This window comes from Sinohyriopsis cumingii, chromosome 3 (genome assembly GCF_028554795.1).
Source record: "Sinohyriopsis cumingii isolate HCF-2022 chromosome 3, ASM2855479v2, whole genome shotgun sequence".
NCBI lineage: Eukaryota > Metazoa > Mollusca > Bivalvia > Unionida > Unionidae > Sinohyriopsis > Sinohyriopsis cumingii.
Window position 1 is genome coordinate 76,856,183 of NC_142963.1, and position 60,573 is coordinate 76,916,755.

Here is a 60,573-nt window from a genome sequence, read left to right on the forward strand (position 1 = left end):
CATCCAGGTTTCATCTATACTGATAAATATAGGTTTGGTCATGAGCTCTCATTAAGTTATTGAATTTTTAATATCATTGTGGAGGGAACTATCCGTAGCTACCATTAAAACAGGGAAAATGAATTTTGCCAGACTAGACAATATCAGCTATTGTAAATGCAATGAATGAATTTCCAACTACATAAAATGTATATAAAAAAGTTATCGGTTCTTTTTTATACAATTTACCTGAAAGTGAAAATGACCAAGTGGAGCTAGCATCTTTTTGAAAGATGCACATCTGGAGTAAGGCCAAGCTGTATACTCTATAACCCATAGTACCCACATTTATCATACACCAAAATAAAGGGAATTAAAGGTTCTTTGAACTATACATAGGATGTACATGGTCCTTTAAAAAAATAATAGCCAGTATAACCAATGAGGAAAAACGGGGAAATTCTTTTTCTTTAAAATTCTAACCCTCCTATGCAAAATACGAAACTACAGAGCTCCACCTTATGGGGCAGAGTGTGACCTTCAATCTCGCGGAAACGAGATTCCGTGTTCAGCGTGATTTTAGAACGATGCTATCCAAGTCGAACTTTGGAAAAGGTGTATTAATCGTTGTTGCGACTGCAGTCGCGTCTGAAATTGTATACTGGGCGTATTTATTATTCAGGGCAAAGGCCTGGAAGAAATGTGGAGCTAAAAAAGAAACACAGTGTGATAATGTTGTAACTGAAGTGATCTTCTTCCCAGACGATAAGATTGCATGCAAGGCTCATTTTACAAGCGAAGATGGCTGTGAAAATGGCATGTGTAGGTTTACACATGAAGCCAATTCCCTCAGCAGACTTTATGGTTACCTAAAGTCTGCCAAGCTAAGCCTGGATGTATCTGTATTTGTGATCACCTGTGCAGACCTTGCAGACCTTCTGATTGAGGCTCATAAGCGAGGGGTGGTAGTTAGAGTTATCACGGATGATGAGCAAGTAGATATCACTGGTTCACAGATATGGAAATTACGAAGTGCAGGTGATACTATTTAAATAGAAATAAAAAATCAGTTGGAATGATCACCCCCTCCCCCACAGGACGTTCAATTACATGTGAACAACACCCATGTGCAAATAATGTCGCCCCCCCCCCCCCCAGTGCATACAAATCGGAAACACCAAAATACATTCAGAAACTGAAATGCACTAGTATTTACATGTTTTCAGACATGCTTACCGACATTATGATTCATAATTATTTTAATAATGGTAAATTTTGATTGAAGCAGTTTTGATATTTTAAAATATACACAAGCAGCATGAATGGATCAGTATGCAGGTGTTACTTGTTAGGTGAATGTAAAACATATTTTGCGATTTCCCCTCATTTGCGCTTCAGAGACCCACTCATTTTTAATTTGACACCCAGTTTTGATACCAAAGTTTTTTACTCAGTCTGTACCCCAAGTTTTGATGCGAAGGAGATTTTTGGCTCTCAGTCTTGAACCCCTAGGGGTTCCCATGATTGGAAAAGACTTGAGATCATGGTCTTGCAACCATATTTTACTGATCTTTAATGGTACATGTATTTGATTAATCATTTAATTAATTTAAATGTGCTATAAAGAAGTTAGATGTTGTACAGACTTTTTGAAGATCAAACAAATCTGTACGAATTTTGTGACAGCTACTGCTAAACAAATCGAAACCTGAACCTTGAAATATACAACACTGAAGATATATAATATCATGTTGGAAACACTTTTGGGACTTTCACTTACATTAATTTCTGTGTTTATCTTACAAGTTGCTGTTTATCATGCCTGCCAATCAAGTATGACTGAGTTACGTCGTCATTACATGAATTTGCTATAAATACCAGTAGTCAGTAGTAAATAATTCTTGTCAATATCACTTAAAGTTTATTTTTTGATGAGCATAAATCAGGGCTTCAATGTGTACTCTGATATATACACAGAAAATTTGTAAATATTTGAGTTGAAATATCTGCAACTATTACATCACGCCCCACTCCTAAAATGATGCCTTAACCTAATTAATAGTATGAAATGAACCCAGTCTAACAGCCTAGGAGAAATTAGTTCAGCTTCAGATTATGTCAGGTGATAAATATATTTTGATGTACTGGCTGGTTACTTCTTGTTACTGAAGCAGAGGAATATTCTAGAATAACAACAATACTGAGGTATGTCATGTTTGTGTATTGTCACATATGGAGTAGAATCAGTGCCATAATTATATGAATATGTTTTCTATATAGGATAAATATTCTAGGAGTGAAATGATACACCTGTGCTCTGTGTCTATACAATTCATGATACATGGCCTATGACATGATACCTTACAAATATGATCTTGATTGTCTTTCCATCTTTGGGAGGTAGGTGGTGCCCTTTTATGTATGTTGACATACTGGTTGTACTTACAGTATACAGGTTACAGATAGACATATATATATCATATATTTATATGCAATTCTTGTCGAGGTGGCCGAGTGGTCTAAAGCACTGTCCATTACAGATCACTGCCATCTCACCTCTGTCTGCGTGGGTTCAAGTCTTGGATTCAGTCAATGTGGGTATGTGAGAAAGCTTGCCAGTAGCTTCTCGTGGGTCGGTGGTTCTTTCAGGTGTTTTCCCAGGTTCTTGCTCCACCATTAATACTGGCCGCAATGTATAGCCTATCGTGTGCTGAAAAATGGTGTTAAACCATACAAAGAAAAAAAAAAAGGCAATTCTTATCAATGGCAGGACAACAAAAATACTTTCAAACAGACTTCATGTTGGTTGTAGTGAGTTTTATGTAGTGTTTAAGGCCATTTAATGGTGGCTCCATTTAACTCACTTTAGCCACCAGGCCCTTTGTTTTGCATGGCATGAATGGTTTGAAAACATTATTTACCAATTTCATGTCTCACTTTAACTTGGAAGACATCACGATGTTATCTTCAAAACAGAAGAAATAATGCAATTTCCTTGTGCAAAGAAAATCTCATCTAGAACAAATGAGGTTAAATATCAACAAAATCTATCACATTGTAGATGCAAAAGACTGCAGCTGCCACAGGTAGTTGTATTTGTGAAGAAGGAAAACTACTGACAACACCCAGTCCTATTCTGTAATTGTTAAAAATATTTTTTACACAAGATGCCTCCCCCTGAATGAGAGAAGTCAAAGATCCTTCACATTCACAGTAAAGTAAAGCTTCCTTCCGTGAAGAAGGAAATACACTACTTATTGCAAGGTAGCATGTCATGCCCTTGGAAGAAATAGCACTGCACCTTCATGAGTGATGAAAACAAACTAGGCTGTAACATATTTATGTTTCCTGACCGGTCTGATGACCAGACAGCAGTCACTTGGCACAGGTCACTTCATCAAAGTAACTGGTCTGTGTATAGTGACCAGCCACTTTATAATTTTTGAGGACTTTAAACTGGTTATAACTTGGAGGCTTCATAATACAGGGATAGGGATCCAACTGAGATACCCTCTCTTCTCACTCAGCCATCATACACTATACAGGATTGGGAGTCAGTCCAGTAGGGTCCAGACTAGGGAAGGGATCAGATAGGTATCAACCTCCACCATCTTCCTATCATCCCAATGAATAATATGGGATTTGTGGTCCTCCACCTCAGGGTAATTGGTCCTTTGGGCTACTGGACCTGAACTCAGAGTTGATGCAGCAACACATGTCCTATCAAGTGGCATCCACCAGGAAGACTGGAGACAAAGTGTCATCCAGGAAAGGCAAGCAGTTGTGTCTTTATCCTGAAACTTCTAGAACACATAGAACCCATACTCACCATGATGTACATGAAATGGTATAGAGTGCTTCTACATATGTAATTTTTTCCAAAGGAAATAGTGATGCCCAAACACTCTACAGCTCTACATAGTGATGCACTCAACTGCTCTACATAGTGATGCTCAGACACTCAACTGCTCAACATTTTGATGCCTAGACACTCAACTGCTCTACATAGTTATGGACTGAGCTGCTCTATATGGTGATGCTCAGACAATCTACTGCTCTACATAGTGATGCACTCAAGTCATAGCTGCCAACCCTCACGAATTTGGTGTGAATTTCACGACTTTTTCAGCGATTCACGGATTCACGCTGCAAGCCAAAAATTCACGAATTCTCCAATCCTCAATTATTTAAAATCTTTAATAAAATAACCGATTTCCCTTTAAGCGCTAGTCGTGATATTCGCAGTTGCCGAAACGGTCTGGTACTGCTGGTCGCGATATTAGTAGACCTACAGCCGATTAGTACAGTTGGCCCAGTAGCAAGCGTTTTAGCCTATTTTAATCTATATGTATAAGAGTAGTTTTACAAATGCTTTTGAGAGAAACTGGGGCCTAACCGGAATTTTGCTCCGCGCATGCGTCACCAACAATGATTTGAGTTACGGTTCAGCATCACATGTACAATTTTGAAAATGTCTTCACCACTAAGAAAAAATAAGTGTATTACTCAAAAAGTGAAGTTTAATTTGGAATATATAAAAAAATTGGCCGTGCATTCTGCCATTAAACATTGATATTCATCATGCTTTTTGCACTCAGTGTGACATCGCAGAGACAATGTGAGGAAGCATGTTGGTTGCAAAAAACACGTAGAAGTTGGGAAAATTAAGAATTCGCAGATTTCAGCTCCGGAATATTTTAAACAATTGGCAGAAGAAATGCAGGCTACCAACACAAGCATTATTTGTGAGTTTTCTTGTTGAACACAATCTACCTTTATCAGCTGAAGACCATGCTGAACATTTGTTCTGACAAATGTTGCCGGACTTGAAAATCAATTCCAAATTTTCATGTGGAAGGACCAGAAGTGCTGCAGCTCCTGTGCATTCCTCACAGCAACAATGCAAGCGAAAGTGTATTTTCTCTAGTGAGGAAAAGAAGACTTTATGGCCTCCTTAGCTGCAGAAAATTTGTCAGTAATTTTAGTCACCAAGATCAACCAGCCGGCAAAAAGTCTTAACTGTTTAGAAAACAAATTTACGATCAAGCAGTTGAGGAAGTTCAAGTTTGCCACAGTATCATGTCTTGAGAAATAAATATTTCAGCACATATGTAGTGTTTTAGTTTTATATTGCGAACTTGATATAGTGTAGTATTGACAGTCAGAGTGGATGGAGTTATTGTCATGGTATTTTTCATGAATTCTTGTCCAAATTCACGATTTTTTATCCCTAGCTTCACTAATTGTGAGCTTGGAAGGTTGGCAGCTATGACTCAACTGCTCGATATAGTTATGCTCAGACACTCTACTACTCTACTCAGCGATGGACTGAACTCCTTTATATAGTGATGCTCAGACACTCAACTGCTCTATTTAGTGATGTACTCAACTGCTCTATATAGTGATGCCCAAACACTCTACAGCTCTACATAGTGATGGACTGAACCACTCTATATAACGATGCTCAGACACTCAACTGCTCTACTTAGTGATGCACTCAACTGCTCTACATAGTGATGCTCAGACACTCAACTGCTCTATATTTTGATGCCTAGACACTCAACTGCTCTACATAGTGATGCACTCAACTGCTCTATATAGTGATGCTCAGACACTCTACTGCTCTACACATTGATGGACTGAACTGCTCTATATAATGATGCTCAGACACTCTACTGCTCTGCACTGATACCCAGACGCTCTACTGCTCAAAGTGTTTTAGATGATAATGCGTTATCTATCCTTGTTGACTCCAGTAAGTTCAATGTAGAAACATATGACACTTCTGATTAGCCCCACACTTGCAACAGTTGGATTAAGACCAGGAGATCTGGTTTTTTGATAAGGTGGTAAATACAGTTTATTGCCTTCTTCCTGTGGATTTGTGCCTGAAATCATCTGTTGCACAGCTCAAGAAGATCCACTCACAGTCCGATCTCTTTTTCCATCCTTATTCCTCTTCACATCATAGGTTCTCCATCTGCATAGAAACCTATGGTCACTGCCTCTAGCTGCTGGGTATACTCCCAGTAGTGGCCATAAACCTCCCCAATTGCACATAGGTTTGTCCCAAGTGGATATTACAACTGCAGCCTGGGCATGTCTTCCCATTAAAACAACTGAAGCCATTGAGCAGAAAGTCCAGATTCTGGTTACAATAGCTTCCCATGCTGACCTCTTCTCTGCTACTTCATTTAGTATGCTGAAGGAGGCTTCTGTCAAACCAATCACATTACAGCACATGCTGGAAGCTGTGGCCAAGACATCCCAGCATTTGCTCTCTGTTGTGATGGCTTTATTGGTGAAACTTTTACATATCTGCCATGATGTTGCACTTGACTCCTAAAATCTTACTTAACCACAGTAAAGACTTTCTAAGGGCTGTTCCATTGGAAGCTAAGACCCCCTTCAGAAGACCCATCCACACCATGTCTTCATAATATTTGAAGGATCATCAATGTAGATCTTCACAAATGCTCCTGGCCCATCACAACTAGGAAACATTATTGTGAACTGCCCTCAGGGGTCACCTGCTAAATTCTTCAAACAGATGCCATCCAAGTCCAGTGCACAATCTCCAATGAGACCTTGTCAGTCAGTCCTTGGAAGTTGCCAAAGAGTCTCTTGGAGGAAGAAGTTCTCCAATCCACCTTGTTTTCCCAAGGAAGAAGGTGGGAGTTCATCCCTTGAGACCTGCACCTACTTCTGCCTTGCATCCCTCTCCAAAATGTCCTTGTAGATGCTTGTCCAGGCTTCTTTTTGGAGCCTTGATCAAGCATCATGGATGATGGTGGGTCCTTTCTGTTGTCTACCAACTTCAGTTTCAGAAACAAGTTCCTCTATAGAGGACCCCAAATCCGTTCAACTTGGTAAAATTAAGGGAAGAGGTGCACACCTGTTTGCAGCAAGGGTCAGCCTGGAGGGTCCTGACAGATTAGTCTCCTGCATTCTACTCCCAAATTTTCCTGGTCACCAAGAAAAGAGGGAAATTTTGTATTGTAATTGAGCTGACCCTGTTAAACCAGTTTGATCTGCGAAACATTTCAAGCTGGAGACTACTTTCGCAATCTGAAATGCAATGTGACTCAGATTAGGTGGTCTTCATCAACCTTCAGGATGCTTATTTGCACATCCAGATTTTTCCTCCATTGAAAATGCCTCAAGTTTTGCTTGGATCAGGAAGTATTTAAATTCTGGGTTCTGTTGTTCAGAATAATTTTCATATCCAGTCTTCACCTGCATTATGGGACTAATAGCATCCTACCCTCAATTATTTGCAATCCCAATTCTCCAGTATTTTGTAGATTGTCTGATCCACAATGTTCAGGTTCAATCCCTCCAACAAGATCTATTCCATTATTGATCCACAGTGACCCAAACTCGAGGGACGCATGCCCCTTCTCATTGCTTGGAGGTGTGGTACCTCCTCTGCATTTTAGTCACCCACTTTGCCTGTTAGTATGACCTGTGGTGTCATTCTATATGTGAACCAAATGTAATTATTACACTTTGCTCAGTGTAGTTAGATGGCTATAGCAACCTTTGATGTGTAGTGTGCCTGAGAGATCGGTCCTTCTATTTAGTCTCTTTGAGAATTATATACATGATACAGTGTACGTTTATGTGTACTCTGAGACTTGATTATTATAACAGACGTTTATGTGTATTCTGAGACTTGATTATTATGATGTATATATAGTTTTTCTTCTCCAAAATATCAGTGAAGTATAAGCTTTATTACTGTGCTGTAATTAGAATATATGCATGTACTTCATTTACTCGCTTAAAAGTCAAGTCCAGGTACAAAATTTACAGAATATGCTGGCAGATGATGGTCACTTGTTGGGAGTATTTGGTACAAACAGCATAGACCCTGATATGCTGGCACATTATGGGATGGCTGATCAAGGTCAGTATTGTTTGTAGTTTGACTTGACTTGAAAGTGAGTGTAAGTGGTACATGTACAGAGTGTTGAGTTAGCATATGTGATTCAAGGAATATATTTAGATATTGTTTTGTTCTTCTGATTTAAAATTGCATAGATAAAATAAGACGTGCTTTCAGGATAATTTCAGCTTCAAAAGTATAAATGTTTGCATTTATCTGTGCTTTATATATAGATTATTCATTATACCGGTAGTTAAATATTAAATCATAGAGAATTGCACAAACTAAAGTACATGCAATGTTTGCTGTAGTTTTGATAGCAGTTTAACCTGAATAAGTGTAAATGAGTGTCAAATTACTTCATACATGTTTCATTATTCTCCCTTTCCTTGTTGATTGTAATTGTTCTCCCTGATCTCACAACATGTATCAATTTGAGGCAGTGAGTGGTAAAAACGGCTACCTGATACTACTATGTACAAACATGTGCATTGAGCAGTATAAACTGTTTTATAATTCTTGGTTTTCCCCTCTCAGAATGGGTTAAAAGACCAAACAATTGTACAGGGTACTGTTCAATTACAGTATTGGAGCTGAGTTATGAAATAGATGAGCTCATTATTAATTACTCAGAATGCATCTGGAAACTTAAAAGGGGATGGGATGGAGTGGCTTTTGGGATCACATGTTCCATTCTTCAATGGGTCTATAAATTCATCATTTGGAATAGACACGAAGTCCTTGAAAGTTATAATGAAACCATGGTAGATTAGTAGAAAATACGAAGTTCTAATTCTAATGTAAGTGCAGGATAGTAATTCAGAAATTTTTTAAATATGATGGTGTCATTTTTGCTAGAAGCTGGTATGCATCTTCATTCAAAATTTTGAAAAGTGTGTTGTTTTAGGTGAAACTATAAATCTGCAGAGTAGGACAGAAAATGGGGATTTTTTATATACCACAAATGGTTTGAAATATTTTGCACAATTTTTCCTGTCAACAAGATCAAAAGAGTCTCAATCTGGGATCCCTTTTCTAAAACAGTGCAAGTTTTGTCACAGTATTTGTTGTTACATTCTTTTAGTTTATTTGGCATTTTGGGGGAAACTGCCTGTTAGTTGCAGCATACTATATTTTTGAAATCACAGAAGGCAGATTTTGTTTTGGAGCAGGGAAAATATTTTTAAATGCCAAGAAAGTGATGGTGTTGTTTGTATTGACAGAAAATTAAAAAAGTTTTTATATTTTAATTTTATTTAAAAGTACAAAAGATTGAGCTAGAGTATCACTTTTATCAAGAGTGTTAAAATTAGTAACTGAAAGAACTCTTATAAAAATTATGGAATGACAGTGAGATGACTTGTTTCATTTTCAGGTATCGATGTGCGGACTGACCAATCTTCTTATAACATGCATCACAAGTTCGTGGTTGTTGACAAGATGTTGCTTCTTAATGGATCTTTCAACTGGACAAGGCATGCAATCACTGGCAACCAAGAAAATCTTATGATAATCAACAGTTCTAGAATTGTCTCCCTTTACTTGGGAGAATTTGAGAAACTATGGCAAAATTTTGATCCAAGGAATAGAAATGGTGACAGCTTTCAGAAAAGAAACATTTGATTACAAAACTATAAATGTAATTTTGCTTGAAAAATGTATTTTAAATGTTAGAATAAGGAATCCATTAATGTGAGATTTTATGGATTCTGAAGACCCCTGCATTTGAATTCTTTAGGATCCTTAAAAGATGTTAAAGAAATCTGCTTCACAATTCCTACACGTGTGTACATGTGTGTGATAGAGACTTGGCTGGAGAATCAAGACTTGTTGTGATATTCTGTATAATCATGTACTTTGCTTCATCAATTTGTCATTATCATGAATAATAAATGTTCTTGTATTTGTGTTGGTGTGTGTTTGCATTTGTGTGTATTTATGTATGATCAAAGGGGGCCGCAAGGGAGAAGAGTCCTTGACTAATGAGTGACCCTCTATAAATAAATCATTATTATTATTATTATTTTTTTTAGTAAGCAGACTGATAATTATCAAGTTATTCAAAAATGTTTGTGTTGTATTTTATTTCTAATTATATGATGTTTTTTTTATAGATTACATTCATAATGTCCACCATTTAGGTGTCACTGAAACATGTTAGCAACACAAATTACAGGAGACTGATTTGAGTTCTTGGTTTAAGTTCTGTTCATTTCCTTATTTGCTTCAACTTGTATACATGTGTAAATGCTCAACTGTAGTAAACTGAAAAGTCAGTTGACATGACCATGATGTTGAATCTAGCTGTAGCAGTGCAACAGGTGCCCTTAATTCATTAACCCCTGGAGAATTTTTTGTTTTTGCCTGAAATGCGAGTAGGATAGAGATTTTGAGGGCTATTTCTAAATATATCCTAATACATCAACTTCCCAGAGATTTCCCATTAACATAATGCCTAGTTGTGTTAGAAACATCATTTTTCTTTGGCTTTTTTGCTTGCACATGAGCAGAAGGGTAAAAGTTTGAGTTCTTTTTTTTTTTTGTTTGCTTAACAGACCCATCGTTGTAGAGCTACATCTGCCTTTTATAATACCATCCACTTTAGTGTATCTTATGTGACCTTGATGCTACAGAACTCGGCAACAGGATACTAGTAACTACCTCCTGCTGCGTAAACGTGGCACCAGGGGTTATGGAGTTAACAAGGATTTTGGAAATTTTGGTATTAAGCCTACAACAGCAGTAGCATTTAAAGGCACTTGGCACAGTAGGTGCCATGTGGTGCTAGGTCATAAAAGACCGAACACAATAAAAAAAGAACATTCTTTTCTAAAATATCAAAGTAGAGGCACTATAATGGGAAGATAATATAAAAATTAATGCTGGTTTTGGATGATTTTAAAGAAAAATAATTGTTCTTTATGTTTGCTGCTGAAGCTGTTATCACTGTCCACCATAAAGTCTGATTTTACAAGAAAAGATCGACAGCTTTGATTAGCCTTGGAGTGATAGTGAGTTAGTACATAGTTCCAGCATCAATATTTATCTTGGTTAACCACTTAACAGTTGATGTCTCTCATAAAAAGCATGCAGGAAGCAGTTCACTCATCAATTTCCATATTCATATGTACAATACCCAGCTTCGAGGGAAAGATATAGGTATACCATATATAGTCATTAATACAGAAATGATGTTTGCTTGAAACGAGTGAATAACATATTTCAGTGAGTGGGTAAAAATATTTAACTTTTTAACCACAAGAAAAAGGCAAGTATATTTTCAAACAGGACATGTAGATGAGATGTAGCTTGCCGTCCTCGACAAGTTATGAATAATTACAAGTAAATAAATTTCTGTAACTTTGGGAGTTAATCCCACTGTGCTTGTGTATATAGGAGTTATATCGTTTTATGGTCAGAAAGGGTCTGCTAAATATGCCATGATGTATATTAGGTCTAGCATGGACAAATGATGTCATCCGATCCAAAAAATGCTGAACGCATGTTAGTAAAGCATAAAAAATAATGTAGGTCATGGTGATCTTTGGTTATAAGGGTGCATCAGTCACAGAGTTGCATCAAGTTTCATAATTAGACACAAAGCCAAATAAATGAAAGTTTAGCATAAAATTAAAAATAAAGCCATTGAAGCATGAAAAATAGGGCATATAGACAACTTTTTGCAAAAGGAAGCTGAACTTATCAAGATGCATCCACCTGCCATTTTTCCTGAATTCTAGAGGGATAGTATGCATATACGTAGCATTCAAGAACCCACCCACCCCGTGATCTTGAGCTTCATGCTAAACTTAGTTACGGCAGTACAGAATGAAATATATATGATGATGAATCTCTTTGTGGTAAGGGTGTGGCAACAGATATGCATATTATTGTTATTAATTTTATGATTCTAGCATGAAAAGTGCCTGAGAAATGATTCTCAGACATTGTAACCCATGTCAGTGAAGCATAAAATGTGGGACATAATGACCTATTACTGAAATGGGTGTAGTGCTCATCAAGATGATTCATGACGTTTCATGATCTAGATAGAGAGGATGTACTTGGTATATGCAAAACCTATATAGTGATGAGATATTGCAGAAACTTGACCTAAGCCCAAAGGATTTGAAATATACGTCACCATGACCATTTTGGGTATGGGGTATTGTACTAAAAAGTCTATAGTTATCAAGTTTAATTATGGAACAAACAGTAAAAACATCAAATTGGAACAAATTTGGTAAAATGTGGGTCACTGGCCTATTTTTAAGATGAGGGTGCTATACTTGTCAAACTTCAACCTCTTGCCAGGTTTCAGGATTCCAGGTATGATAGTATTATACAGTAGATGACAAATCAATAAGATGATAAGCTAAATTCAAATGCTCAAGAAAATCCAGTAAAATGTAAAATATGGGTTTTTGTTGCAAAAGTGAGTACTAATAGAGATGGATATAATCATTCAGTTTGATGGTTCCAGCATATTCAGAGCTCAAGAAATCAACTTGAAACAAAATTTAACCAGTCAGCATAACAGGAAATACATAGGTCACACTAAACTTCTTTTCTGATTAGGTGTTTTAAACTTGTTAAGATTCATTCAGTCACCAAATTTTCTAAATCTTGAAATAACAGCATGTATACACATTATGAAAAAGTTAATTTGGAGCCAATTGCAAAAATTTAAGCAAAATGTGAAAAATATGTCATAATGAGATTCTTTTGTAGCATGGGTGCATACAAACTGAAATGCATAAAATTGTATGGGTTGGTGATTTTTGAGCTTGAGAAATAAACAGGTAAGACAAAATTTAAACGGGGCCCCGAGTGGTCTAAAGCGCTGTCCGTCACGGATCACTGCCATCTCACCTCTGTCTGCGTGGGTTCGAGTCCAAGGCTCGGAAAATGTGGATATGTGAGAAAGCTTGCCGGTAGCTTCTCGTGGGGCGGTGCTTCTTTCCGGGGTTTTCCCGGTTCTTCCTCCACCATTAATACTGGCCGCCATGTATAGCCTATCTTGTGCTGAAAAATGGCGTTAAACCCTATAACAACAACAACAACAACAACAAAATTTAAACAATGAAAGCCATATTGGATTCACGACTGGTACCATTTACATCTAGAACCAACTAGATCATGAATGAGTGAGTACAATTTCATGGGAATCCACCAAGTAGTTTAAGAAAAGTAGTGATAACAAACTTTTTAACAGACAGATGACCTCCATGAGCTCTTCTGACCAGCATTATAAACCATGCTCTTTATAGTTAAAATGGCAAGATATCTTTAAATTATTTGATATGACTGGTCTTGATTATTAGTTATTGTATTGTTAAAAGTATTTTGTTTACATGTATGCACTGATAGAACAGTTTTGATGAGTGAAATCTCCCTTGTAAAGACTGATTATTACAAGATTACATATCTGAGCATTTATATGAAGGTCATTATTTACTGAGAGCTATTTTTCTTGATTCTATAGTTATTTCTCTTGCATAGACTTGAGAAGATTCCAGAAAGTTTGTACCATTTTGTGTCATTTTATACAGGACTCGTGGAGCTAATGATATAGAAGAATGGGAACCAGTCTAGAAATGGGAGAAGATAAAATAGAGTCTATATGGGTGTGGCTGGCCAGGGTGATAATTAAATAAGATTTTAGAAGAAGAATCTTTTGAGAACTTATTCTATTTGCAACTGAAACCCTACCTGCACCCCGAGACATTGTTTACTTGATTGAATTTCAGTCCTTTTGCACACTCGAGTTTAGAAAACTCATTACTGAAATTGGTTGCTGAGTTATTGGTGAGGAATTGAAAGCACATGTTTCAAAGACATGTAGATTTACTGATAAATTAATGTTCTTTTCATTTTTTAAATTTTCTTGTGTTGCATGTGTGAAGAAAAAATAAGCGATATTTGATCCCATAATTTTATGAATCATTAGATCAGCAATTTTTACATGTAATATATTCAGATATTTATTTAAATATGTAATACGGTGGCATTTAGAAAACCTTCACACTTTTTCTTTCCACATAATTGAGACCCATCCCCCAACAATATGATTAAATGGTTAGTACCTATCTTTTCAACAGTTTCATCTCCATATTTCAAGACATAATTTTTACAAGCTTTGATAAACCCAGGTAATTTTTTATAAAGACCTAGTCTGATAAATCCACCCTGCAGATCTGGGTTGATATTGATGGATGTTATGCCGTAGAATATGTGGCATGACCTAACCCAAAAATCAATATCATCGCAAGTGAAGGGCTGATTTATTGGCCTAGTAAGGGCCTACTTGTTACTATAAAAAGAATAGTTTCTAATAATAAGGCACTTCCATTTGTTTTATATTTTTAGCTTTGTTTTAAATGTTTTAAAACCAGTAATGAGCAATTAGACTTAAAATGTTTGCTTGAGTAACAATACAAGTTTCATACACACCTAAAAGTCTATATTTCATCTTCGGGATTTTTATGATTTTGAACAAGAAATGAAATGTGCGATAACATTCGGAGTTAAGTAAATAATTATACAACACAACTGGAGTTGTAACTATCCTGAAATTTGCACCAGAAGTGCGAATCTGTCAACAGAAAATGGCATTTAGCTAGGAAATAATTTAAGTAGAGCCGATATATGATTTCCGTTTCCGGTTCCAACAAGACAAGATGTTTAACAACTAAACGAAAACTAAAAAAAAGATACAGAAGCGCCTTATTGAAGAAATGGACAACGACGATTATGACGAAACACCTTTAGAGTTCGGAGCTGAAGAGGATCTCGACAGAAATAAAAAACTTAAGTATGAAACGTAGTATCTACAATTTCACTGTGTAGTATATTTTCGATTGTAATTGATAAACAGTTATCATCACACATTCGTTAGAGTCAGGTCTAAATTGGAGTGTCCCATTCGGTTTAATGAAGAGAAATAAGAATTTGCAGTAGCTTAGCCCAAAAAGATTCTATTATACGATGCTTTTTTGTGGAAATTTCTTGTCTCCTAGTATAATCCAACGCTGTATTATTGCGGCAAACGGGATTTTTCGATTAATTTTGCCATTTTTGAACCACAGGTGCTCGACGCGAGCTTGATGTCAAGAAAAAAAACAAAAAAAAACAATCATCTAAAGAAAAAAAATCATACAGAATGACAAAAATACCTTAGAATACCCCCATGACCCGTTCTGACATAGGACCCTCTCTATCGTAATATATGAGAGAAGGTACGGAACTTCCAAATACTTCGTTCCACCCATGAAGTTACGGGCTCTGAAACATGCGATTTTCGCGAAGCTTTTCATTATGGACAATTCTGTGCTCATGTGAAAACCTGTGACAAGAGCGATATGAACAATGTTTTGAACTCTATGGTGCATCCGTTCTTGAATTACAGAACAGCGGTAGATGCAAAAGTAAGTTTTTTGCTTACCATTAACTTGATTCAACTTTAGGAATCCTGTTCCATGCAAGAATTAGACATTGTCTTTTTCACTGCACATACATTGTATACATCTGACTCTTTTTTCAAAATAGGTAAACTATGTGGCACACGCGTCAATGCCGAAATATGACTGGCTCAAAAGGTTATACTTATTATCATAGGAGCATGGAAGTGTCCACAATGAAAAACTTCGCGAAAATTACACGTTTTGGGGCCCGTAACTTGAGTTTGGTACAACGCAGAAAAGTCAATGATGGCTTGATGGATAGAAAAATATCTCAGAAGTAAAACAAGTCATATAGTATGGTCGTATGCCTTTAAAGACGGAAATAGCAGAAGGAAATCGAGGGTCATGGGTGGAGCGAAGTATTTGGAAGTTCCGTACCTTCTCTCTTATATATTATGATAGAGAGGGTCCTATGTCAGAACGGGTCATGGGGGTAATCTAAGGTAATTTTGTCACTCTGTATGATTTTTTCCTTAAGATGATTGTTTTTTTTTTTTAACATCAAGCTTGCGTCGAGCACCTGTGTTTTGGACACGTGCTGTCTAGCGGTTGTTTACAGATGTAAAGCTGTATCCAGTAAGGACACAAATATCTTACAATTTCCTGTAAAATATATACATTTTTAAAAAATATGTTTACATTGAACAAGAATGAATGAACATCACTTTTTTGTAAAGAGCATGCAATTCAGTTGATCTCCGGTCAAACTTGCTATATATACCTGCATCAGGTTTGACTAGGAAATATAATCGGTGTATTTTCTGATACTGATGATTATAGGTCATATAGTGATGGTGATGTACGTGTCCTTACAAGGTGTTGTAATTTCATTCCATGGTAGCCAGTATGGACCAAACTTCACAAAATGTGCCTTATGATTATGTAAATAAGAATACAATAACAGTTAAACGTTCCTGAAATCAGTAATATTTCAATAATGATAATAATAATTTCTTTATTTTTATATATATATATATATATATATATATATATATATATATATATATATATATAATGATTAGTATATATAATGTACTAGGTACTTCAAGTATTGGACTGTACAAATCAATTTCTGAATTGTTTTTTTACTAAGGGATGGTGGTGCTAGGGTCAGCAATGAAACACAGAGATGGTCTGCTGACCAGAAACGCGCATTATTTTTGTTTGCCCTTAGTGGGTTTTGTTTGTTCTGATGCAGGGTAAACAGTAACCATCAATCAGAACTTAGTTTAGCAAAAACAACTTATTCCTTGTGTGACACGGGAAGCATTGGCATCCAGACTCATCTGGGTGTCCATAAATCAAAGTTTGTACAAAGCAACTGAGAAACTTCATCAAAAGTGATTATTAAATGATTAGTAAAGTACGTAAATCATACACGGGGTGCATGTTTGGAATGTCTCTTTTTATGTTGATAGTATATGCAATAAGTGACTGAATGTGCTTACAATATATATATATAATGATTAGTATAAATAAGAATATAGTGAGTGGACAGATTTCAAACTAGATGTCTTCATCACCTTGTGTAAATTTGATCATTTTTATAGAAGGGGAGTGTGTGCTGTCAGAAGTCTTCCTTTTTCACTAAGATTAGCTGTTGCCTCTGCGACAATTTTGCATCTGCAGGAAGTACAATTTAACAGATTTTGTTGGCATTCATCCCGGCTCCCACACTAGGATTTGTTATGTATGAGATTTTTTCTGCTCAAGGAACTCAAGTTATTTTATCAGTTTTGAAGATACATGTATCACCATCACATCTTCCAAGCTAAAGTGCAGACACAAAATTGATAATGAGATGTTTTTAAAGCATTCATGCAGTGCAAAACATGGAGGCCAAGAGGGAACAGCTTGATGTAGCCATACATATTTAATTAAAGTCACTGACAACTAGCAGATAGTCTGGTTGAAAGTATTTTTGTTTTCTTGTCATTGCTGAGAATGGCATGTAAATAGATACTGAATCTATGTCTGTAATCTGCATGCTGGAAATACAACCAGTATGTCAATGCACATAAAAGGGCTCCAACTTTGACTGACAGTCCTTCTCAAGCTGAAAAGACTTTCAAGTTGATAATTGTATTGATAATGTATCATAGGCTGTTTATTGTATAAACTGATGTCCGCGTATTTGGATGCAAATTTGTTTGATTTTTTGCAGAAAATCAATTACCCAGGAGTCTTCCATATGCATGCAATAGCTGGATGGCAAAATCATTGGCTTGCCAGTCCTACTTGAACCACCTACTGAGTGGGAAAATGTGTTGATCAATTGATCATTTTAGCTGTACTATTTACAATGACAGAATTCGGTGGCTGAAAGGCCCCTAGATGTATATGTTGTCATAAGAGTACATCACAAGAACATGATGCAATAGCTGGTGGCAAGTACAAAGACTTCGACTAGCTGCTGAGTGGTGAAAAAATATGTTAATATTTACCATCAGTGGCAGAAAGACCCAGTGTTGTACATGTGGTCATTATAACAGTACATCAAATAAACAAATTTAGCTTTCATTATTGTGTTAGTTTCCTAGTATAGCAAAATAAGTAGTGCATGTAACTTCGAAATCAACACACATTAAGACTTAGAAAATATGTCATTTGGATAAGTATTTTGGGGACAGCAAATTTGCGAAGATTGTAATGAGATTCAAAAGAGTGCTGAAGCTGCTTGAACTGATAGTTCATATAGAACAGTAGATACCATATATGTTGGGACACTGTATTTGTTGGGACACCATAAATAATTTTAAAAGCATTTTTTTGTGTACTGTATGTTCTAGGACAAGTCATTTTTTTTAGTCGTATAGTCGTAAGTTGTGGGACACCTTTTAAATTATTCGAAAATTAAATGTAGAAATATGATCATATTGTCGTTGAAATCATCTGCTTCTCTTCTGGCCTTCATGAATTCATCACATGATTTTATTTTCTCCAAATCTGGGCAACGCTGTGTTGTCAATGTACGTGCATGAAGCACTATATTGTGTCATTTTAAAAATTGTTCCATTGTTTCAATTTGTTTTCAAAATTACAGTGAATACCAGTGAAAAGGAACCAAAGTTTGTTTCCACATATCTCTGACATCTTTGTATAATCCACCAAAAAAAAAGTCTTCACACATGAAAGAATCCAAAGTCAGCTTCTGAGTTGCAATAAAATAACCTTTGTATTGATATTTTTAAAAAAAATGTCTTCAGAGTATCCAAAGTCAGCTTCCAATGTTGGCCAGCTTTGTTATAAAAGTAACATTTGTCTTTGACATCCTGTCAGTAGGTTCAAAGAAGGAGTTTACTGCTCACTGCCAGTTGTGTTTATTCACCACCGGGGCTTCTATGTACTTGGCATCTGTAGTTATAATTAATACAAAGGAGCATTGATATCTGCGGGTAAATAGTAATAATACTTTTTTAACACATGCTGGCAAAAAGATCAATTACACTCAAGTAAATTGTTTTCAAATAATGATTTTTATTTGAGAGATACTGTCATACAGTTGACCTGGATATAATTCGGTTTTGGTTATTTTGCACCTAACACAGTGTCATGCATAAATGGCAGTTGTCTTCAAAACATCAGTTGATTATCTCCCTCTCATTTGAGAAGTCATCTGCTTTTCTTCTGGCCTGCATGAATTCATCACATGATTTTATTTCCTCCAAATATTCTGGGCGATGCTGGGTCCTGGATGTAAATGCATGAAGCACTATATTGTGTCACTTTAAATGCAAGTTGCAAGTAAGCTGTTAGCATGACACAAGTTGCATAGTCTAATGATCTACAAAATCCAGCCTGTTGTGTCTCATCGTCAGTGTATAATTGGCTGAATAACCAGACACAGTAAATGTTTCCTTCTTCCAATACATACTATACAGGTGAAACCATTACCATTTCTTAGAAGTTACAGCATTATTGCATTTGTGGTTTCCTTATTTCTTATTTTTTTAAAAAATGGTAATCTCGTGTTTTATACTGACAATCAGATTGCAAATTAGTTATTGTGGAAATTGAAAATAAGCAAGAGTATTGCCAAAAATTAAGCAGTCCCCTCCTTTCTCCTCTATGTGAGATATCTATCAACCCCAACCCCTCAAATAAAACCTCTGCTGAAATGTTCAGCATGACAACTGTACTGGTCAGTGGTACATGTATTTGATGCATCATTTGGTCATAAATGTACGGTTTTACTTCCATAAGTATGCCCTTAAATTTGATGTAACCATATATACTGTAAATGATAAGTTTCTAAGGAAACAGTCCATCAGATACCCATGGGACTGATTTCATTGACAACTTCACACAACATCTTCATGTGGTAAATTTGTTTAGCTCTGCTGGTCATAGACTAGAATTGCATATAGTATGGTCTTTTTTCTGTTGTGTGTGTTGTGTGTTATTTCCATTTGCACAAGTTTGTTATTGCTACTCCATCACAAGTGCTTGGAGAATTACCATGAAACTTCACACACACAAAATAGTTTAGTTGGTCCCAAATGAAAATGCTGCTGCTTGGTCATTCTATAGGCCATCATGAAAATCTTTTTATCACTACTTCCCTGTGAATGGATGGTTGTATCAACATGGGGTTTCACTAGAAGACTTCGTTTGATGTCATGTTAGTTTTAATTGAAATGGTGCCGATCTGATGTGCAAGATGGTTGCCATAATGGCCATCTGGAAATTCTTGTTGATGCTGCTACTCCTCCATGGTGATGATTTTGAATGTCAGATTAGCACCATTTTAATTCAGGACCAGCTTGACATCACAAGAAGTCTTGGTGAATTAAACCCCATACTGACATGGCTTCCTGTTTTGGAGTATTAATATGTTAAATAACAAAATTTTCAAGAGAGTTGCCATATTGGATATCACATTCATATGCTTTCTGTTTATTACCAGCTAGAAACAAGAAGTCCTTTAGTGAATGTAAAATGTTGATACTATTATCCATCTTGGGGAAGTAGTGATAATATGATTTTCAAGATGGCTATTGAAAATGGTAACACTTTTCATTTAGGACCAACTAGACTAGACACAATAGGAAGTTTGACATTGAAAAACCCCATGCTGATATTCAAGTGAAGAAGTGATAAATAGATAACCATTTCCATTTAGGACTAACTAGGTAATTTAAAAGTCTTTTAGTCAAAAAGAAGACCATCATGATCTGTTCAAGAGGAAAACAAGATTCTCAATATGGCTGATGTGGTGGACATATGGGATGTGCAAGTAGTGACATTTTCATATAGATCCAAGAAGACATCACAGTAAGTCTAGGAATGTAAATCCAAAGATATGATCATTTTAGGAGCAGTAGCTATAACAAATTTTTCAAGATGGCCACTGTGGATACCATATTGAACGTCCATGTGGTACCATTTTAACTGAGTCCCAACTAGATGCAGACTATCAGAAGCGGGAGATCGTGGGTTTGATCCCCAGCCAAGTCATACCAAAAACTTACAAAAATGGTACTAACAGCTGCCTCGGTAGGCACTCAACATTAAGAGGTTAGTGTTAGGACTGGTTGGCCTGGTGTCAGGATAATGTGATTGGGTGGGACATCATGCTACATGTCTGTGGCATGATGCCACAGTGCTAGACATCACTATAAAACTGCCACACTGCAGACATTGTAGCCATATGACTGAAAAATTGTTAAAGCTATGTTAAAAATTATAATCACACACACACACCTATATCTTTTATTTTACATACCTTTTAAATTTTAACTTTTATCTTGTGGTACTTAACAGTTTACTTTTCTTGTTGATAGGTTTATCTTCCTTAATCTCTATTTGCAATTGTTTATATTTTGAACTTGTACCTTTAATTGGAAGCATATAAATCACTATTCATTTAATTGTGTTGATGTGCCATTAAATCCTAACATATTAACCAGTAAACAGCTTGCTTTTGACCGGACCATGGCGTAGGTTGATAATCAGTATTCAGTGTGATTACTTGGTGGAGCTAAAGAAATTCATTTCGATGGTGTGCTCGCTCCATTCCTGCATTATTGTCTTGTTTGGTTCAACTGCCTTTCATGAAATAATAGTCCAGCACTTCTACCAATTTCACTTATTGGTATTTCAAACAGTTTACCAGTTCAGCCAAATGATCAAGTTTTTACTAATGAAATGACATCAAAACTTTCACAATAAACATATTGTAACTAACATCTTTGTAACCAAGACTATGGTATCCTATTACTGGCAAGCACTTCTATACAGGTGCATACACCTGGCAATTGTTCAGTTATATTAACTGAGTGTTATGCTTAGCTGATGAAGAAATTTGATTCTGAATTGTGAAACAGAAGTGCTGATTAGAAAAATTCTCGGACAGAACGAAAAGTCTGCATTTGGATGTAATAGCTAAATGACAGAGTCACAAATGTCAATCAAGAACTTTTTACCATATGCTAAACCAAATACATAGCACAAATGTCTGGAAAGCAAAATGACACTAAACAATTTTGTTTGTCAAACATATGCACAATACAGTGCAACTCAATTAACTTTGATTGGAATTCAACCAGATTGGGTATGCAGCTTGATATTCGTGGAAACTTGCATTTAGCAGGGTTATGTCCCCTGAATGACACTTTTGCAAGATTTGAAACAAATGTATTTGGCAGCTTGATAAGAAATAATGAGTTTTATTTTTCACTGTTGATATGGTGCATGATTAGCATTCAACAGTCTTACGTACCTGTTGCAATACTGGCTTGAACATTTCAATTACAATACTAAGTATGTAGGCCACTGTACCTAAATTTTCCATCACTGCTGAAGTTTCTTATTGGCATGCTCTGTCAATCAACCGTGCCAGTTTGTTGATCAAACATTGTTCTTCTCATCCCAGCAATTTCAAAACTAGTGAAACAAATTGCAAGTCATTTAGTGTCATCACAGCATTGCATACAATACATAAATAAAAAATGATAAACTGAAAAATATACAAGTCAGTTCATGTTTGCAACACAAACGTCACTTGTCTCATTGCTATATGTCCAATTCCCAGAATGACAGAAATCAGTGTTCTCGTTTCCATTCATTTAAATATTCACTAAACATGCAATGATCTAATAAAAGTGAGTTCAGGAAAAGTCTTTTGAAGTTGACTAATGCTCTACTGACCAAAAAAATTTCCTAGGAGGTGTAGTGATAAAATGGCCAAGATGGCAACTGCAATGCCCATATTGGAAAGTAGATTGGAACAATTTATATTTACAACAAACTAAATACCACAAAAAGCCTTCAGGTGAAAATCACATGCTGATATCTCTTTGCAGTCAGGAGGAGCAGCAATAAAATGATGTTAAAGATGGTTGCTGTATTGGATGTCAGATCAGCACCGTTTTCATTGATGACCAAAAAGACATGGTAATAAGTCTTTTAATGACCCCCCCCCCCTTGTTGATTGTACTATCAATTCAGGTGGAGTAGTATTAACAATATTTTCAACATAGCTGTCGTGGTGGCCATACTGGATGTCAGGGTGGCACCATTTCATTCAGGACCAACTATATACATCATAAGGAGTCTTCTGGTAGACACAACATGCTGATACGAGTTTCTGATCAGGAGGACTAACAATAACTATATTTTCAAGATGGCTGCATTGGTGGTCACATTGGATGTCAGGACTCAAATTGGCACCGTTTTCATTTTGGACACCCAGACAGCATGCTCATTCTTTTGGTTAAAAATACCCATGCTGTTATGACCATCCATTTAAAAGTAGCGATAACAAGATTCACAATATGGCTGCAGAAGCAGATCTCTGAGCAGCACCATTTTCACTGAGGACCAACTATGACATGGGATGAATGTGTGGGTAACGTTTCATGGCAGTCTTTCAGGTAGTTTAAGAGGAGTGTTTATAGTAATCATGCTAATGGATGGATGGACAACATGCTATCTTATAATTTCTTCTGGTCTATGACTGGTAAAACTAAAAACAAATGTTTATTATCATGTTCAGCCAAAGTAGACACACATGTTGACAATAAGTGAAGAGAGTGTCTCTTTTAAAGATCTCAGCTCAAGTTCTTGTGCTTTACAGTTTCTGTTGGTATGATACACTAAAGACAAAAACAGAAATATCACTCAGACTCTGGGAACTAAACACAACATGTGCTGATGTCCTTCATTGGTATATGTATGCATTGTGCAGGATTGCAAAGGACCAAAACTGCATGGTGCCTACAAGTTTTGATTTTTATTGCATCTATTGTTGCACATCTTGGGTGTAATATGGGGCAGTTAGAGGATGTAAATTGTATTTTCTTTAACTACACATGCCCAAGTCAAATGTAGGCACATATTCATATTGTAAAGTGGGTGGAATATTTAAACAGAACATTGTATATGCACTTTTAGTGGAGGTAGATTAAAAACCAATCTGTTGTATATGCATGTGATGAATCTACAAATACAAACTGTAGGGAGATGCCAGGCGTGGGATTTGAGTGTTAGTAACTTGAAACCTTTGAGTCAACATTCAAGTGTAACACCTGAAAGGACAGTAAAACTTAAACTGAAGGAAAAAGAAGGAATTCCATATAAACTTTTATTTTTTATTCAATTTTCAAAATTAGTTATGGGCTAAAACTTGTGCCAACATTCTTTGCCTCAAGGGCCATCTATTATGCTCTTTGTAATTGGACTGGATCTATTCCACAATGTGTGACTAGAGTGAAATCATAATGGTCATCTAAACATAGCACCCAAATATCAACTAAATGCATGCAATATTTTTGCAAGCCATATCTTGATGACTTCATTAAATCTCCTGCATATTTAGAAAAATTCTCCCTTTTTTTTTACTCTGAGGGTGGTGGTATTTCCTCCCTGTTCAGATTAGAATAGTCCCAGTGGCATGTTAAAATGGATTCCTTACTATTAAATGTAAATCATAATTGATGAAAGACGTCTAATATACACGAGTGTTATCAGATTTCAGTGCTCAATTTTCTAGACCTTGCTCTTTAATTCAAAAACATTCAAGTGAAAACAAAATTGGGGTGCATTTTCTATTCTACAACCAAATAAATTAAGAGTTCTAATCTCCACTGCTGTGAAAATCTGAAAATATAGCAAGATGTTATTGCGCATCTTTAGGGTCTGTGTTAGTAATGCATGATTGCAAACTGAACAGAATGTAAGAAAATGGTACTGTAACATCATATTTTCAAGCTTTATTGTTCCTCACTCAATCCCTCCAATAAAAAGTCTCCACTTGTTTAAAATGGCACGGGGGATTTTTGCCTTCAAATTTTCACTTATAGACCCAGCATCTAACAATTAAATAAAACACTCAAGCTTTGGAAATGGACTTTGATAACTTGGCACATGGTGCAGATGTGTGAAGAAAGTCCTGATGTTGTAAAATGTCAAGATATCATAGGTAACCAATATCTTTATCCAGGCTTAGAGTTTCATAGATAAGCTCCCATTCAAATCCCAGAAGCTGTGATACTGCTTGTTCTAATGTTGCTTCATCACTCCCATTGTCTTTTAACCAGTGAACAAAGTCAGGGCTCCATTCTTTGTCAATGGGCCAGTCAAATTCGTAAGACACTTCTACAGAAGGGATGACTAGAGTGGATAGCTTTCTGGTATGAGCCATCAGGAGTACCGAGGTACTTGATAATGGAAACCCATATTGGACAGTATGAAGGTTCTTACACTTCTTGACCATGTCCACTAATGCATATGGAAGCCGTTTATCACCACTTTCAAAATTTTCAAGAAACGAGTTTGTGTAGGTAAAGGACTCTAGAACATGGTTAAAATTTTCAGTCAGGTGATCCATAACGCCTTTTGTGACAATATTTGCCAAATCGTCCAACACAAGGCATTTTAGGGGCATGTTTGGTGGGAAAGTGTCTTTGATAACTATTATGTACTTAAGAACAAGGTTAACTTTAAATTGTGGACATATTATCAAGACTTGTTTCCAGAACTCAACACCAAGTTCCTTCGCTTCAGCTAATGGAAGTTCTTCATCCTGATATAGAGTCACCTCGTGGAGAGACTGGCGAACCAGTGCAAGAAGAATGGCGTTATTTACTTTTTCTCTTCTAATTACAAGGAACCTCAGATGAGAGAACTCGGTTAGGAGATTAAGATGGTTTTCATGTTCTAGGAGGGAATTTGTTGTGAGCTCTAAACCTGTTATCTTCTGGGCCACACCGGAGTTCAAAATTCCCATCACAATGTTATTTTCAATGCTATCCGACCAATCGATTAATGGTGAACCAATCCATACATCGTTCAGATTACTGCAGTTTGTCAGAATGGCACATACAGCTTGAACTACACTGCGTTTCCAAATAGCATCTCCAAAAGCTTGGTAAAGGGCTTCTTGAGAAATTTTGAATCTCTGTAGTGAAGAACAATTTTCTGCAACAGCATGCAGAATCTGAATTCCAAGTCTACCAATCTTAAATCCAAAGGATACATCAAACTGTTTAATATACTTTCCATATTGTTTCAAGCATACAAGAAGTTTTGTCCGCTTCTCCTTTGCAAAATACAAATTTTCTGAAGACTCACCGCTGTAGCTTACTAAAGGCCAGGCCACGGAAGACTGCAGATGAGGTCTCCATTGAGGGATAGCAAGTACCACAATAAGCTTTTCACTCCAGGATAAATGAGACAGGATAACTTCAGCAGCCACTGATGGTATGTCACCAATTTCAAGAGATGTTGATGTATCTTCATCATCAGCTACCGATGGTATATTACCAATATCATTAAGGAATGGGGTCGAAGTGGCATCCATCTCATCTCAGTTTCAAACTTTCAAAAAAACAAGGTCCCATTCAGAAGTTCAGACTAAAATTTAATAATAATAATAATAATAATAATAATAATTAATAATAATAATAATAATAACACTGAAAATGATAACAGGAACAAGAACACTGAAAGAGGCTATGCAAGGCATCACTGCAAATGACTACAGGATATAAAATATATATTAAAAAATTATTAAGTTTGAAAAATCAGACACTGGCTTGATTTGAGAGGTGGCTGTTGACTGTTAAAGGGAGGTTGAACTGCATTACATGCATTTATGAGTGCTTCTAAATATGCCAGTATATCTTATTACCACCTTGCTACTTAGAAAAGAGGCCCCAGATGGGCCAGGTGATCTAAGGTGCCCACCTTTACAGGTCACTGACAACTCACTCCTGTCTGCTTAGGTTCAAGTCTTTGCTTGGCCAACATGGGTACAAGTTCAGTATATGAGAAAGCTTGCCAGTAGTTCCCTGTGAGTTGGTGGTTCTTCCCAGGGTTTTCCCCTGAATTCTTCTTCAACCAAACCTGGCCACATTAAACAGACTCTGATGTGCTGAAAGATTCTTACCCCACAAAAGCAAACATAAACTACTTAGAAAACATAGACAAAGAGTCTCAGAATGAATACTTTTTCATATTTATCTTACTGTATCAGTAATAAATGCATGAGATTTCAGTCTCAAATGATTGCCATTTCCAATCAATGGGTTCTCAAAAGTGCTGGCTATTTCTCTCTGACCTATGATGAGAGTCACTGTAAAGAAAACATCCTATTACAACAGCAATACAGTAATCAACAGCAGTACAAAAAATGGACTGGTTCTGGATGTGTCATGAATGGAGAATTTGATTACTTAAATATATATGTACATATAAGGGGAAAATCAAAAATTTAAAAAAAATTATGAACAGACTATTTCTTCTAACTGTTAAACTTGATGCCTATGTAAACTTTGTGAGTAAATATTTACATATGGGTAATTCAGATGTGATACATGATTACAGTGGTTTTTAAATATGCCCATATGCCAGAGTAATGGGATGTAGTATATAGATACAAGCTATGGAAGATTAGTGTTGTCCATAAACCATTAATTAGGCCAGGGTACAACATACAGGGTGCCTGTCAGGACAATTTAATTCTAGTCAGGTCTTGTGTGAAGGCACTCTATTTTACAAGAGGAGGCATTTTTACAGACTGCAAGTGTAAGATTAAATAATGATGCTGAAATGACACATATTAAATATCACCTTATGTTGTGTATTAAATCTGAGAAGACCCTCAAGATGGGTAAGGCACCCTGCTGCACCCTCCTAAATAAGGCTAGAGACAACACTAAAGAGAAATAAACTTCACACTACAACTGTTATGACCTCACCTTGAAAATACCAGATGTGACTACAAAGTTTGTGTCATGTGGTTATGAAATCAACCTGAAAGATGTCAGCTTCAAGAATCTAATGGTGTTCTTTCTCTGCTTCTCTAGGTTGCTGTTAGAATTTTCTTAGGAACTGGCAAATGTTTCTTCTGAAATAAAAACAGGTTTGATCTTTGGGTATATCAGAAAATCAATGCTCAATGGAACTTAATGTTGTGGCTCTTGCACCCATTACTCTATTCCCCATATAATTATTAATAATTACTTGAAATATTTTTGTCATCAGAATTTTTCTTTATTTGATTTCCTTTGGATATTTTGGCATTCCTGAATGTCAAGATTGGGTTGACCTTTTATAATCACATTTTCAGATGCAAATTTCATGCATTTAAAAAAAAAATGAAAATGACAGTCTAGGAGACAGTACTATTGGAATTTGTTTTAAATGTCTTTATTTGTGACGCCTGAACTCGATTTCAAGCAAGTTCATGTTCAGTGAATGCACAGGGGAGGCAACTTCATTTTGGACTCTCCCATCCCAAAGTATCAGTGCTCTCAAGCATACAAAATTGATTGCATCTTCAGCATATGATCAAATATTCCTAGGGGAGTTTTTAGTATGGACATTTCATAACACATTTAAGCAAGGCTTAAGCACAGGAATTTGTAAATTGGCCTTTTGGCTGGCAGCTTTTTGATTATCTGAACTACAGTCACAAGCACATTTCAATTGAGGATTTTAACTATATGGGCTACTGGCCATTGAAGATTTTTCAAAAGGGGCCACCAACAATTTGACATGGGACACTACTTTTTCTTCCTAACTTGGCCAGTGGTTGCATGAATATTTGATAATACAAGTACCTCAAATCAAAATTACTGAAAAACTTATCAATGACAAAACAATTAATTACAATGTTACATTATTCTAATATAGAAATTTCTCACTGGCTATTTTTATCAAACAAAATACAGAAGAATATGTCATATTTCTCACAGCTTCATCTTTAAGTACATTCATCATAAAGTCATAACTTTTACTTATTCTGAATACTGTTAAGTATTTTACCTCCATTCATGTTTGAATTTTTCTCAAGATTCTGACCAATGCTAACAGATACAAAACTAACCAGTTACCTTGGACATCTGCTTGTGTATGGGGGGTGGGTTTACAATGCTTAGAGAGGGCAGGGAGAGACACTCTTCTAAAACACACCAGGGACAACACTGCAAGTTAGTAAATTCTGACCACACGGTATAGATTAAATTTTATAAAAATGTAAAAGTAATAACTGCATAAAACTAAAGGATCATATCCCCTTCCAAATAAATGTAAAAGTAATAACTGTATAAAACTAAAGGATCATAGCCCCTTCCAAATAAATGTAAAAGTAATAACTGCATAAAACTAAAGGATCATAGCCCCGTCCAAATAAATGTAAAAGTAATAACTGCATGAAACTAAAGGATTATAGCCCCTTCCAAATAAATGTAAAAGTAATAACCGCATAAAACTAAAGGATCATAGCCCCATCCAGATAAATGTAAAAGTAATAACTACATAAAACTAAAGGATCATAGCCCCTTCCAAATAAATGTAAATGTAATAACTGCATAAAACAATGTATGTTGAAATTCTTTAAAAGGTATTTTTAAAAAAAGATAATGGTAAGGGTAAAATAGAAAATAGTTCTAATATAGGTTTCAAATTTGTTAAAAAAGCCTCATTTTATTTTGTAAATCTGAAGATTTCTCAGGTGGTACATCTAGCAACAATGTTCTTTCGAGTTACTGGTTCAAACGTGTTCGCACACCCTCCAGTATGTTTGTACTCCCCCCATCGATACTAAAATGAAAGGCAACAAGGATATACAAAATTCACAATACTTTTTCACTATTCATCAATCTATTATTTCTAACCTGGTTGTTACCAGGGGGTCCCAAACACTGGCAGCTTGGTGGCATATCAAATCAAATGGAGGTTTCTTTAATGTGATGATGACCACCATCTTTGATAATTTACATTAATTCAGTAAATTTTGAGTTTACATCTTCAGAACACATTTATTCAAGAGTTCCTCCTTTTGATTTCATTCAATTTGTTTTTAAAATATTAAAACCAGACAATGCAAATATTGGATAAAGATGACAATTTTTACTGCAACAGACTGTTCTACAAACCTGAAAATGGCTGTAAGGAGGCTGGCTGGCTGTTTATATCTGGGGCCTCCATCCCTTTTTGGGATGGGGGCCAAAATGAATATAATGCTTAAGGTCACGAGTACATGAGCAAGAACAGTTGAAAAATTAAATACAAAAATCATCACAATTATTATAGGACACTAATAACATTCTTATTACAAGTCTGTAATAATAGTCTTAAATAAGACTGTCGCATATTGTGGTAGAAATAGAGAAAAAAGGAATAAGCATTAATTAAAATGCATATTTTCTAAAGTACTGCCTACTTGGTCAAAATGTAGATTTTGGTCAAAATGTAAAGGACTGGGCCACATGTGGTGAACAGTGGTTACACTAACACCTAAATCTACCAAAATATGCCTTTTATAAGTTTCATATACATAGTGTATGTTATTTAGTTATCATATATTACATGAAAATATCAGAAGGGTAGATAAAATGCAGTAGATGGTAGGATAAAATCTCTTCTTTTAATTTACACAAGACTATTATCTATTCTTTCTAGCCAAAATCAGAAGAAGAAAAAAACTGATAGTATGAGCAATTTGTCTTTAGAATTGTTTTTTTTCAAATATATTTTTTAATGATTATAATATAGAACAATTAAATATCTTTGAAAAACATTTTAAAACGGTAAGGTATATAAACTGTCCCAAGACTTGTGTTAATTTCTCATGCAAATCACAATTTCTCTGCATAATATTTAAATACAATAAATAGATTCTGTAAAAGAGTTATCGATGAGTACCATAATATTACTTTACTGTTATCAGGGCTTTGGGTGAAGTTAGGTGGAATCGGGTGGTTAGTGTAGACTGCCCACAGGCTGGACATGCCTGGTTTACACGGAGAACTTCAGTTTGGTTTCAAAAGCAAATCAGTTGACAGTGTTATGGTGCCGCTGGCAATGGTTAGGTTTGAAATTATTAACTGAAGAATATTTTAAAAAATTAGTTTTGTGCAATTTCTTATATCTGGGATGTTTTTCTCATTTTTTTTTTTATCGCTGAACGGTACAAACACAGGATGGTACATCATCACAAAACCAAGTTAAAATCATACACTAACTTTGTCTCGTAAGGTGTAATTCGATATACACGACTAGAACGTGTGCTACTTAAGTGGATACTGGCAAGGTTAGTCCTACAATGTAAGACATAGTACATGATGGTTTTGTTTTAGTGCTGTGACGCCCAAAACATAAATATCAGCGTCAAGGTCTTACTTGTAGGGCTACTGACAAGGTATACACTGGTCGAGGTTCGTCACCTTCTAGTCCAACATGTAAGACCTGGTGCTGATATTTATAGCACCTAAACAAAATCAACATGTGCTTTGTCTTACATGTAGGACTAGTCACCTTCATAAAATACCACAGGAGTCAGACGTTTTATCATTAAAGTACGATGAAATCTCTGACAATACGAAATCGCCTTATCGGTACTGTTAATTTATAGCACCGATAAGGTGATTTCCTATTGTTACAGATTTCATCGCACTTTATTGATAAAACGTCCGACTCGTGTGAAAATACGCATGTGATCGAAGGCAAGCTCCGTTGATTCTAACACGGTTATATCAATGTATAACGTTTGAAACAAACTTGTACTATCGCGCTACCCCTGAAAATAAAAATATAAACATAAAAACATAAATACTGAAAAGTTTGGAATACGAAGACTAATGCACAACTGGACTAAGTAATGAGTAGTTCTCGAACTTCGACGCGATGTTGATGACTCACGGTCCAAAACCGACTAACTGCATTTGAACGAGTTTAAAATATGTCATTATTATATCGTCTTATAAAGTCAGTTACTTCGTCTTTATTCTACAAAATACTGCCTTCTTACCATTCTTTGTTAATAACTTGTTCTGTCTTCATCAAACCAAGGAGCGACCATATTTTCAGACTGGTTGTAGTTTCGAGCTTGTTGCTGACATTTGTTGCTTGGTTTTAGTTTCCTCCAGTACTTTATTTGAGCACCACAGTTTGTGGCTGTATATGTGTAGGTAGGAAGGTATGTATGTAGGTATGTATCTATGTATGTATGGGTGCGCTCACCAGTTAGTATGTACTTTTGAGAGAGTGACATGTAAGGTGAAGTTGTTTGCATTTAAAACATGCAGAGTGGAGAGAGTGTTGACATTCCTCTATGATACATTAATGTAGTGTGGATGATATTTCTTTGGACATTGTACTTTTGGAAATTGTACATGATCTAAGCACACTGCTAACTAAAACGACTGCTCCCTTGTGCTAAAAAAAATCAGCCAAATTTTTTTAAAGTAGACTATCCATAGCAGCTATTACAATAGGGAAAATAAATTTTGCCAGACTAGACAATACTAGCTTTTGAAAGTGCAATGAATGAATTACCAAATGTATAAAATGTAAAAAAAAGTTATTGGCTCTTTTTTATACAATTTACCTCCGAAGTTCAGGAAGTGAAAATGACCAAGTGGAGCTAGCACTTTTTTGAAAGGTGCACATCTGGAGTAAGGCCAAGCTGTATACTCTATAACCCATATTACACCCATCAATCATACACCAAAATAAAGGGAATTAAACTTTCTTTGAACTATACATAAGATATACATGTTTTTTATATATAAAAAAAATAGCCAGTATAACCAGTGAGGAAAGCCAGGGAAATTCTTTTTCTTTAAATTTCTAACGCTATGCAAAATACGAAACCGTAGAGTGCCACCTATGTATGTAGGTATGTGTGTGTGTGTGTGTGTATATATATATATATATATATATATATAGTTTGAACACTTTATGGTATTAAACTAAGGAGAATAAAAGAGTGAAAACAAACAAGCTTTGTAAAATTCAACAAATAATTTATTTCCCAAGAATTCAATGTCAGAATTTAAAAAGAACTTTCAGTATTGTGAATTAAATCCTAAATAGTCCTGAAAGTTCAATCACAAGTCCAAATGTTTGAAATTCTAACTGATTTTCCTTTGGTATTCCAAATAAATTCCTATATTGAATGTGTTGATGTGCCTGTATTCTTGAATATGCTAATGTGTGAGTGGCAAGGATAGTGATGATGTGCCAACAATCTTTTGATGTATCACTGTTATATAATCCAAAAATGTCCTTGTCTGATTTCACTATAATTCCAAATTAATGTTCCAGTCTAAGAATATTGTTGAGCACTTTGTAATTCCATTAAATAATAATTTGAATAATTTAATCCACACAAATGAAAAACACAACAATAAGATTTATTCTGCTTTAGATATTTAGGTAAGAATGAGTAATTTTTAGGAGCACAAAATTATATACCCCTCTACTTGACATAGGTTGCAATCACCGTTTTCTGAAAATACTCACACATTCACCCCATGGTCTAGCTGGTATTACCACTCTGTGATCTTAAAATAAGTATTAGAAAAGAGCAAAAAGCCACAAGCTATGTAGAAGTAAAAAATAATTTATTTCCCTCGAATACAAAGTCAAAATATATAGAGAACTTATGGTAATGCAAATTAAATCCCAATTTATCTAGAATTACTAACACAAGTCCTAATGAATAAAGTTCTAAATAAACTTGAGTGATATTTCAAATAATTTGCAATGCTGAGAGTGTTGATGTGCCTGTAGTTGCATGTAGTCTGTAATGTACTAATTTACCAAGGACATGAATTTTAATGAGATGTGCCAACATTCTTTTGTTGAATCCCAGTAATATAATCCAAGGTTTCCTTATTTGAATTCACTATAATGAAGAGATAATGTCTCTTTCCATGAATATCATAGAGCGCATTGTATTTCCAGAGAAAAATTATTTGAATTAAATAATTTCATCCCAAATCAAACACAAGACATGATTCTGCCTCAAGATATTGTAACATGAATGAATAATTTCTAAATAAATAAGATCATATAAAAGACTAAGAAACAAATGAAACCAGGATGTAGGGCAAAAGTTCATTTCCAGCACAATCCAAGCTATAATTAGACAAGGTCTGTTTCTAAAATTATAATAAAGATAGTACTGATCCTAATGTTAAACCCACAGTAGTAGAGAAAATATTAGCTATGCATTGTTTACAGAATTTAAAAAATCAATACATGTAATTCTGATCAGGTAGATAATGAACCTGATTTTGGACAAGGTCAGCTACAAGATACAGTTTTACATAACCCACAGCATATAATAAGTAAAATAACCTAACAAAGAATGCAAATTAAATCTACAAAACACCTGTTTGGAATGAAAATCACTTCCTTGGATATCCAATATGGCCACAATGGCCATCTTGAAAATCATGTTATCTCTGTGGTGGCATGCTACAGATATTACATATTTCTGAGGGAGTGACAGGTGTAGGTGAAGTTGTTTGCATTTGCAACATGCACATTGGAGAAAATATTGGCATACCGTAATACTATTTTCATCTACTGTGGCAGAAAGTTCTTTTCATATTGTACTTATATAATTTGTAGATGATCTAAACACACCGCTGACCAAAATGGCTGCTCTCATGTCCTTCAAAAATTAGCCTAAACAAGTACACTAAATTGAGCAGTTATTTAAATAGGGAAAACAAATTTTGCCACCTTCTGAAAATACAATGAATGAATTAAAAAATATATAAAATCAAAATAAGTAATCTTCTCATTCTTTTTATATTTTACCTTTAAGTCCAGAAAATGAAAATGCCTAAGCGGAGATAGCATTATTTTATATTCGTGCACATCTGAAGTAAGACCATGCTGAATTCTGTGTTACCTAAATTACATCCATCAATCTACATCAGAATAAAGGGAATTACAAGTTTTTTCAACAATCCCTAATCTGTAAAAATTCTTTTTAAATAGCCAAGATAACCAGTGAGGAAAACGTGGGAAATTCTTTTTATTTAAAAATAAAACCCTGTGCAAAGTACAAAACTCTACAACCCATTCCTCCTAAACTGATCATCAGCTTGAAATGGGGTTTTCACCATAACACTTTCTATTATGTCTAGTTGCTTCTAAATGAAAAGGATGACAATCTGATGCCCAATATGGCCACCACAGTAGCCATTTTGAAAATCTTGTTATCACTGCTCCTCCTGAATGGATGGTAAAAATATCAGCATGAAGTTTTCACTCAAGATTTCTGCTTGGTCCTAAATGAAAACAGTGCCAATCTGATATTCAGTATGGTTGCCACAGTGCCCATCATGAAAATCTTATAACTACTCAGCAGTATGTTTTTTTTAAGACTGAAAAATGTCTTATGATGTCAAGTTGGTTGTAAGTGAAAATAGTGCCAATTGGACTTCTAATATGGCCACTACAATGGCTATCATGAAATCTTGCTATCACTTGTATCTCCAAGATGATTGGTCGTATCAGCATTATGTTTCCACCAAAAGACTTGGGATGTCTATTTGGTCCTATGTCAGTGGTGCAAATCTGACATCCAGCAGTCAGTCTAAAAATCTTGTTGATACTGAAGAATAGCATAAATGGTTTCAACAGTCAGCATTTAAGAGAAAAAAACTGGTCTTAACTTGAACTCCTGGAAATTCTTTTTAGGTTAGTGCAGCATCAGCCCTTCTGAGGGACTTTTACTTTCTTTTTTGAAAGTAATCCTCGTCCTCATATTTCCCACCTGGTGTCCCAATTACATGGTCAGTCTGAAATGACATGTTCATTGTACAGATGTTGACTGGTCTTATACAGAAAAGGGCACAGATTTGTTTCCCTCAAAATATTTGTGTATTTCAACTTCGTGTTAGTTCCCAATAAACTAAGCTTTCATGAGGACCCCATCTGTTAAATGAATTAGCTAGATAATCATTACAAATATATTTAGTTTATGCAACTGGGCATGCATTTACATTGTTTGTTAAGATTAAGATATTCACTGAAAATTTAAATTTGGTAAATTCAGCTACTTGTAGATTTAACATCAACATATCATTTCAAGTTAGATTTCTAACTTAAAGTTTAAGTTCTAAAGTTGCTGTGTCATTGTTACAGAATTTTAATAACAATTGGGACAGATTCAGTGGAGATGTAATTATTTTCAGAATTCATGACTATAAAACTTGACAAATTGCTTGGTAAGGTTTGAATAAATTATGCAAAATATAATGTTTTTGGTGAACAAAAGTACAAACATTTCAGAAATATATTCAGTGGCTTTGGAGAGTTGCCCTAGAAATGGAAGTGTAGATTTATGGCTGGACAAACAAAAACATGAAATATATTAAAATCGAAGCGAAGAACAAAAGTCATTGTTTGACCATGATTCTAAAGTATGAACCATGTTTAATGAGATATCTTAAATGTTCTTTTTTTGTTGCTCTCTGTAAACATAGTGCAATGCATGGACGGAACTGATTTCAGTACCACCTGAAACTTCTTTTGTGAATACCTGCAACCCATTGCCTGCGTGTCAGCTGCCCTACCAAATGATCTATCCCCTTGTGTATGAGTGATGATGAAAATATATGGATCAAAGCGCATATGTAAATGAGTTGCCATCTTACTAATAGTATCTTGTACATAGCTGTCAAACTCAAAATATTTATTAAATTTTTCAGACACCCTGTAGCAGTGTTTTTCCATACGGTCTTCAGAACTGGTGCATTGGTGGCGTTTTTCTTCTGTGGCTGGTTCAGTTCAAGCTTCATTACAAACTTTGTTGTAATCATTATTCTACTGTGTATGGATTTCTGGACAGTCAAAAATGTATCAGGTAAGTGTGAATGGATTTCTGGACCATCAAAAATGTATTGGGTAGGAGAGTATGAATTTCTGAACAGTCAAAAATGTATCAGGTAAGTGTGTATGGATTTCTGGAAGGTCAAAAATGTATCAGGTAAGTGAGTATTGATTCCTGGACAGTCAAAAATGTATCATTTAAGTGTGTATTGATTCCTGGACAGTCAAAAATATATCAGGTGAGTGTGTATTTGATTCCTGGACAGTCAAAAATGTATCAGGTAAGTGTGTATGGATTCCTGGACAGTCAAAAATGTATTAGGTAAGTGTGTATGGATTCCTGGACAGTCAAAAATGTATCAGGTAAGTGTCTATGGATTTCAGGAGAGACAAAAATATGTCGGATAAGTGTGTTGGAATTTCAGGACAGTACAAAATGTATCAAGTAAGTGTCTATGGATTTCAGGAGAGACGAAAATATGTCAGATAAGTGTGTTGGAATTTCAGGACAGTACAAAATGTATCAGGTATGTGCATGAATATCTGAACAATCAAAATGTATTAGATAAATGTTTTAATTTCTGGACAGTTAAAAATGTATTGGATAAGTTGGTATGGATTTCTAGAGAGTCAAAAATGTATCAGGTAAGTGTATGGATTTCTGGACAGTCAGATTGGATCAGATGAGTGTATGGAGATCTAGACAGTTTGTATCTGGTAAATGTGTTGGAATTTCTGGACAGTCAAATAGTATCAAGCAAATGTGTTTAAAATTCGTGATAGTCAAAATGTATCTATTGTGTTTGACTTCTGGACAGTCAGCATTTCTCAGGTAAATATGTTTGTATTATTGGACTCTCTGTACGTAAGCAAGTTTTTTAAAAAAATACTTACTGCTTGGTTGGGAACAATGAACTATTTTCATTGAACATTCAGATTGCATCAGGGATTAAAATACAGCTCTAAAATCTTGAATTTTCTTTAAAGGAATCTGTTTTATCTCTGAGGACCACTCCAGTTGCCTAGTGGTTAGAGTGTCTGCCCTTGATGCAGGAGGTCATGGGTTCAATCCTTGGTCAAGTCATACCAAAGACTTATAAAAAATGGTACTAACACCTTGCTAGGTGCTCAGCATTAAGAGGTTAGTGTTAGGACTGGTAGGCTTGGTGTCAGGATAATGTGACTGGTTGGGACATCGTGCTCATGTCTGTGGCATGATTCCCCAGTGCTTGACATTAACTGCCACACTTCATAGATCTTAGTGATAGAACTGAAGAATTGTTAAAGCTACATAAAAAATCCAAATCACACACACACTCTCTTTTTTAGATAGGTTGCACTGGGCATAGTTTCATGAAAACAGTCATTCCAGAAATTTACTCGTTTTGTTCTTTATGGTCTTTTATTGACAGACTTTTACATAAGACGCTGTGTCATGTATTGAATGAAAATCTTATTTTGGTGTTTTTTTAAAAAAGTATACATAATCTATTAGATTTAGTGGATGCTCAGATTAAATTAATTATAGAAAATTTCACAAAGCCTGCTTTCACCATTACTGTTCAGAAGCATTCATCACACATAATACTGCATCCTTTGGGGAAACAAATCTCTTGAACTCTGTTCGCTTCTTTACTTAGGATGTCTGAACAGTGTTGACCATCAGTGCTGGAAAATGTTTTGCAAATTATCAAACTATATGTTATTGCTTCCCTCAAAAACTTAGCACTGGAAACAACCTACTCTGCAAACTGGCTGACCCAACCTGGAGCGCTCCTGCTCAGACACTCAAGATATCAGCACTGGCCTTATGTTATTCGACAGCCATGTATTGCACTCATGTCTAGGCTTCATCATCCCACACCAAGTTAAATGATATCCAGCTCAACACAACAATGTGTATAACCTCTGGAACACTGTATCTTACTCCTTTACCATGGCTGCCATTACTCAGCAACATTCTTCCTCCACATCTGTGTCACCAGGAAACAACCACAGAAGTTTTGGCTAAAGTCTATGCCAGTGAGAAACTTCCACTGTACATGGATATCACCTCACATCCAGCAGTCCGCTTGACTTTGAGATTCCCACTCTGGTTAGGTTCATTGCCAGAGGATAAGACAGCTACCATTTTTCATGTTATTTTTTGTACACAAAAATAATTATTAATTTCAGTGTATAAAAAATTATATGTAAAATAAGTAATTATCATATAGTGGTACTGACTGTACAAAAAGTAAAGGGATTGTACCTGAACAAGTTCTATGGAACACATGCTACTTGACAACCTAACAGTACAAACATACAAAGTAAACGTATATTTTCTGTTTCATTCTGCTCTCAACTCAAGAATCTAATTACAATAAAAATAAAAGTACTCAAAGAATTTTTTTGTCATTAGTGAATGAGAGAGAGAGAGAGAGGGGAAGAGAGAGAGGGGATTATGTCTCAGTGTGCAAGCTTGTCTGCATTTAGAGCATATGTAGCTGTTATGTTGTGTAATGTTGGCAAAATGATTAAGATGGTTTGAACATGTATTAGTTATGGGTATTATTTATTGGTAAATTGTACGCAATGATATGAGACCACATTGTCAAGAAATTAAGTGCAGCTTGCAATTTTACAGCAACAATAATCCCATTATTAAATTGCAATAAAAAAAAATAAAGAACTTGAAATCATGATTTAGTTAATGCGCACAAGCATTTGCATGTTTGTAAAAGCGAGAGAGTGAGATGAAACAAGATTTTGTCAGTGTTCAAGAACATATTTATTGAGGGTGGTTTTTATTTGTAGCTTTTGCAAAGAGAAAAAAGACTGTTACCCGATGATTGTGATAATCTTTATGTATTATGACCTTACTGTATTCCATTATCAATAAACACCACTAAATCAACAATTCATTCTTGTTTTAATTACAGTATACATTGTCACAACAACCATGTGGCTATGTAGTATTATTTACAAGGTAATGAAACATGCTTAGCGCTTTGGTTATTCCATTTCGAACCAGATTGAGTGCAAGAATTGACAGACGAGTTCAAATCAGCAAGGCTGCTAGTAAGGAAATTAGGTTTTCTTTAGGGAAATGAAAATCTGTCAATGTGCTATTTAAGCCGTTGTCCATATACAGCAGATGTTATAAGGGCAAGTGATCATATGCATTACTTGCTATTCGAACTCGCCAGTAAAGATACTAGTGGGTTATATTGTAGAATAGATTTGCAGTAAAATGTTAATGATATCCAAATAAAAACAGAACAAGCACTTTAAAGATAGTATATATATATATATATATATATATATATATATAAATATATATATATATACAAATTGATTTAACGGAGTCTGTGACTTCAGTATTTATGATAGGAAATGACTAGGTTTTTATATTTTATGTTTGTATGTTTATAATGAAAACAATAAGACTAGTTTATCAGTGGTCTGTGGTCTTCACTTTAGCATGTACTGAGATGTAATTTTTGTTGGATAAGAAAACATCAAAGGTCTTCTGAACTCATTATAAAATGCATACAGTGTTTTGTTATGGTGATGGACTTAATAAGGAGAACTAATTAACGATAATAATTAAAGGTATGGTATGTGAAGTCCTTTGTTTAGTTAATAATAAACACCAGTAGATATTGTAATGACTATAAGAGAGCTTATGCACATGGGTGCCTGCAGGATTTGGGGGGGGGGGGATCAGTCAGTCACGGCCAGGAGAGTTAGTATAGTAAGCAGTCTGAAACTAAAGCTAATATTTATTAAGCATGTGACATATTTTCAGCATCATTTGCATGATTAAACTTGTCAGAATTTATTTAAATATATATATATATATATATATATATATATATATATATATATATATATATATATATATATATATATATATATATATATATATATATATATATATATATATATATTTTTGCAGTATGATTTATTGGGGGGGTCAAGTGACCCCCTTGATCTATGCTGCAGGCACCCATGCTTATGCATCAATCATTGTATTTTCTCACTAACAGTTAATTATTAATTTTTGTAAAAACAAAATGGTAATATGCTATTTTCAATTTTTTTGGCAAAAGTAAATTTTCTTAGTAGAAATTTTATGTCCAGTAATTTAATAGATTTTTAAAAAAATACAAAGGGATACGTACGAAAAATTATGATACATTTAAATAATTATTATTTTGATAACTGGATTGTGTAACAAAAAATTAAAGGGTATGAAAAAATACACGAAATGTGGTATTTTGGCATGGAGCATCTAGTGGTCTTCAACCTCCCCCTTGTAGCTGAGCCATCTGTCTGCCCTCCAGGCTTCAACCTTCCATGTCATCTGTGGACCACACTGAACCACTTTCAGACAGGACAGGGTTGTTGTGCAGTCAACCTTGTCCGATGGGGCAATGCCAATACCTCTTCCTTTTGCTATGGAGCTCTTCAGACCATGTCACACATTGTGAACAACTGTCCACTGACAAAGTTCCTTGGCAGACTGCAGGCTCAGCACCTTGCTGATGATGACATTGTTAAATGGCTGTGCATGCACTGCATATGATATTAATAATGGCTTCCCCATGACTAATTTCCTCACTTGACAGTTAAAGTTCTTATGCCACCAAAATTGCTTCGCTATTCGAGAAATCATTCTAACAACCCAGTAATTTATATCACCACATTCTTATTTTATCAAAGTCATGGATTTTTTAATATGATAATTTGTTGGCTTTTTTAAAGATAAGAAAACAGAATCAAATAATGTAAAATAACAGTATTTAGGAAATTCATTAGACTTTTTAATTTGTATAAACTGTAACTCTCACCTTCAGGCCGACTTTTGGTTGGACTTAGATGGTGGAATTATGTAGATGAAGATGGGAAAAGTCACTGGGTCTTTGAGTCGAGAAAGGTAAGAGTTTGTTATCTAGTATGTTAGTTAATGAACATTTTTGGGCTCAGTTGCAAAACTTAAATTGTTCAGTTCCTATAATTTGTTTCATTAAAATCATCGACTTTCACAAACAGTGGTTACATTTAACTACATGTATGTGTCTTTAAGGGTGTTTTGATTTTCACCTGTTTATGTCTAGGGTTATGGTCTTTTGGGGTGTGTTGGGGAGAGTAGATTTGGCCTTGGATGAGCAGCACTGCTGGGTGAAAGGAAGCACTGTCCCATAATCTTTTGATAAATTCTGGGTCATGATACACTGAAATCCATCGAAACCAAAAACCTTTTGGACCAATTTAATTCTCAGTTTTTAGGCATTTCAGTTCATTGAAATGTCATCAATGTGAGAAATGGCTTTCTATACAGTTTGATTGAGATCATCATTGATACCAGATTACATTTTTATGACCAAAACTGCCATAATTTTGTTTAAACTGAAACACTTACTGTTTTCACATGATTTGAGAGAGAAGGTCAGACAGAATTTTGTTGATGTGATCTTGTGTGAATAGGGAAAGAGATTATGTGAGTTGAGCAAAAGAGAGAGAATACAGTTATCAGAGAAACATCTATGTATATGTGTGTAAGAGTACAATAATGGAGAAAGTGAGAAAGCCATGTCCTTTTTATATTTTAATGGAAAATAAGCTGAACAATGTACTTTCATTCTAAATACTCTTTTGTCAATCTTCATAGTCCGTTGGCAGAATATTGATGTGAGGCCACATCAAGGTTATGAGTACCTGGATTTAATTTTAAAAAGGTTCTGTTGAAGATTTATACAACTGAAGAGCATCAATCACAATTAGGTAATAAGCAGATAATTCTAATCTTTCTTAATTGGTTTATAAACAAGCATTCGGTTATTAACAATTTATCTTTATAACTGGCTTATCTATAAAGTGTAAAGCTGATTGTCAGTTATAATCTGTGTTAGTATTTTACAGTACATTAGCTTTTTAACAATTTCATGGGTTGAAAACAAAACTCAGTATTAGTTTTATTGTTAAAATGAAATAGGTAAAGCTAAATTTCCACATATTTCTTTTAAAATTTGATTGTATCTTGTCTCTTGACATAGAAGGGGAGTTTACCCTTGCATCATGAATTTCATTTCACCTAGTCACTTTTGTTGAACTCCATGAGTTGAACACATATTTAGGATGAGTCAGTAAACTGAACTATATAATTTGTAAGCATATAAACTATCTCTCTCTCTCGACTGCTCCAGTGGCCTAGTGGTTAGAGTGTCTGTCTCAGATGCGTGAGGTCATGGGTTCGATCTCCGGTTGAGTCATACCAAAGACTTACAAAAATGGTACCAACACCTGCCTCGCTTGGCACTCAGAATTAAGAGGTTAGTGTTAGGACTGGTCGTTCTGGTGTTAGGATAATGTGACTGGGTGGGACATCATGCTACATGTCTGCAACATGATGCCCCAGTGCTAGGCATCACTATAAACTGCCACACTGCGATATGACTGAAAAATTGTTAAAGTTACATTAAAAATCCAAATTACACACAGACACACACACATATTTAGCATGGGGCTTTATATTTTAAAAAAATGGGGTAAAAATAGATTTTTTTATTTCTGTAAAAAAAAATCTGAGAAATGTGTGGCCCAGATGTTTGACTTTTGATATAATGTTTTTAACAAAGATTTGTTTCAGTTACACTGTCTTGGCAGGGGCATCTGTATGTACCCTTAATAGATATATCCAATTGCCAACTGTCTCCATTTTGACAGAGTGAAAAACCTTGGTATCACATTTTTAAACAAATATTTTTTATTTGGCAGTAAGACCAGGTGAGTTTATAGTTTCTTACGCATCTCATGTTGTCCATCAACAATTGCAATTTTAAATTTTTTCTTAAATATCACTGGACTGATTGAAACCAAACTTGAGAGAGAGAGAGAGAACATTCTAGTGTGAAGGCGTTTCAGATTTTTGTAGATGATGCTGATCTGCCATCCAGTAGTTACTGTTACTAAAAATAGAAAAACTATCAGATGATGATAGATTTAAAACACTGAATATAATTTTACTAAATTTGATAGAAAACTTTGTATTATAAAGAGCTTTCATATTTATATAAATAATGGCGATGGTCTGTCAAATATGGTCACCATTGCTAAAAACATAAACCTTGAAACAGCTTCTTAAAAAAACCTCAGAAACAGAATTTTAATAGCAGTAGTAACTTACCCATTGCTACTGCCTCTGTTGTACTTTTTTCATGTTAAAAAGCCCCCTTGTCCTTTCACTGTGAATACATCCTCCCACAGAGCATAGAACTTTAAATGTTCATGCGCAGAACAGACATCATTTTCAAGAATGGCATGTTAATGGATATATGTAACCAGAGAAATTTCCTAATGCTGTTAGGGCTTTGCTGCACTCCTGTCTTCCATCAACAAATTTTATCTTGGTGTTACATGTATCCTCTCCATAGAACATACTCTTAACCCCCAACCAGAACTTGGTTACTTAAGGGACCTCTGAGGGAATCACATTGTATCCTTAGGGGTTAGAGTACACCACTCTTTTTTTATAGTTGGTTATGTGTAAGTATTGTGTGTTATAACACATCATGGTCCTTCCTTAATTAATAGGAATTCGTAACTCCTTGAACTAAATAATTGATTAAACATCAGTTTGATGTTTGTTTTGTTATTTGGCTATCATATTTTAACACAATTTTTGTGACTCACATCACATTGTTATTATATGTGTACATGTACATGTATTTCTCTTTGAGAGCAATAAAGGTTTAAAAGATTTCTTCCTTATTAAAAAGAAAGGAAAACTTCCCATGAGCAGATGAGTGAATCATTGTTTACCTTATGCAAATACACTGGGGTGCATGTAGCACACATTAAATACAAGCAGGTGAGTTTCATGTGTGAAGTAATACTTGTTGCAATTATTATTGTTTTCTCACAGATAAGTTTTATTTCAGACAACAGTGGTGGCACAGTCTGTGAGAAAGTGCAGTCACAAGGGACAATCACCCAGACTGCCTCACATATTCAAAGTGCACACATAAGAATCATTGTACTTTTTGCACAATATGGACTAATGAAATCTGGAACCTAGCTGATTGCAGACATAGGTATAAAGGGTGGAGGAAACATCAGTCCTCTCTAGTGTCTGATGTTTCATGTTTGTTCTTACAGAACACTAGGAAGTCCACTGTAAGAGGACTAGTTCTTCAGCCAGGAAGTCTCGAGCAATTCCATGTTCCAGCAGCTTAGCAGACCAATCCAAAAGGAGAAGTTGAGCACCCTCACATTAAAAGTAGCGTGTTGTTGCCTTCCATGAGGAAGGAAGTGCACCACTTGTCTCCAACCAGATCATTCCTGTGATTAGTCAGATCATACCAGTCATTGGCCACCCATCATCTCAAACCAGTTGCCAACTTTACACCAGTCATTACTCAGAGGTTTCATGATACAGGGATAGGAATTGGACTGAGTTCATCCCTTTCCACACTTTGCCATCACACCAGTAAAGGATTGGGAGACTGCCCAGCTGGTCCAGACTAGGGAATGGGACCATATCAGTATCCCCTCTTCCCTTTTATCCCAGTGAATCATTACAGCTGCAGTCCAATGCACAGCCTCAAATGAGATCTTATCAGTCGGGTTTACATCATGGAAGTTAAAGAGCCTCTGGAAAGAATTTCTTTGACTCACCATCCTTTCCCAAGCAGGTGGTGGTGGCAGGGGGCAACCCTGGGGACTTTCACGCTCTCTAGCTGTGCATTATTCTTCCTCACATCCACGTAGGTGTTCATCTTAGCTCAGTCTAGCATCATGGATGATGAGTGGGTCTTTGCTATTAGAAGTTCATATCACCAACTTAAGTTTTAGGAGCCACTCCCTCTATCAAGACTGCCATATTCTTTCATCAGTCCAATCTGGTGAAGTTAATGGAGAAGTGGCATATGCTTTGTAGAAAATGCAGTCAGGAGGGTTCTGGATGATCAGTCTCCTGCGTTGTACTCATGAATGATCCTAGCCACCAACAAAAGTTGGAAATTTTGTATCATTAATTAATCTCTCTGCATTAAACTGGTTTCTTCTGGAAGAACATTTCAAGATGGAGACCATTCCTCAATCCAGAACAAGATCCATCCATCAGATTGGGCAGTCTTCACTGATGTTAAAGATGCTTATTTTCTGATTTTTTTTTTTGCTCCCTCTGCATTGAACATACATCTGTTTTGCTTGGACCAGAAATTTTTTCAATTCCAAGTTTTGTCTTTTGGAATATCTATTTCACACAGGGTCTTCACCCAAGTTATTGGAGTGATAGCGTCTTGACTATTATTGCTGGGAACCCCGATTCTCTAGTACTTTCTGCTGGTGGATGAATTGGGACAGATTCCTGACTGAGGTCCTAATGCATGCACCCAACCCTCAAACCTATTTGTTCACTGTTATATCAGTTAACAGTCTGAGGTGCCTGAGGGCATACTTCACCAAGGTCACTGGTCTCAGGAATAAATTTATCTCTAAATCAACAATCTTGATTGAAAGCCATATTTCTAGCTTTGCAGGACTACATTGACAAATCGATGTGTCATGGTCTCCTCTGACACCATGTCCATCATAGTGTACCTCTGACATCAAGGAGGTACACATGAACCTTCTCACTGCATCATCTTGAAACTCCGTTGTTTGGCAGCTTTGGAGAACATCACCCTGTGAGTTCACCACAGTCCGGAGAAGAAAAACATATTAGTGGATAGTAGTCTGTCCAAGACAGGCAAAGCAGTCCTCACTTCTGTGGTCTCTTCATTGCTTGATAACAATGGAGCCCTGTTTCTCACTGTGGGGAATGCCTCTGGTGGGCTTGTTTGTGACTAGGATCAACAACAGAGTTTGATCCATTTACATTTTTTCATTGCTATACTAGACAGCATGGGCAGTGGAGGCTACTAGCTTCCAGTGGGATTGTCTGTTCACATATGCTTTTTCCACTGTTCTGGCTGCTACCTCAAATTCAAGAAAAAGTCAGAAAGAGATAACTGTCTTTAAAATGAACCTGTGAGACACACAAGTTGACTGGGTCTTTTTGACAGTTCACCACTCTGTTGGAGGATTTATTAATATTGAACAAATAAGGATTTTTGACATGAAAAAATGAAAGCTATGCAGTAGCAGTGGGTAAGTAATGCATATTTAAATTAGTTATACCCTCCCCCCAAAAATACATTTTACCAAAATTGACATAAAGTGTCCTGGCATCAAATAGGAACACAGTTACTAAAAATAGAAAACCTTTAGCGTACTTCTATTCCAAACCTGCTGAAGAGATACTGATTGGATTTGATAGAAATTACCCTGGCATGAGTATGTCATTATTTAACTGAGACTGATCCATTGAAAAAATATATGTATAAGTTTATTAAAATCCTTAAAATTATTCAGTGACTTCTGCTTCAGAATTCGTGAACAGAATTTGACCCAAAGCATTCTGGTATTAAGGCATGTTAAATTTTGTAAATGAAGTAAATTCAGCATCAGCTTTGGCTGCCATTACTTAAATAGGAAGACTATCAAATGACTTTTCAAAAACTTCTGAACAGAATTTGATCCAAAGTATGGCATAAGCTGATGTTGATATAAAAGACTTCAAGGTTTGATGATTTACTATAAGTTTAATAAACTTAGAAAGAGCCTTAAAATACTTCTCTAAAACTGGTCAACACTGATTGACCAAATTTCATAGCATCTTCAGAGGTCCAAAATAAGAATCTGGTAATTTAGGTATTTTAATCTCAGGTTTGGAATTGCATTCTTTTTCTTCACATTTTGATGGGATATCTTGTGAACACTGCAAAACACAAAGCTTATGCTGTGATACTGAGTCTTGATCATCCAGATGTTAATTATGCCTTTTGAACACATCAAGCATCTTAGTAACTGAATTTGATCAAACTTGATGCAGTTTTAGTTAAACTGTATGTGTTAAATATGCAAATATGCTGCCTACTTAGGCTGTGCATTCTGCCATAAGGTCTGTTGAGTTTGCACAAATGATGCCAGTCTGTCATCGAGTATGCCTGCCATTACTTAAAAAAAAGACATAGAGAAAACCTAGAAATGTTAAAAAGCATTATAATGTCTTTGACCAAAATTTCTTTGCAAACTGCCCTGAAATTTTACTTTGAAGTAGATGTTAGCTAGGTGAGTGATCTCAGTCCATTGGGCCTCTTGTTCTATTCTATGTTTGCCATTTCTGTTAAAAGCTAAATGTCCTCAGTCACCTGACATATTCAGCTACAACTTGCTAACCTTCTTTGGAATATAACCAATTGATGTAGATAGAAGAATTAGCTCCCTTTTCAAAGTTTTATAGTACCTTTTCAAAGTTATATAGGTTTTTCTCACATAACAGTAGAGTCATAGGCATTAGTTAGCAAACTGATCATTAAGGGCATGTTTAGGAAAATCATTGGTTTAATGGGGCTCTTTCTGATTCTCTTATTATGTTTGGTGTTGAAATATTTGTGCAAATTCCCATTATCTTAAGCACATGTATTTATGGTGGACCTTTTTTATTCTAACTGCAGCGTGGGAGTCAGCATAAAGTGACAGTGGTAGAGTCCAGAATATTCTGGTTGTCACTTGTAGCTTTTGAAGTGATCTGGATATTGCTTTTTTTTGGAGCTCTAGTCATCTTTAGCTTGAAATGGTCGGTAAGTATTTTCAAGAAACGATTTGTAAATGTTGTTGACAAGTCATTATAAATATATACAATTATAAATATATAAATTTTTTAAGGTTTATCAATGGTTTTATATAAATTAATATACTAAAGTTAATCAAGCAAGAAAGCAAAAGAATAAAGATATCTGAAAGATTCAAACCGTTTTTTATTGCTACATTCTAGATGGTCAATTTTACATTTTTATCTACATACTTGTTTCTAAATATATTACAAGAAAATAGACCAGCTTAAGAAAAAATATTTGACCTTTGTTAAACATATTTTGTCTTTCAGAGGGGGTGGGGGTGGGGCAAGAGTTAGGTGCCAAAAATGGGACAATGTCAGATGTGAAATATTTTGAAATCCTGCTGAATACTCAGCTTTATTGATTTCATTCTTAAAATTTTGTTCCCAGATTGTTTGATTTTGTTGCTAATATGATCGAACCTGATTACCATAGAAAAATCTCACTTCTTTTGGTGTGTTTTTCTTCATGTTAATAAATATATCAGGTACTGTAGATAGCAGACAGACTTTAAAGAACTGATGTAGATTTTTATAGAACAATTTGATGCATTTCTATGAATGTTTTTTGATGCATAATAAGATAGATAACTAATGTGTTCTTTATTTTCCAGATGGTTATAATAGTTGCGGCTGTGATGAATGGAGCTAATCTCTATGGATACATCCGATGTAAATGGGGATCTAGGAACAAATTAAAATCGGCAGCTACAAACTTCTTTAGTACTCAGTTACTAAAGTCTGTGAGTGATATTTTTGCAGGCACATTGCACAAAACAATTAGTTTTGTAAATATAGAAATCAGTTGGGTTTTTTTTTAATGTTACAGAGATTCTTTAGCCAAAGCGAAATAAATAAGTTTTATGTTCAATCAAGTACTCATACTGTGTGCTTAAAGAAATAGTACTTTGGTAAATAACATAAGTGTCCACATGATATGAATGTAGAGAGACGAGTTATCTCCCTTTGAATCAGCAGTTCTTTACTTTAAAGATGCATACTCTCTTGCCAAAATGATTATTCCAAATAATTATGACCAGTCCTCTTTTGTTTTCCTTCTTTAGATTGATATGGCATGCAAAGTGGTCCATGTACATAAACACCAGGCAACTATGATAGCACTGGTCAACAGTGAAATCATTACTGACTTGAAAAGGCCCTAATCTGTAGTATTTTGGTGTGCCGAACACGAATATAACCGTGAAAAATTTGTATTGGCTCTCGTTTTGAAGATATTCATATACCTCATTTTCTATGTTTCATTGTGTAAATTTCTCCAGTAGGACTGCAGCAACATCTGGAATAATGATGTAACATTGCATAATACCATCATGCTCACATCATCCACAGTTGATTGCATCATTTTCTGATGCAATGCAATACTAATGCCATGCGGCTGCTGAAGTAAGTTGACGTCAGCAGTGTACTATACATGTGTAGGCCTATTATACTAATGCCAGGCGGCTGCTGAAGCTGACGTAAGCAGTGTACTATATAAAGCCCAATCAGATAGGTTCAGCATTTAAAATATTTTAGACGTTGTGCGAGACAGTTCAAGCTACTGTTACATAAAACTTATTATTTTATCCATTTACGTACAATAAAGAACAGTAATGCCTCGAAAGTGTGTTAATACCGCGGACAATTTTTGCTATATTTGTGGGGAAGTGACATTTGCCAACCAGAAGAAAAGTATCAATTCTCAAGTGAAGAAGGCATATCATCTTTACTTCGGATGCAAGGTTGGTGACCAAGACAAGCCTTGGGCTCCGCATATATGCTGTGCTACATGTACAACACAGCTTTCACAGTGGTTGAATTGCAAAAGGTCATCAATGCCGTTTGCAGTCCCAATGGTGTGGAGAGAGCCAAGCAACCACCTAAATGACTGTTACTTCTGCTTGGTTCCTCCTCTTTCCGGCGGAATAACGAAGCGAAAGAAGTCGAGAATAGTCTACCCAAACATTCCGTCTGCATTGAGACCAGTTCCACATGGTGAGGGACTTCCTATTCCAGAACCTCCAGCAGAATATTCTCTTGATTCATCTGACGAAGACAAAGGTGAGTCGACCTGTTCTTCTCCTGGTCCATCAGCATGCAGTGATCCAGATTTTCACTGTGGTGCATCATCAACCCCACACAGAATAACACAGGAAGAACTAAATGACCTGATTCGTGATTTGGACTTATCAAAGAACAAGGCAGAATTGCTAGGATCAAGACTCCAACAATGGAATCTTCTAGAAGAAGATGTCACAATTACTGCATATCGAAAGCGCCACCAGCAATTGAAGCCTTTCTTCAGAAAGGAAAGTAATCTGATATTCTGTTCCGATATTGAGGGCCTCATGAATGCTTTAAAAATCACTCATGACCCACAAGAATGGAGACTATTTGTGGACTCTTCGAAACTGAGTCTCAAGGCTGTGCTTTTGCACAATGGAAACATTCTTCCATCTATTCCAGTAGCGTATGCTGTCCACATGAAAGAGACATACGATAACTTAAGGCAGCTACTGAATTCCATTGAGTATAACAAGTACAGCTGGCACCTCTGTGGTGATTTGAAGGTAGTTGCCCTTTTAATGGGACTGCAGCAAGGATATACAAAATACATGTGTTTCTTATGCGAGTGGGATAGCCGAGCAAGGGAAATGCACTACATGAGGAAGGAATGGACTCACAGGCAGAATGTAGCCATTGGAGAGAAGAATATCCAACACCCAGCTCTGGTTGAGGCTCAGAAAATCTTGCTACCACCCCTTCACATCAAACTAGGTTTGATGAAGAACTTCGTGAAAGCCATTGACCGGACTTTGCCAGCATTCCGATACCTGCATGAAAAATTCCCTCGACTCAGCGAAGCAAAGATTAAAGAGGGAGATTTTGTGGGTCCTCAGATTCGAGAGCTTTTCAAAGATGACCGGTTCAACAACTTGCTGGAAGGTGACGCGAAACAAGCATGGAATGCTTTTCGCCTAGTTTCTACAAACTTCCTCGGAAATGTTAGGGCAGAAAACTATAAGGAACTAGTAGAAGACATGTTGATGAAGTATAAGAAACTTGGCTGCAATATGTCTCTAAAGATTCACTTCCTTCATTCCCATTTGGATTTCTTTCCTAGCAACTGTGGTATTGTTAGTGATGAACACGGCGAACGTTTTCATCAAGATATCGCAACAATGGAACAAAGATACCAGGGAAAATGGTCCACTACAATGCTGGCTGACTACTGCTGGACACTCCTCAGAGATGCTCCCGAACAGCTGTACAAGAGACAGGCGAAGAAATCTAAGATGTAGTCAATGACTTGATTTTTTATAGGTAGGCTATTACAGTTGACCTTTTACTATTGGAATGCATTTCGTTATGTAAACATTAATTTCTTGCAGATTACAAAAAAACTAGAGCCAATTTTGCAATTTGACTGTCATATTCGTGTTCAGCACATAAAAATTGATAAGAATTGACTAATTTTATTTCAGTAACATGACTTTTGTAAAAATTTGTTGTCCAGTGTAGCAAATTCCCAAAGAAATAATGACATTCTAGAAGGGTTTTAGCAGTGATTTCTCTCCCACAAACATTAGCCAAGACACATATTCATAGTAATGACTACATCATAGCATTCTTGAACAAAAATGTTTGTTTATTATTATTATTTTATGGCCAGGAGACAATAGGTAACTGTTTACAGAATTAATTAAAAATGTATTCCATTTCTGCTAGTTATTGGAAACATGACTGTTATTTGTGTTTTACATATGAACCAGACAAGTGTGAACAAGGTAATGGTTGCGCTACCATGACTTGAAAATAATGTTAGTGATTATGACCATTTTCAGTTGTGTATCATTGTGCCCTTAACTGTAAAGAGTATAGACCCAGACCTGCTGTAGAATAACACACTAGTAGATTTAAGTCTGTGTTGTTTATTTTGAAATCATTAGTAGAAGTAACAGCTTTATTAAAGTAAAATAAAATATTTATGTGACTTGTTTATCTAAACCTGAACATAAATTAATTCATTGCTGCCAAGTGTCTCATTTTCCCCATATTTGTCCTGTATTTTGGACCTGAATATGAGTGTAAATTTTTCTTGTTTAAAATCCATTTTTTAATTTAAAAATATTGAATTAAAAATTTCCTTGCAATTTTCTCTTTTGGACGGGCACTTGGTTCCATTCTGATAGAAATGTATTGCATGTATATAGGAATAGAGTTCTAAAATATGATTGGTTCATTAAAAATTGAGGCTACCATGCCAGTTTTTAACCGCCATATTGGATTGTGAAAACAGTTACCGCTTTCACTGTATCTCATCTTTGTAATATTCAACTCCTAATAATGTTGAAAAGGAAAGCAGAAGATTCAGAATTTTCTCCATGAAAGAAAAGAAAAGAGAATTGGAAGGACAGTTGTGCCATCTTCTTTAGATTTGTAAATCCATCTAGTAAAGGAGAAAACTTTATGTTTTGCAAATTGTGTAATGTGATTTTGCTATTGGGCATGGAGGCACCCATGACGTACAAGAGCATGAAAATTCTAATAAACATCAGCTTGCTGCTTCTCATCAACAAAACAGCCTGAACTTACAACATATATAAATACCAGAGAGAACCTTGATATATTTCGATCGAAGTTCAATTTATTAAATTTCTTTTAGAAATGGACCTTCTGCTTTCAGTTACTATAGTCTGAATATACCTCCCCGTTTTTTTGTACCCCCATACTGATTTCAATAACAGAAATATTTAATCTGATTAAAGGTGCACAGAACTTAGCCAATTCACTCATTGACTTATAATTTCTAACTGACTGTGACCAGAGTGGCCCTAACATTAGCATCCTTTGCTCTTTCATGCTTAACGGAATTTCCATAATAACATGGTGACATATTGCGTACACTATGGCTGAGTCTCTTTTCCTCAGCCAACACTGTGATGTAGTTCATCCTTTTCGGTAACTGCCATATAATTCTGTTAATTACGCTTTTGGCGTAATCATTACACTTTTATTCACCAAATTACACATTACGCGCAACTGTATTCGGATTACGCGTTTTCGATATATCCCCCTCCCAAAAATGAACAATTTGTTTTGTCATTTTTATTAACATCCCATTAATCCCACAGACAATATTCTAGAAAAGACGGTGCCAGTGTAACTATGACATAAGAGTACGCTTGTCCGAAGACTTGCATGCACTTTCCTAACAGTATTATGTTCTATTTATAGCAGTTGCCTTACTTTAAGAAACATGCTGGTTTCTACCTTGAACTTTTGACCTTGGTTTCTATTTATAGCAGCTGTATGGCTTAGTGAGGAGAGAGCAGACTGGTTTTCTAACTTTTAATCTTTGCTTGCAGATTCTTTGTTCTTATTTGAACAAAACCAGTCTGTAGGTATTTGGCACTAAAAGTCAAGTCAGATTTATTTTAGTCAATGCATGTTAGAGCAAAAATATTTTTCAAATAATTTCACAGATGAATTAAGAAAAGATGAAAAACTGATTCAGAGATGAATACATGAATTACACAATACAGCGTTCCATTCTAGTGCAACACATGCATCTTTGACATTAAATAATTAAGTAAGGTACTGTCCTAGTATACTGATGGTTGTAGTTGTTGTAGATAGTTACATATGCATTAAAATTTTAAAAGTCAGTATTTGTTACTGAAAATCAGTATTTTTCTCATCAGCAGTCAGTATTTTGTACTCAGGGGTTGGCAGCTATGATTAATAGTTTAGCAAAAAAAGGTTTGTATACTAGTATTATTATTTTACTGCCAGAACACAATAGATAACTGTTTACAGAATTAATAAAAAACTTATTGCATTTCTGCTACTTATTGTGAGCATGACTGTTAATTAGGTTTTACATATGAACCAGACAAGTGAGAACAAGGTATTGGTTGCCCTAAAAGGACTTGAAAAAAATGTTTTTATGACCATAGATGTGTCTTATTTATCTAAACCTCAGAACAGAAATTAATTCATTCATGCATAAAAGCCTTTCAGTTTTATGTAAAATGATGCCTATCCAAAAGTAAAGAGTATTCTGAATGAATTCCATTCTTGAATGTGCTGATATAATGGAAGCCAGGAATAGTTTGATTCTTGATCTACCACAGTGATATAATACAGAATGCCCTTAAAGGAATTCACAATAATTCTCAAATAGTGATCTAGTCCAGAAGTATCTGTGAGCACTTTGTAATTCCAATGAATAATTAAAAAAATAAATACATCGTAAATTTTAACTGAATACAGCTAGAAGACTGATTCTACTACAAATGTTTGGAATGAATAAATCTGATGTGAATAACCTTAATATAAAAACTTAAGAAACAGTAGGGGGACCAGGATGATGGTCAAAACTTCATTTCTAGAACATTCTAAGTTGTAAACAAGGTTAGGTCTTCTACTAAAAGTTTAATAAAGAACTTGTCAAACATCAGGTAGACCAGAAATTTCCAAGTGAAAATCCTGAACTCAGATTCAAGTAAGCATGTTTGCTTTCAGTAATAACTGTCTTAAAATATAATCTATAATCATAGACAAAACTTAGCTATGTAATATGTTGTTTACAAAATGACCCTTACAATCTTTAATCATGGACAAAAAACACACATGCAGTATAAATGTACATAACACTTAATTTTGGATTTCATTGTATTAATTTCATGAATATCATTGTTTGTACCAGGTAACTGCTAATGTAGCATTCATTGTTTATACAGCGGGTGTTGTTGTTTTGGGTTTAACACCATTTCTCAGTGCAAGATAGGCTGTACATGGCAGCCAATATAACTAGGTACCTAGTAAAACCCAGGTAAGAACCACTGACACACTTGAAGCTACTGGCAAGCGTTCTCACATACCAACATTGGCTGAACCACGGGGACAGAGGTAAGATGGCAGTGATTGGTTAAGGGAAGTGCCTTAGACTACTTGGCCACTCAGGCCCCTTCTACAGCAGTTGTAATATGATTTCTTGGTTGGGTGGATTTCATGCCATTTTTCAGTACGTGATAGGCTATATATATGTATGGTACTAGTGTATTTTGTGGAGGAAGAACCCAGGAAGAAATGCCAAACCATGGGCAGCTAATGGCAAGCTTTCTGATATACTTCTGTTTGTCGAGATGAGACTGGAACCAACATGGACAGAGACGAGTTGTGAGTGATCAGTAAAGGCAAGCTCCTTTGACCACCAGCCCCAACCCCTCCAAGTGTCCTTTGACCACGAGCCCAAGCCCCTCCAAGTGATTATGATAACTTACTCAAAGTAACACAATAATAATTACATGTTTTTTTTCTTTCTTTTCTTCTTCAGATGTTAATGGGATCTTCAGATACCAAAGAGAACAAAGATAACAGACAAAAATCTGCACAAGGACCATAAATCTGACTTGACAGACTTGTGATAGTCATTGTGATGGAAACAGCTGTACTTTTGTAATAGTCATTGTGATGGGAATAGCTGTATTATTGTGGGAACATTTCTTAAAACTGTATTGCATTTTGTTCAAAGAGTCTAAAGGATTTTGTGCTGACACTTTTGCTGCATCATGGGGAAAGAGTTATTGTCGGATGGTACAAAATATTTTATATGTATTCGATGTTTGAACTTAGCAGTCCATGCTTGGTCATTGCATTTGCTATATCATTCACAATATAAGTCAATACTGATGAATTGCTAAAGGAGTTGATAATAGTGAAAATCTATGCTCATTATGTGCACTTCTGATGTTTGAGTACAGCTAATGCCATGAAAGTGCAAGGGTCAGAACAACTGAAATCATCAATATACATCATGTAAGGGTGTTTAATGATTCACCCATCAGGAGGATGAAATTTGCTTCAGTTTAGTATATGTCATTTTCCATTTTATTTTATTTATATGCACTGATTTCTTTTATCCATTTCATATTGGGTAGGGGACAACTTTGTGTTTAAGGAATCTGCATGTTTAATTGTTTTATTAAAATAATTTTGTTTTTGAGATGAAGATTGCTTTAGTTTCATTTGTCTTAAGAATTAATGTCAGAATACGTTGCCTGGATACAGGGAATACAATGTTAAGATGCTGAAATTTTTTGTTCATATCACCGAGTCTCTCACAGTTTAATTTAGATTTGGACTGATTCCAGTCTTCAGGCATCTAGGTCAGCAGAAAGCAGAAGTCTGCAATGGGTGTTGGAGGAAACATTTACTTTGTATTATGTTTTCTTCTTTTGATGGGCAGATGTGAATTTCAAAACGAAAACTCATAAAATGGGATAATTTATATTTGTTTTGCAACTGATTGTCTCCTAAATCCTTTACATGTTTTAAGGAGATGTTATTGGAATTTTCAGGTCAAAATTGTCATTTGCAGACATCAGGAATCTTCAGCCTATTATACTTGTTGACATGGGAAGTTTTTTTACCATTAGTTTTAAAGCAAACAGTGAATATCGAGGATATATATAAAATGTGAAGTCTTTCCCAATTAACATTATTCATTGTAATGTATTTTATATTGTTCCGTGGATATATTACATTTCACGTAAAATCAAAGGTTAATAAATATCTGTCTCAGATTATCGAACACTTGGTGTTTGCCATCAGTTGCTCATATTTTTGGAATTTCTGCTTCAGATACATTAGAAAGATATACTTATCTTATATTTGCTATGGTTGTGCAAATTTATTATTGTGTTTCTTTTCTTTTTACCTGATAGTTTTCCTTTCTAAGAGTGTCAGGTGAATTTGGTCATCACAGACTGAACTTGACACTTTTTTAAAATTATTTCTGACTTAATGTGAAGAGCAGCCATACTGCAGAAAATTCAATAGTAGATGGTCTGCCCTTAGAGATTTTGTGTAGCTTACAAAACCAATGGATTTATTTATGTGGATTGTTCTTTGTACCAAGGCACGAAGTTCAAGCCATCATCTGTCCATCTATTTCATCAGATCTTTCCACTCACTTGATGTTTATTATCAATTCAATTGCATATCAGTCTAGAGGATGTTGAATTCTGAAGCAAACTGCTATTGTATGTATACAGGCTTTCAGCAGTCGAATTTGCCCCTGAGTTTAACAGAAATGTCAGAAGAAATTAAAGGCTTCTTGTGATACTTATTGGTTTTGAAGGAAAATGATTCCAATTTGAAATCCAATATGGCCAACATGTTGGCCATCTTCAAAATCTTGCCACTCAAGACTATTGTTAATGTTTCAGCAGTTAAAAAGAATAAACAGTCTTTCTTTGAATGCATACAGATTTTTGGTGGCGCTCACCAGATAATATGTACTTTTGAGAGAGTGACGTATGTAAGGTGAAGTAGTTCGCATTTAAAACATGCATAGTGGAGAGAATGTTTGCATACCTCTATGCTACATTAATGTAATGTGGATGATATTTCTTTTGGATATTGTACTTTTGGAAATTTTACATGATTTAAGCACACTGCTAACTAAAATGACTGCTCCCTTGTGTGAAAAAATCAGTCTGAATTAGTCTAAAGTACACTATACATAGCAGCTATTAAAATAGGGAAAATGAATTTTGCCAGACTAGACAATACCAGCTTCTGAAAGTGCAATGAATGAATTACCAAATATATAAAATGTAAAAAAAGTTATCGGCTCTTTTTTATACAAATGACCTCTGAAGTTCAGGAAGTGAAAATGACCAAGTAGAGCTAGCACTTTTTTGAAAGGTGTACATTTGAAGTAAGGCCAAGCTGTATACTCTATAACCCATAGTACACCCATCAATCATACACCAAAATAAAGGGAATTAAAGGTTCTTTGCATTATACCTAAGATATACAAGGTCTTTTTTAAATAGCCAGTATAACCAGTGAGGAAAGCCGGGGACATTCTTTTTCTTTAAATTCCTAACCCTATGCAAAATGCGAAACTGTATAGCGCCACCTTTGGCCAGTAGGGCATTTGTTCCTTTGAGAGACTCTTGTGAAGAAAAAAAACTTGTTTGCTATTACTGTTAAATATTTAAGCAGATGAATTTGGAATATTGTAATCAAATTTAACATTGAAGAAAACAGTAATGTATATATGTTTTCAATCTTTTACACTGTTTATCCAGTGATAATTTCTATCACAACCTAAGAACTATGTTTCTGGAGTCAGTTCTAAAAAGAGCATTCAGACCTTAAGTCTTTTAATCATGCCAATTTTATTTGGCCAGGGCTTGGTTTAACAACACAGTGTTTGCAAAAATATTAAAATAGCATGGTAATAATGAAATGTACTTATTTTTGCATTGTTAAAATCTTTTTTGCCAGCTTTTTAACACCATTAATTGCATGAGAGTAATATACTAACCAATGTACGGTTTATGTACATAGATAGATATGATAAACTAAGCTTAATAAGAAGATTTTGTGTTTTAATAACAAAATTTTTCAGCTTTTAAATCATGATTTGTATGGAGGAATGTTATCATTATCGTTTCTTCTATGTAGAGGCTGTACTGGATAAGGCTGTGACAATCCTGTAGATTGTTCTGCTAGTTAAGTGAATTATCACTTGAGTTTGTTGAAATCTAACTAAATTACTGAATTATTTTGTTGCTAATTAGCTAAATTACTGAATTTGTTTTGTGCATGAATAATTCCAAAACCATTTACATAGACATCAGGAAACACTGCATGTTCAATACTTGCTGAAAAAGTGGTCTGTGCATTTTTACTGATGATCTGCCATGTTGGTCCTGGAGTTAATGGAAGTGTCCAAATTTGTATAAAGGAGTGAGTGATAAAGGGGATCACTGTGCTCCAAAAATAGACAAATCATATCATAAACAGACATAAAAGCAAAATTTTAAATTTTAAATAATTTAAAGAAAAGTAGAAAATGCAAACAATGTTTGTGTACCTGTGCCATGTGATGGCTCCCATAACTCTTCAAACTGTATAAGAAAAAGAATTCCAGGACCGACATGGCAAACTACATGTATACATACCACTTGTTTTCAGTAGTTTTGTGTGTCTGTACAAATATAATTAAAATCATTTGTGTGGAAATAAATTTGGTAATTTTTGGTACTCACTGAGCTTACAGATGTGGGTATTGTTTGTGATGTAGTACTTGTATATCTTATAATTATCAACATTTGGGGAAATAACAATTGAAGTTTTAACAGCATTGTGAAATCCCAAAAGTATACCATGAAAAAAATGTCTTTGTTTTTTTTTATAGCTCAACTGGTCATATACTAGAAGAGCTTATGCAATGGCGATTGATCTTTAGCTTGGCATCTGATGTCACAAACTTGTTAACGATACTCTTTCTAAATCACATAGGATTGACACCAAACAACATCCCTAGTTCTTGTTGATCCTCAATAGATACCTGCAATAACATGATTTGTCCTGCTAAAAACACAATTTTTTACTCCCAGAACCCTGTGACACTGTCAGTTTCCAATGTTTATTTTTCTTTAGCTCAAAATGTTGGGAAACTGTTATATATATATATATATATATATATATATATATATATATATATATATATATATATATATATATATCACATGGCAAATAATAGTCTTTGAAGATTGCACTGTCATATAGCTGGGTCATATAGATAATATAAGGCAGGAAATATTATATTTATTAAGTTAAGAACAACAAAACAACAGTGCAAAATTGTGTGAAACCAGCTCAAGCGCTTACAAAATTTATCAGTTTTTTTCTCAAGGACACAAGGCTACACAGGATGAATACAAAAACATGACAAGAATGAAACACGGACATGGTTTTCACTTTACTTAATTTGCATGATCTTTGGCTGTAGGTATTTTAAACAAAATGATACAATAAAAAATAAATGAATGAAAGGAACAAGGTTGTAAAAGATTATTTGTTATGATATATCTTGAGAGAAAGCTTGCAAGGCAGACAGTAGTTAGGATCAATCCATCTGTCAATATATCTATATATTGCTAATTATCTTCATTTATCCCTTCCTACATTCATTGTGACCTCTCTTTGTAAGCCTGCTGACTGATAGAACAATAATGCAGAATAGAAGAGCTTTTTGTTTAAATAACCACCATGGTATGGTTTTGTAACATTCTGTTTTTTTGACTATTATGGCCTCAGGCATAAATGAGGAAGATGAAAACCCATTACCTACAAAAATGGTATAAAAATGCTTCAATTCGACACAGACAATAACATGTCTTAGTGATGTCATGTGTTTAGATTCCATTCACCTCCTTTTTCCAGGGACAACCTTACATTACAAGCTTGCTATATCTTGCATTTAAAAACTGTACCTAAATATAAAAAGAAGAAGGAGTCACAAAAAATAAAGATGATTCTGTGTATTCTTTTTTGCCATTAACCCTGTCACAGAGCACCTAGGGTCCTGAAAAAGAAAGGTTCCTGCAAATCTACAGTCAGTAGGGAAGACACGTGCAAAGTTAAAA

The 60,573-nt window shown here is 35.3% G+C and overlaps 3 protein-coding genes across 3 annotated transcripts; 2 read left to right on the forward strand and 1 right to left on the reverse strand.

Annotated features, from left to right (window-relative positions):
* Nucleotides 1-539: 539 nt before the first annotated feature.
* LOC149803141 (uncharacterized) lies at nt 540-9,778 on the forward strand. The gene is made up of 2 exons (XM_089952760.1): nt 540-1,017; nt 9,243-9,778. The coding sequence occupies exons 1-2, from the start codon at nt 567-569 to the stop codon at nt 9,488-9,490; spliced, it is 699 nt and encodes a 232-aa protein (XP_089808886.1). The 5' UTR covers nt 540-566; the 3' UTR covers nt 9,491-9,778.
* Nucleotides 9,779-14,507: 4,729 nt separating this feature from the next.
* On the forward strand, nt 14,508-56,717 carry LOC149803142 (Golgi apparatus membrane protein TVP23 homolog B-like). The gene is made up of 6 exons (XM_089952763.1): nt 14,508-14,681; nt 36,291-36,445; nt 41,253-41,332; nt 47,958-48,083; nt 48,733-48,861; nt 55,461-56,717. Exons 1-6 carry the CDS (start codon nt 14,605-14,607, stop codon nt 55,527-55,529), a joined length of 636 nt encoding a protein of 211 aa, XP_089808889.1. The 5' UTR covers nt 14,508-14,604; the 3' UTR covers nt 55,530-56,717.
* On the reverse strand, nt 23,908-31,717 carry LOC149803143 (uncharacterized). Its single transcript, XM_089952761.1, has 3 exons — nt 31,586-31,717; nt 27,531-27,679; nt 23,908-26,184 (listed from the first exon to the last, which is right to left on the reverse strand). The coding sequence occupies exon 3, from the start codon at nt 26,129-26,131 to the stop codon at nt 24,746-24,748; it is 1,386 nt and encodes a 461-aa protein (XP_089808887.1). The 5' UTR covers nt 26,132-26,184; nt 27,531-27,679; nt 31,586-31,717; the 3' UTR covers nt 23,908-24,745.
* Nucleotides 56,718-60,573: the final 3,856 nt, after the last annotated feature.

Coding starts and splice junctions, on each gene's coding strand:
- LOC149803142 (XM_089952763.1), top strand. CDS start 14,605: ATGGACAACGACGATTATGACGAAACACCTTTAGAGTTCGGAGCTGAA. Junction 36,446..41,252: donor GACAGTCAAAAATGTATCAG/GTAAGTGTGAAT, acceptor TCTCACCTTCAG/GCCGACTTTTGGTTGGACTT. Junction 48,084..48,732: donor TCTTTAGCTTGAAATGGTCG/GTAAGTATTTTC, acceptor TTTATTTTCCAG/ATGGTTATAATAGTTGCGGC.
- LOC149803143 (XM_089952761.1), bottom strand. CDS start 26,131: ATGGATGCCACTTCGACCCCATTCCTTAATGATATTGGTAATATACCA.
- LOC149803141 (XM_089952760.1), top strand. CDS start 567: ATGCTATCCAAGTCGAACTTTGGAAAAGGTGTATTAATCGTTGTTGCG. Junction 1,018..9,242: donor ATGGAAATTACGAAGTGCAG/GTGATACTATTT, acceptor TTTCATTTTCAG/GTATCGATGTGCGGACTGAC.